Raw genomic sequence first — 60948 nt, forward strand, 5'->3', positions numbered from 1 at the left:
TGGTGGCACCCTCCCTGTGGGCGCCCGCTATTCCCCAGGCAGGGAAGAGGGAGCGCCTGGCTGGCAGGAAGAAGGCACAGGCTGTGCCCAAGGCCACAATGCCTGCCCGGGCCCAGCCCAGCCTCATTGCTGATGAGACACCACCATGCTACTCCCTAAGCTCCTCCACCAGCTCCCTCAGTGAACCTGAGCCCGAAGCAGGCAGGCTCCAAGCCCGTGAGCCAGTGGTCACCAAGGATCCAGGCCCTGGAGGCAGGAAAGATGGCCACCCCAGTCCTCGGGCCAAAGTGGAGCTACTGCGGCGCTGCATTGGCTCAGCTGTGCCTAGGCGCTGGCCGCAGGCATCAGATCCAAAGTGTTGCAAGCCCCAAGATGCCCAGCTGGATGAACGGCCAGCAGAGGGGACCCAGGAGCACAGTGAGGAGGCAGCAGGGTCAGACCATGCCTCAGACCTGGACAGCGTCGAGTGGCGCGCCATCCAGGAGGGTGCCAACTCCATTGTCACCTGGCTGCACCAGGCAGCAGTGGCAGACACCCAAGAGGCATCATCTGAGTCTGACTCTCTCCTGTCCTTTATGTCAGGGTTGTCCGTGGGCTCCACCCTGCAGCCCTCCCCACACAGGAAAGGGCGGCGACCACGGGCAGAGGGACAGGTAAGCAGTGCCACTCGGCCAGAGAAACGAGATATGACCCTGGCCCAGCGCAGCAGCAGCCCCTGCTTGCCCTGCGGCCCGCAGAAGCTGCGTGGTGCTCAGAAGACCATGCCTGGGGTGCCAGCCATGCTCCGAGGAAGGACAGTGATCTACGTGCCCAGCCCGGCCAGCCGGGCCCAGCCCAAAGGCACCCCTGGTCCCTGCACCACACCGAGGAAGATAGGACCCCCGAGCCCTGCACAGCCAGCAGCTCCCACCAAAGCCCTGGGCCCCGGGCAGCAGCGGTCTAGGAGCCTGCACAGGCCCGGCAAGATCTCAGAGCTTGCTGCCCTAAGCCCCCCACAGAGGAGTGCCACTCCACCAGCCCGCCTCACTAAGACTCCTTCATCCAGTTCCTCCCAGACCTCCCGTGCCTCCCAGCCCTTGCCTAGGAAGTCACTCCCGGCTTCCCATGCTTCAAGACCCCTGCCCAGCCCTGGGGCCTCCCGGGTGCCCAAGACACCCATGAGGACCCTGCTGGCCAAGCAGCACAAAACGCAGAAGTCGCCTGTGCGGATCCCCTTCATGCAGAAGCCCACCAGACGGGGACCACCACCCCTGGCCAGGGCAATCCCAGAGCCAGGCCCCAGGGGTCAGGTGGGGCCCAAGGGGTGCCCAAGTGCCCGAGGGGGCCGCCTGGGGCTGGTGCGAGTGGCCTCAGCCCGATCCAGTGGCAGCGAGTCCTCCAACTGCTCGGGTTTCCGAAGGCAGCTGACCTTCATCAAGGAATCTCCGGGCCTGCTGCACCGACGCCATTTAGAACTGTCCACTGCTGAAGCCACCACCTCTGCCTCCCAGGGCAGCTCACCCCGCCGCAGCCGGCCCACACTGCCTACCGTCTTCCTCTGCTCCTCCCGCTGCAAGGAACTGCGGGAACCCCCACCACAGGCCCTGGTCCAACGGCCCCTCGCAGCTCAGCCAGGCCATGGTGAGCGGCCACCAAGGCGCACTAGCTCTGAGAGCCCATCCCGTCTGCCCATCCGCAAGCAAGCCAACCAGCCAGAGGTGGTCAAGCGCTATGCCTCTCTGCCCCATATCAGCATGACCAGAAGGCCTGAGGGTGCTGCCCCTGGTCCCAAAGCCGATGATGCCCACCAAAGCAGCAATGGGGAGGCCCGACCTCTGCCCAGGGTGGCCTCACCGGGCACCACATGGCGTCGCATCCGGGACGAGGATGTGCCACATATCCTGCGGAGCACACTGCCTGCTACTGCCCTTCCGCTCATAGGCACCTCACCTGAGGAGTGCCCTGGCGGTCCCCCTCAGCGTAAGACCAGTGATGCCGTGGTCCAGACCGAGGACTTTTCTACCACCAAGACCAACTCCAGCACGTCCCCAAGCCTGGAGAGCAGGGGGCCCCCCCAGGCCCCGGCTGGCAGACCTGCATCCTTCCTCAGCAGTGATGTGGATAGGCCTGGCCCTGCCAAGGGGCCCACCTTGGCCCCCTTCATCCATGAGGGCCTGGGAGTGGCTGTGGGGGGCTTTGCTGCCAGCCGGCATGGCTCCCCCAGCCGCTCAGCTCGAGTACCCCCTTTCAACTATGTACCCAGCCCCATGGTGGTGGCGACCACTGACTCGGCAGTGGAAAAAGCCCCTGCGCCCACTGACCTCCTAGAATAGTTGCCTGGACCAGTCTTCTGGAACATCCTCTCTGACTGGCCATCTGGTTGTCCTGAGGGTAGTCCCAGGAACCGCCTGCTCACCGGAGCCCTGCCATCGGAGCCCCACTCTAGCCCATGGGGGCCTCATATCTCACGCTTGCTTCTGCGCTATGAGGACTTGAGAAGGAATGGGCTGCTGGCTGGACTTCAAGTCCTGGCCTGACCCATGTGCAGAAACCACCCACCCCCAGCCCTATTGGGCCTAAGCCTCAGCAGGACCCTCATCTCTGGGGAGCCAAGGGAGGTTACAGTATTCCCTCGAGGTGGGAGACGGGGGTGCAGAGAGAGGGTAGTACCATCCAGCATCTGCCAGCTGGGCCCAAGGCATCCAGTGGAGAACAAAGCCCATAATTAAGGGGGCAGCCGAGTAATTTGTTAATGATAACTGCTGGTTTGTTTGCCTTCTCGCTCTCAGCTGAGGGAGAGGTATAGCTGAGCCCAACAGTGAGGCAGGCCTCCCCCTCTACCCATCCTCCCCTGTTAGGTGCTAAGCCAGGGGCTGCGGGACAGAGAAGGTGCTGTCAGAACAGCTTGGAGAGGAGCAAAAAAAGGGCAAAAGAAGACTGGGCTGGGTGATGCAGGGCCACCCCACATCCCTACTCCTGGCTGGGGGAGGTGCTGGTTTCAAGTAGAGGAGGAAGAGGAGTCCAGGGAGGTGGGTGGAGGCAGGACCAGCTGTGGCGGGTGAAGTACAATGGGCAGGAGGATGAGAGTCACAGTCAAATCCAGCTCACCTTGGTGACACACAAACCCTGGGTCCATAGGAGGGCACGACTGTGGAGCCTGTGGTGGAGTTGGCATGGTGGCCTTGGAGGAGGGGTGAGGCCTGAAGCCCCAGGACTGTGTCCAGGCCAGCTGGATGTGTGGTGGCCAGGGCTTCTGGAGTGCTAGAATGTTGATGTCAGAGGAGACTCAGATGGAGGGACACGTGGAGCCTGGTAGGCTTACCCAGGCCCCTGCCAGTGTGTGTGCATGCAGGGAAGACTGCTGAGGTTCCTGCTCGGCTTCCTGCAGACAGAGCAAATGACCTCTTTTCTGGGGAAGTCTGGCTCTGGGAAGGAGCTGCTCTAGGCTCGCGGATCTGCTGTCACAGCCGCAGTGCAGAGAGCTGCCTGGGAGGGGCCAGAGAGCAGATGCCATTTGGGGAGACCGGCAACACGGTAACAACTAGACTTTACGTACCTTCTCTGGGGGGCGGGAAAGCATGGTTGACAGTTGGATGGAAGTGCAGAAGGAGCCTCTGTCCCTGCCCACGAGCACCATTGTCCCTTCCTGTCCCCTGTCTATGGAAGGAGCTGACCAGGAGCAGAAGTGCTTCCTCTGCTGGACTGTCCTCAGCTCCAGGGGCCACATTGATGCCAGCCCCCACAGACCATGCTGCTGCTGCTAACACATCTCTGTCATGCTGTATTACAAGGCCTGGAACATCCTGTCCTGCGGAACAGGTGCCTGGACTCTACCCCAGAGGGCCACAGGCGGGATGCAGGAATGGCTGGACGTACCAAGTGCTCCTCCTGTGACCAAACTTCCCAGGATGAGCTGGCACACAGTGGATGGTGGCAATGAGGGTGTGGCCGCGCGCGTGGGACACACCCACAGCTGACCCCTCAGGATACACTGGGGCAGGGGTTGTCTCAGATGCATCTCGGAAACCACCAGTCCTCGTCCCTGTCCTTAGCCCGAAGGGGCAGGAGTAGGTGATCTCTTCTTTGCGTGCGGCGGCCGTCAGATGCACGCTCTTACACTCACCGTGGGCCGGCTGCCTCCCAAAGTGGCCTGGTGGAAGAAGACATGCAAACACACACCAAGCTTGCCCAGCCATAGCGGGTCTGAAATGGTGGGGCCTGGGGGTGGGAGCACCCGTGCACTGTGAGACCCTGGGTGGTGCTCTCAACATTCTATGTCTCAGTTTCCCCATGTGGGCCATGAGGAGAACTCCCAGAGCTACCTCTAGAGCCAGAGTGGCTGCTGTGACTGGGTGAGATGCCCAGACCCTCCCAGGCTGCCCCCTCCACCTGCCCCTTGTCCTTAGAAGGGGCGGCTCCCACCTCGGCCAGCACGCAGGGAGCTCGTGCCCCATCCATGTCCCGCAGCCACATTTGCCTTCTCTGTTCCCATGACAGGGGCACAGCCACACCTCACAACCATATGGGGCGGGACGGTGGGGGTCCTGGGCCCTGAGAAGAGTGGTGGTCACTGGACAACTGATTCTAGGACTGAGCTGGAGGACTAAAGTATTAGGACCCAAAGGACATCTGTGAAGCCTGGATCCCCTCAGGGCTGCTTGGCCACCTGGCCATGCTGAGGGGACCCTGTTTGCCTCCAGAGCACCCTCAGCCCATGACCTCGGGAAACCACCACCAGCCGAGTGCTGAATTGAAGCAACGCACCTGCAAGTACAGCATTACCTCACCCCCTCTGCCCCAGTCTGTCACCTGGCCAGCGGCCCTAACAACCCACCCTGAGCCTGGTTGTTTTGGTCCATCCATCTCTGTGCCCCTTGAGTCTATTCCCTGGAGTGTTACAGACATGTGTAAATAAATATAGCCCTGTTCCCCCATTCAACCTAAAGCCATTGTCTGGTGGAAAGAAGGCACAGAACCAGGCATCTTATGTGCACCTTTAATAAATGGAGCTGTTGAATCTTGCTCTACATGGCCCCGCTTCCAAATGGGGGAGGACAGGGTAGAACCGGAGTGCTTTGTGGGTTTTCCATCAGATGGCCCGCCCTGGGTCGATGTGCTAGAGACAGACTGGGCTGCGGGATTTGTGCATGGAGAACACTCAGAACAGGTGGATGTGCAGGGGAAGGTAGCTGAAGTGTCTCCTCCTGATACTGGGGAGGAGGACGCATGCTCAGGAGCCCCCAGAATCAGATTCAAGTAGCTCCACCTGAAGGCCAGGGATATGCAGGGAGGGGTGACCTGCCAGTTCAGGGCAGCGGGGCACCTTCAAGATATTAGCAGATGGGCTAGGGGGCCCTGGACAATGTAGCCTCCGTGTCCACTGCCCTAACTGGAGCCAAACCAGCATTTTCAGTTTTCAGGGTTCTCTCAGCCTTAAGCAGGCACCCTTTTTTCAAAGGAACGAAAAATATTGGGGATGCTGGGTCACCCATGTCAAGGACTTGCCCTGTTGGGTCCAGGTGCTTCCCTAAGTTCCAGGGGAACCCTGGAAAGGAGGAGCTCACAGAGACACTGCCAGATGGCTGATGGCAGGGGGATTTCATCTGAGGGACTTGGTGGGGACACCCATGACAGGCCTGGATTGCCAGGATGGAGGTGGCCAGATGAGGGCTTCAGGCAAGTAACTGAACAGCTTCTATCTTGGGAGCCCAGGACAGCACCCCTGTCTGATGGATCCCACTGTAGGTTGGTCCTGCATCCCAACCATGAACCAGACAGACAAGTGCTGCCCTGGGGGAGAGCCCACACCTTAGATCTGAGTGCTTGGGCCTCCTGGAGGCCCCTCTCAGATCTGGGCCCTGCTGGGCAATTGCTCCTACATAGCCAAGGCCACCACGGGCAAAGGAAGGGACAGAACCCCCATCCTCTTCTGGAACCTCTGAGGGCCCCACAGAAGTTCACACAGAAACAAGCTCAGTCTAATGGGTGATCAGTGAAGCAGGGTCACCAAAGGAAGAGAGGGGAGGGTGGGTTCTGATGCCCCACACCAAGTCCAGGCTGCTAGCAATGAGGCCCAGAAGAAAAGCCTGAGGGTGAACGGCATTCACAAAGCCTGTCCTGACCCTTGGCAAGGGGCCCGTTCCCGGGTAAGGCAGGTGCACCCCCTCATTCCACACTGCCCTGCTGCAACCACACAAAGGGCAGGCTCTGATCCCTGGGGTCTCTGGGTCCTGGGGTGGGGCTTGTCCACAAAACAGAGAGCCCAGAATCTGCTTCTGGGACCCAGGGGCCCATGTCCGAGGTGTGCCAGGCCAGGACCAAAAGTTCCAGGAGGCTGTGGGGTGCACTGTCTGGGAGCTGTGTGGTCAGGTGAGTCCGAGGGCCAGGTCAGCCCAAGGAGGTGGCCGAGGCCCCTGACAGTGCCACTTTCTTCACCTGGATGACATCCTGTTCCAGTTCCTGGCTGGCCTGCCGAAGGTCATCACACCTCTGTCTTAGCTCCTCACTTGCCTGCCTCAGCCGCTGATTGGTGGCCACAAAGGCCTGGCTCTGCTGGTAGAGCTGCTCCCGCTGGGCCTCAGGGTTCTCAGCACTCCAGAAGGGGTCTGAGGAGTCTGGGGACAGAACATAGCCCACTGGTCAGGAAAGGGGCAGAGAGAAGGCTCAATTTACCTCCCCAGCAAAGCATGTGACCAGAGAGGATGGGTCACAAAAGAGGCCCTGCCCAGGGTTGGACACCACTCCTGTAAAAGGCACTGACCCCACAATAGAACCACTGAGCAGACTGGCACTCATGCCTATTCTCAAAGCCTAGAATACAACCTCCTGCTCCCTGAAAAACTATCCTATGGCCCTGAAACCTCACAAAACCCCAATACTGGTAGTCAGGAGGCCACAAATGCAGGAGGGTGGGGAAACATGTCTCTAGGTGACCCCACTTCCTAACAGCAGCGTGCCCAGCCAAAGGAAGTGGTGGGGTGGGGGGCAGGACAGAAAAAGCACAGCTTCAGAGTCACCTAAAGACATGTCCAGGTGCTCTCTGCTCTACCTGGTCCTGTGTGAATGGGAACAATATGGCCTGCCCTGCTTGGCAACTGCCTGCTGCCACACCCCTGCAGGACAAACACCCGGCACAGGCCCTGGAAACTCTGGTGCTTATCAATCACTTTCCCCCCCCATCTGTTTCCGTAATAAAGTGGCAGATAAACCAGACAGCACACATGGAGACTAAGTGTGGTCCCAGATCAGAACACGGGCCAGCAGGGACAGCACCTCTCCTTTGAGCGGCCCTACCTCTGCCTGTGCCTCAGTTTCCCCATCCTCCATATGGTGGCAGACCTGCCCATGATTCTTCAGCTAGGGCTCCAGAAGCGTCAGATGACCCAGGCTGGGGCTAAGTAAAATTTAGGTTCCTAAGGCTGCCCATCCGACAGAGCATTTCCGGTGATGGAAGAGAACTCCGCCTCAACTGTCCAATACAGCAGCAGCCACAAGTGCCGCCTGAGCACTTGAAATGTGGTTTCATGGAGCAAAGAACTGAATCTGCTTACTATTACTTAATTTTAAAGAATATTTCCCATATTATCCACAAGACTCCAGTTTACTATCTCTGGCCCCTAAGGCCCGAGGGCAGAGCTGTTATCTCCTCTGTTCACCTTTTCACCCCAGGGCTTCCAATGGAGCCTGGCACATAACAGGTTCTCCACGAAGGTTTGTTTCATGAGTAAGCAAAAGCAAACCTCACCACCCGGAGCACAAAATTCACCCAACGGCTGTAGGCCAAAGTCCTCAGTCACTGACCAGCTACCATCTCCACGAGGGACTGACTAACTTTTCCCACAAAAGGCCAGACAATACACAGTTTTGGCTTTGCAGAGCCCGCGAGTCAGTCTGTCCCGACTACTCGGCTCTGCCATTATGTCCTGAAAGCAGCTAGGCCCACACATCCTCGACCAGGCATGGCTGTGCATCAACAATTTACCAACACAAACCTTAATTTCATAACATCTCCACTTGTCGAGAAATGGTCTTCCCTCACCCTAAGAATTAAAAAACGTATACTGCATTCTTCGCCTCCTGGCCTTATAAAAACAGGAGGCGGGGAGAATTTGGCTGCAGACCCCAGTCCTAGACGCCCCTCTGAACACGCGCCCCACTTTATTGTAAGAAGAGGAGGCTCAGGGAGGTAAATATCGTGCCACAACCTCTGCTCCAAATCCACGGTTTCTACGGTCCTGCTACTACGGGCTGCAGCTGGGGCGTGCTTCGCCCCCATGCCCGAACCTCGCACACCTCGCTGCTGGAGTCTTGGAGCGGCCTCTCCCTTGCCGGTGCTGGGCTCCCCCTACCTTCCGGGGCCAGGGCGGTGAAGACTGGGTCCTCGGCGGGCGCTCCACATACATCCTCGAGGATCTGCTCCATCGTGGGGGGCGCCGGTCGAGTGGGCAGCACCACGCGCTTCTTGGCCTTCGAGCCCATCATCCCTGGAAGCTAGAGAACGGAGGAGCGTTACAAAGGAGTCCACCTCTCGGCATTCGCAAACTCCTACACACCCGCCCTGCCCCGTCCCTTCTAACTCGCCTCACCCTTTCAGCGACCCAGGTGGCGACGGGGACCACCTCGCCATAGCTGGGCCCGCCCCCTTGAGCAGCAGGCGCCTGAGAAGCTACTTCTGCTTCCGGTCGGAGCGCGGCGTCTCCTTCCAGGTTCTGACGCGAACTTCCGGCCTCCTCCTGCGATATCACGCCCTCTCTTAAAGAGGCCGCGCCCGGGAGCGACCTGGGGCTATACCACAGGAGCTGAGACCCAAACAGGACCAGGGAGGACGCGACCATGATCTCTTCGGGGCGCCAAGCCTGGGAACTCAAGGGGTGGGCGTGGGGTCCAGCCCCAGCTTCCCTTCTTGCGTAACAAAGCACCAGAGGCCCGGTTTTCTGCAAAAGAGGAACACAATACCCACCCCACGTGGCTGTCGTGGGAGCAAAGTTCCTGTTCAGGCACGGTGGCCTGGCACAATGAGCGTTCAGTGAATGCTAGCTGCGTGAATTACCAGCGAGGTGACCAGGGACGCATCTCCCCTGCTGGATCTGGGTCAAAATCGCTCCTGTGACCTCTAAAAACCCCTCCCCTGTGGGTGGTGCTGGATGGTCATCTCAGCTAGAATGGGAAGACACGCTCAGAGAAGAGGGCGATTTTTAAGATTTTTTTATTGATGTTTTTTAGAAACATTGATTTCTTGTTCTCTTATGTGTTTACTGGTTGATTCTTAAATGTGCCCTGACCAGGGATTGAACCCCCAACCTTTGCTTATGAGGACGATGCTCTAACCAACTGAACTATTTGGCCAGGACTATTTGTGTGTGTGTGTGTGTGTATGTTTTAACAGCTTTATTGAATGTACATTACATACCATAAAGTCCACATGTTGAAAGTGTACAATTCTGTGGTTTGCCACTATATATGTGCATATATTTACAGAGTTGTGCAACCATCACCACAGTCTAATTCTAGAATGTTTGCCTCACCCCAAAAAGAAGCCTATTAGCAGTCACTCCCCTACCACCAATCCACTTCTTGTCTCTGTGGATTTGCCTGTTCTGGACATTTAACATAAAAGGAATCACACGGAGAGAACCAAGATGGCGGCGTAGGTAGACACACTGCGCCTCCTCGCACAACCAGAACTGACAGAAAATCGAACGGCAAGGGGGTCCGATACCAAGGAAATACAAAATAAACATTCATCCAGACCGGTAGGAGGGGCGGAGACGGGCACCGGGGTGGAGAGGACTCGAGTGACTGAGACTGGCGGAGTGTGGGACGAACAGCGCAGGCAGTCCGACCACTAGCAGACCCTGCGGCTCCACATTCGCACAGATAAACCGAGAGGGCCGGACTCAGAGTGGCAGAGAGCGGGGCAGGCTGAGCAGTGGGTAGCACCCCATGGCCCCACATTCGTGAATAGATAAACCAGGCGAACAGGCAGCGAAGCAGACCGCGCAACCCAGGGCTCCAGCTCGGGGGAAATAAAGCCTCAAACCTCTGATTGAAAACGCCCGAGGGGGTTGGGGCAGCAGCAGGAGAGACTCCCAGCCTCACGGGAGAGGTTGTTGGAGGGACCCACAGGGGCCTAGAGTGTGCACAAGCCCACCCACTCGGGAACCAGCACCAGAGGGGTTCCTGTGGGCGCAGTTTGATTGTGGCCCAGTTTGATTGTGGGTGTCGGAGTGAAAGATTGAAATCCGGAGGAGAGTGAGGCGGGCGCCATTGCTCCCTCTCGGACCCTCCCCCACGTACAGTGTCACAGCACAGCGATGAATATTACCCCGCCCAGGTGAACACCTAAGGCTCCGCCCCTTAAAGTAACAGACCCGCAAGACAAAAAAAAAAAAAAAAGGCCCAAATGACAGAACACTTCAAAGCTCCAGAAAAAATACAACTAAGCGAGGAAGAGATAGCCAACCTATCGGATGAACAGTTCAAAACACTGGTTATCAAGATGCTCACAGAATCTATTCTAAAACCAGATGAAAAAATGAAGCCTATGCTAAGACAAACAAAGGAAAATGTACAGGGAACCAATAGTGATGCAAAGGAAACTGGGACTCAAATCAACGGTGTGGACCAGCAGGAAGAAAGAAACATCCAACCAGCAAAGAATGAAGAAACAAGAACTTGGAAAAATGAGGAGAGGCTTAGGAACCTCCAGGACATCTCAAAACGTTCCAACATCTGAATTATAGGGGTGCCAGAAGGAGAAGAGGAAGAACAAAAAACTGAAAACTTATTTGAACAAATAATGAAGGAGAACTTCCCTAATCTGGCAAAGGAAATAGACTTCCAGGAAGTCCAGGAAGCTCAGAGAGTCCAAAAGAAGCTGGACCCAAGAAGGAACACACCAAGGCACATTATCATTACATTACCCAAGATTAAACACAAGGACCTACATCCAAGATTACTGTATCCAGCAAAGCTATCATTTAGAATGGAAGGGCAGATAAAGTGCTTCTCAGATAAGGTCAAGTTAAAGAAATTCATCATCACCAAGTCCTTATTATATGAAATGTTAAAGGGAGTTACCTAAGAAAAAGAAGATCAAAAATAGGAACAGTAAAAATGACAGCAAACTCACAGTTATTAACAACCACACCTAAAACAAAAAAAGAGCAAACTAGTCAAACAACTAGAACAGGAACAGAACCATAGAGATGGAGATCACATGGAGGGTTGCCAATAGGGGAGTGGGAGGGGGAGGGGGGGAAGGTACAGAGAATAAGTAGCATAGATGGTAGGTGGAAAATAGACAGGGGGAGGGTAAAAATAGTGTAGGAAATGTAGAAGCCAAAGAACTTATAAGTATGACCCATGGACATGAACTATAGGGGGGAATGTGGGAGGGAGGAGGTGGGCAGGATGGAGTGGAGTGGGGGGGGAATGGGACAACTAATAGCATAATCAATAAATATATTTTAAAAAATTAAAAAAAAAAGGAATCACACACTATGAGGCCTTGGGTATCTCATTTCTCTCACTGAGAGTCTTGATTTCAAAGTCCATCCATGTTGTATCGAGTGTTATAGGGAACCGTTCCAAATGGGGGAAGTGTAGCCAAGATACCACAGGAAAAGCCATGGGAGCCAGGTCCAGTAGGCAGGACCCTCGCCCACAGGACAGGTCTCCCGTGGGGAATCAGGCCTGCATTGTAACTATGTGGCTGTGAGCCTTGCTTTCGCTAAAATTCCCTTAACTTGGATAGAGGAAGCAAATGTTTACTGAGTATCGTGAACTTCCTAAAGTCTGTGCAAAACCACCCAAGTATGGAGTGTAACCAGCTCGACCACTTTTACCCTGGAGTTGTAACATCCTTGTCTTTGAAGTAAGTACAAGATTTCGGTCCTTGGTTGTCTGTAAAAGGTAATCACCTACAGTGAATAAGTGCGTGATAAATGAGGACCAAACCCAATGTAATGTGTCCAAAAAGGATATAAAAGCCTGTCTGGAGAGGGGTCAGCTTTTCTCAGGGGGCTCTCTGTGGCTCTCGCGCCCTCTTTCACTTAGAGAGAGGCCATGCCATCCCTTTTGCTACACAAGATTTCTGTAGTCCGTGTGAGTTTGTCTATTGCCGCCACAGCACACAAATGCTGCGGGCCCGGATCCAGATCACCCACCTAGTTTCTGGGAAACGTTACGGATCTTCGACTACAGTCCTCACCACTGTGAGGATCTCTCTGTCTTTCCATCCATAAGGGGACTCTGATACCCATGGGAAAAGAGAACAGAATCGGAGGAGATGGCTTTCTTCAAAGACATGGCTAGATAATTTCAGGGCATGCCCAAGGACAGGTATGGGGCCTCTCAGGTCAGAAGCCTCCTAGGAGACAAGGCCTCCCTACCCAGAGACAATGTCCCCCACTCCTGAGTCATCATTCCAGGTTCACAGGGTCACTGAGACAGTGTTCGTGGAACTGGATGCTTTCCCTACTGTCCACAGGACTAAACAATTTCCTGGAGACCACACTTCCAAGCATGTCTCCCACCTGCATTAAGGAAGAGTGCAAAAGGGAAGAATCAGGGACTTCCGGCCAAGATGTGGTATAAGGAAATGTGCAACATGGTGGAAATGTAGCCCGGCTCCCACTCGGAAAAGGGAGAAGTGGGATATGGCTAGCAGGACCGACCCCCACTGACAGGTTCTCTAAACTAAAACAGGCCTGCTCTGTACATAGATTACTATGAGACTTCCAAGGGCTCGAACTCTCGCACCCAGCAGTGAGGCGGCAAACCTTGAACGAGCGTCTTGAACACCTGGATGTCTGTGCTAAACAGCCCAAGAAAGGAGTGTGACCGCTTTGACTTCGGTCCGCACAGAGCTCAAAGCCACTTCTCCCTAAAGAAATCGGCTGCCTCCTGCCCTTGGTGTCCGCAAAAGGCATTCACCTGGGGCGAACCTGGGCCCGGGTGAGCAGGACCAGGCCCCATGGCAGGAGCCTGGGGAGGCCACTGGAGCCACGGGGGGCCAGGGCTGGGGATTATCCCGGGGGCTCTCTCGGGACCCAGGCGCCCTCTCTCGCTCGAGGAGTGCCCACGCCGTCCCTTGACCCCCGCAGGACACGTGCATCCCGCGATAAGCGGCCCTCTGCCTCCATGGGGCTCGGACACAAGGGGCCGGGGTGCAAGCAAGTGACCTATGTGGCAGCAAACCCGCAGACCCCTCCGTCATGTCCCCACCACTGCGAAGATCCCCCAGGAGATGGCTTTTGTCGCAGCTGCGGCTGGTTAGTTTCGGGCCCAGACGCGCGGCCGCGCATGCACAGGCAGGCCCCCCCACCACAAGCCTCCCTGGGAGTTCGTACCCCACCCTTGAAATATCAGGCCAGGTTCACAGGGTCCCTGAGGTCGTTTCCATGGAACTGGACCCTCTCCCTGCCACCCGGAGGACTGCGCATTTTCTCCTGAACCACAGTTGCAGGCAGGTCTCCCACCCTGCAAAGGCAGAGTGCCCTGGGAAGAACTAGGGACCCGGGGCCTGCACGGGGGTCCGGCCACGGTACCCCGCCAGGTGGAGCTTTCCTGGGCGGGCGGGACCCACGTCCACGGACGGGTTCTCCCGTGGGGTGTCAGGCACGTGCTCCCCCTGGCGGCTAAGAGTCTGGCTTTGGCTGGAACTCCCACACCCTGCCCCGAGGCGGCAGACTGGGTCCCAGCGGCTTCAACTCTGTAAAGTCTGTGCTAAACCACCCAATAAGGGAGTGTGACCGCTTTGACCTCAGTCCCCCAGAGCTGGATCCCCCTTCTCTGTGAAGGAATTGGGGCCTCCTGTTCTTGGTGTCCGCAAAGCGCATTCACCTGCAGTGAACCCGGGCCCAGGAGAGCAGGACCAGGCCCCACGGTAGGAGTCCGGGAAGGCAATGGGAGCCTCCGCTGCCAGGCCTCGGGCTCTCCCGGGGGTTCTCTCAGGGCGTGGGCACCCTCTCTCGCCTAGAGAGTGTCCACGCCGTCCCTTGATCCCCGCAGGACACCAGCATCCTGCGATAAGTGGCCCTCTGCCTCCATGGAGCTCGGTCCCCTAGGGCCGGGGTGCCAGTCACTGGGCTAAGTTGCTGGAAACCCGCAGACCCCTCTGTCCCATCCTCCCCACTGGGAAGATCCCCCTGTTCTGCCACCGTAAGGGTGTCCCCCCTTACAGATGGAAGAACCAGGGGGAGGCCCCCAGGAGATGGCTTTTGTCAGAGCCACGGCTAGCCGGCTTCGGGCCAAGACGAGGGGCCCAGCAGGCTCAGGGCAGGCACCCCCACCAGAGCCTCCCTCGGGGCAACGTGTCCCACCCTGGACATATCAGGCCAGGTTCACAAGGTCCCTTGGGTCGTGTCCGTGGAACTGGAAGTTCTCCCTGCCACACAGAGGACCTTGCGATTTCCCATGGAACACACCTCCCAGCACGTCTCCCACCGCACACAAGCAAAGTGCCCAGGGTAGAACTAGGGACCTGGGGCCGGGACAGTGTGCTGGCCTCGGTTCCACGCCAGGTGGTGCGGGTCCGGTCTGGCGGGACCCACACCCAAGGACGGGTTCTTTCATGGGGTCTGAGGCCTGCGCTCGGCCAGGGCAGATAAGAGTCTTGCTTTGGCTCAAACTCCCCCTCTCTGCTCTGAGGTGGCAAACGTTGACCGAGCAGCTTCAACTCCACTGCGAAGATCCCCGTTCTTACATCTGTATGGGCCCCCCCCCCCCCCGCCAACGGATGGAAGAACGGGGGCAGTCCCCAGGAGACGGCTTTTGTCAGAGCCACGGCTAGGTCGTTTCGGGCCAAGATGCGGGACAGGGCAGGTGCAAGGCAGGCACTTCCCACCAGAAGCCTCCCTTGGGGGAACGTGCCCCACTCTTTAGGTATCAGGATAGGTTCACAGGGTCCCTGAGACCGTCTGTGGAACTGGACGCTTTCCCTCCCCCACAGAGCACCGCGGTTTTTCCCGGAGACCACGCTTCCGAGAAGGTCTCCCACCCCCGCAGAGGCAGAGTGCCCAGTGGAGAACTAGGGATCTGGGGTGGGGTTGGGGTGCCAGCCATGGTTGCACGCCAGGTGGAGTGGAGTCGGGCGTGCAGGAGCCACCCCCACGAACAGGTTCTCCCTTGGGGTACCAGGCCTGCACTGTACCTAGGCTGCAATGAGACTTGCTTTGGCTGAAACTCCCTCACCCTGCATTGAGCCATTAAAGGTTTACAGAGTGTCTTTGAGTAGCTAAAGTCTGTTGTAAACCACCCAAGTATGGAGTGTAATCAGTTCAACCACGTTCCCCCTTGATCTGTAACATCCTTCTCTCGGAAGTAATTAGCGGTGTTCTGTCCTTTGTTGTCTGTAAAAGGTAATCACCTACAGTGAACCTTTGCATAATAAATGAGGACCATCCCAGATGTAATGTCCCCAGAAAATCAATAAAAGCCTGTCCAGGCAGGATCAGCTCTCTCTTGGGCTCTCTCTGTACCTCTCTGTCCCTCTCACGCTGTTAGAGTGTGGCCATGCTGTCCCTTTTTCTTCATAGGATTTCTGTAGTCCATGTGTATTTGTCTATTTCTGCCACAGCACAGGATCCTGTGGCCTGGGATCCACATCAGAGTGTCAGTGCCTCACTCTTTTTCAGGGATGAGTAATATTCCAGTGTGCGGAGGACTGGAGGACTATGTGTTTATCTGTTCATCTGCCTATGGACACCTGGGTTTTTTCTATATTTTGGCAGTTGTGAATCCTGCTCTGTGAACACACTTGTACAGGTTTTTGTGTGGACTTTTGCTTTCAGTTTTACTGGCTACATACCTGCAAGCAGAATTTCTGGGTCACTAAGTAAGAGTGTTTAATAGCCTGCCCAACTGTTTCCCAAGGGGCTACCCCAAGCAGGTGCATTTTGAGTGCTTACTGTGTGCCAGCTGGAAAAACTGCCTCTTGTGACTCTCAAAACATTTGGGGAGACATGTGCTAATGGTGCATGGCACAGGGGAGGCCACCGAGGCTCTGAGAGGGAGGCCAGGTGCCCCTGAACACACAGTCTTGCCCTGCTAGGGTTTGGCTCATCCTCAGACCTAAATCCAGAGCTGGGAGCTAAGTGGGGTGAGACTCTCGGTGCCTGGGCAGGACTGGGAGGGCAGCTAGGGAGGACAAAGGAGGGAGATGAGACTCCACCCTTGCTGACCACCTGCTTCTTGTGGGTCCAACTGGGCACCCATGTCTCCTCCTCCAAACAGATCTAGGCCAGGGGTCCTCGACAGCATCTGGTTCCAAGTGCTGAGGCATAAGCCTCTCCCTGCCCAGCTGCAAAGCCTTCAACAGATCCTTCCCCCCTTCAAGGCTTAAAGTTGGCCAACCATAACCCAGTGGCAGAGCAAATTCCCAGGTTCCCAGGGCCACAAAAGGGAGTGATTTCTGGGGCCTATAGGTTCCTACAAAAGGCAAAGCCTTCCCCTCCAAGACTGAGTGAAGCCCCATAGTCAAGGGCACAGACCAACCTTCACTTCCTTGTGGAGGTCCCCTTCCCACTCTGGAAATTGGGACAAACATGTCCCTACCCCACTGGTGTGTGTGAGGACAGAGGAGAGGCATTTAATAGCTTACTCTCGCCCTGGCTGGTGTAGCTCAGTGGATTGAGCTCTGGCCTGTGAACCAAAGGGTTGCGGACCCGGCTCCCCATGGGGGGTGCGCAAGAAACAATCACACATTGATGTTTCTCCCCCTCTCTCTCCCTTCCCCTCTGTCTAAAAATAAATAAATCTTTAAAAAATAATAATAATAGCTTACTCTGTACCTCCTTTCCCACCCCCGCACCTCAGAACCCTCTTTCTGTTCCAGATGGGTTGGGAAATCCACTTTACAAACGGGGAGGTCGAGGCCATGAGGGGATGAGAGCAATGTACCTCAGACCTGTAATTCCCTCAGCCTCCTCACGACTTTCAGAGAATGGAGAACAATTATTGGAAGCTCACAGACACTCTTCTACTATTTGTCAGTGTCAATGGGATGGAAGGGGAAAGGGGGGCCAGGTCCTAGAAGCTCAGCTCTCCAAGCATGTGGGTATCACTAGGAATCCCCACCCATCTCCAACCCCCCATAGCTGGGATCTCTGGGCCCCAGGCTGACCCCCTTTCCTTTGTGGTCGCCTGGGATGAGGCACCTACAGACTTGACACCTCCTATTCAACATTTATTTGCAAACTCTGAAGTCAGACATGGTGCCCAAGACTTGGTAGTGTCACTGGCTCTCCCTCCACCTTCCCCCAGATTCTGGGGCTCAGAAGGGACAGTGGTCAAGGCTGTGAGCTGACCTCCGCCCTATCCCACCCCACCCCATCCCAACATCCTAACTGTGCAACTAGACATCTCTCTCTCTCTCTCTCTCTCTTTCACCTAGACCTGCCAAGTCCAGGTTGCAGGATTCCACACAGGCCACCCCAGGCCTGCAGGTCTGGTGGCCAGTCAGGGCCATCCAGAAGCAGGTTCTCACCCCCCGCCGCTGATCTGGAATGAGAGAGCGGGGCAGCAGTGCCCGCCAAAGACCTAAGCCAAGGCGTACATCGGCTTTCCTTGCTGGATGTCTCTGGTGTCCAGCCAGCAGTTGGGACTGGGTGGTAACAGGGGTGGCCTCCAGCATCGGGGAGGGGCCCACACAGGGGAGTGGGCGGCCTGTGGAGAGGACACTACAGAGTAGGGGGCTCCCAAAGGCTATGGCCAACAGGGTCAGCACCATGGCCTGGGCCAGGCGGTGGTCTCCACAGTAGGGGTAGGTAGTCCCAGTGGGCTGGGGATGGCCATTGTGGGGGGTGGGCCCTGAGCAGGAGCACCCATGATCATCCAGTATGTATGTCAGGCAGCAGGTGGTTCAGCTGAGCGGAAGCCGCCACGGCAGGTGTAGCAGAAGTGGCAGCTGGTGCACACATGCAGGGTGCGTGTGGCCAGGCACCCAGACCCAGCAGTCACTGCCTGGTGGTTGTGACTGAAGCACTGTGATGGGCAGTGGGAGAGGTAGAGGTGGCCCAGGATGGAGGTGGGGCTGTGGCATTCTGCAAGGGGGACATGGACACAGAGGTGAGGCTGAACCCTGCAGCCCCGGCCCACCTACCCGCCCTGGACTATACATGCACACTGCCAGCAAGTGGGCCATGCCATACCAGGCACTCACCCTGGCATAGCCCCTCTGTGTCCCACTTCACACACGCGCTGCTGGTCACCTGGGAGCCTGTGGGCCTTGCTGTCATGTCCTCAGTCGTCCCATACAGTAGCAGCATGTAGCGGTACAGTGTCCCTGGGCAAAAGTCATAGTAATGACGGGGATGAGCAGCAGAGGTTACTGGCGGCCTGATCCTGCCAATCTGGGCCACACTTCCCAGCCACCCCTAGCCCATCATGGAGCCTCAGACTCAGACGGTGCCCAACCTCCCGGCATCCATTGCAGGCTGATAACTGGATGGCTATTTCTTCTGGTTACTGGACACCTACTGTGCAAGCAGGCCACTGAGAGCCCTTCCTCAGTGGGGTAACCAAGGCCGGCCTCAGAGACCCCAGCCTCTCACCCGTGTTGAAATAGTAGCCCTTGTTTTCCAGGCTCAGGGTCCACAAGCCCTGCGGGTCCTCATCCCAGAAGTGGGTGGACATAAAGATCCAGTTGTTGTAGCCTTGGCCACTGACGTCAAAGGGTCTGAGACAGACAGATGTGGGTAGGGCAAAAGAGGGGCTCTGGAACCACAGTCATGAAGGGGCCACAGAGCCACAGCAAGTGTCTGACTACAATGCCAAATGCTGGCTGTAGGACCGGCCCCCATAGAGGTGGCCCCTCCCTGTGCAGACCACGCCGGACCGCACGCTGTACTAGCCCCTCCCTGTGTGGAACCACAGGGCCAAGTCCCTGCCCTTGTACCTGATGGCAACAAGTGTGGAGCGGGTGCCCATGGGGCTGGTGAGTGAGATCTCCAGGTCCCCCCGGCGGCTGTAGGACAGTGACAGCTGCACCTGCACATGCTCCAGTGAGCGGATGTAATTGGCACGACCAGCACAAGCCAACACTTTCTTCCTCACGTGTGTCAGTGGCAGGATGGGGCTGGGGGAGTCATGGGGGTGAGGGGGGGGTCAGGGTCCCTCCTGCTGGCGTGCTGGGGGCGTGACAGCCAGCTGGCAGGGTCTGAACTCAGGTCATGGGGCCCACTCTCTGGGATTACTGAGGCCTCAGGGCCTGCCTCCCACGTGTCCGCCCCTGGGTGTTACTGATAGGTGAAGGAGAGGGCTGGAGCAGTGACCAGTGTGGAGGGAGGAATGAGGAGGTGGTAGGTATGCGCAGTGGTGGGGACCGAAGAGGGCGCTCACGTGGGGGTGTGCAAGACCCGAATGATGCATTTCTTCTGGGGCTGTGTGGGCAGCCATGCTCGAGCCAAGTCCACCAGCAGCCCAGCATCCAGCAGCCCATAGCCATAGTGGTGGCTCACTACATGGAGGGGGGCTGTCATACGTCCTGTGGGCATGGTGTCCCCACCTCCACCCGGCCCTGCCGCACCTTGGCGCCCCACACCATTGGTCCTCCAATCCTCAGCCTGGAGATGTGCCTGCCTGGATGCACGAACCACCAAGTGCTGCATGTCCCTCCATGTCAAGAATGGGCTAGAGGCAGGTGAGAGGGTAAGCTTGGTCTACAACTGGAAGGCCACGGTGGTAGGTAGGGTCCCCCACTGTCACCTACTTGGCCTCCAGAGCCAGAGCGATTATGCCTGCAGCTAGTGGGGCAGAGGCCGAAGTGCCCGTGTGCTTGTCAGTGCACTGGTGGTGCAGGTCCGTGGTGACCTGGGGGCAGAGATGCGGACTCAGGGGGCCTGGTGCACATGAAAACTCTTGTTCACATGGAACCAGGTACTCAAGACGGCATCGTAGAACATTACACCAGAGGAGGGGCCTGAGCGCTACCCAGGTCTGCACCCTGGAAACACAGGCCAGGGGTGTAAGGGGGCAACAGCGGGACAGGGTCTGGGACCCATGTCATGTCCCAGCACTTCAGGAGCAATCCCTGGAAGGAGGGAAGATGGGGGAACAGGAGGGAAAATGAGGGGACAGGAAAGTAGGTGAGGGGTCAGGAGGGAAGGTGGGGGACCAGAGGGAAAGTAGGGACACAGGAGGGAAGTGGGGACACAAGAGGCAAGGTTGGGGCACAGGAGGGAAGGTAGGGGGCATGAAGGAAGGCAGGGGGACTAGAGCAAAGGCGGGGGGAACAGGAAGGAAGGTGGGGGACTGGAAAGAAGGCAGGGGGATAGGAGGGAAGGTGGCAGGGACTGGAGGGAAGATGGGCGAGATAAGAGGGAAGGTGGGAACGCAGGCTTGGCCAGGCAGGGCGAGCATGGTGGCGGGGCCCACTCACAATTTGGGGGTCAGTAACAATGCCGCTGCTGTAGGTGGTGGTGAGGGTGGAAGCACAGGCCTCACTGTACCAGGGCACGTGACCACGCTGGGTGGTGCTGCCGACAGAGAGGGTGTGAATGCTGTTGGTGTAGCCGTCACAGTTGCAGTTGTCATAGTGCAGGCCACCGTTGCCAGATGCCCAGATGAAGAGCGTGCCTAGCCCACCTCGGCCCTGCAGATGGAGACGGGACAAAGGACAGGGTATGGGGCCATCAGCCTTTCATGCAGGCACAAACCCTCCAAAGCCCTAGGTCCCCCCACTTACCTTGGTCACGCCGCGCCTGAAAGCCTCTTGGGTGAGGATGCCGGGACCATCCACCGTTCGGCCATCATCCTCGGGGCCCCAGCTGGCACTGTAGATGTGGATGTGCTGCGGCTGCAGGCTCAGTGACTGGGCCTCGATGACATCAGTGATGGTGCCATCCAGCATGCGCACACCTGCACAGGCAGTTGTCAGTCCTCTGCAGGCAGCCCTGCTGGTGCCCCTGCCTGTCCAGGCCAGCTCCAGATGCCCTGGCCAGCTCCTCTCTCTGTCCCCAGGGAGTGGGACATCTGGCAGTCCCTACCCTGAGTCTAGGGCTCCTGAACTGCCGAACAACAAGGGCATGGACACCAAAAAGCTTCCTCCCCTGCTTGATTTGCTAATTGTCCCTGGCATTACCAGCCACCCAGTGCCACCTGGTCCAGCCTCTGTCCCTAGTAGGCCGGAGTACCTCCTATTCGGGCGTTGTAGGCGACGCCTGTACCGCAGAACCTGTTGTTAGCTATGGCTGCCACTTCCCCAGCACAGCGGGTCCCGTGCCTGGTGCCAGGGCAGAGAGGGGTGCCTGTCACAGCTCACCCGGCCCCCCACAGGGCACAAGGGCCATCCCCAGGCCCTGTGGGACACATGGCTCACCGGTTCTCATCGCTGGGTGTGTATCGTGGCTGGGGGTCTGGGTCATAGTCGTTGAAGTCATAGCTGGCCAGAGGGTCCTGGGGGTGGGGTGGGGATGTGAGGAGGTAGGAGTGGGCCATGGGACCAAGGGAGGGTGGAGCAGTCCCTGCCCCAGTCCACCGCGGGCTCACATAGTTGGCCCAGAGATCCGGGTGGTCCTTCTCAATGCCATCATCCAGGATAGAGACCACGATACCCTGGCCCGACAGCCCCTGGCTCCAGACTTGCAGGATGTTTAGGTCTGGCTGTACTTCACTGTTCTGTGCCAGGTGGGCTATAGTCAGTGGGGCTCCCAAATGGCCCCGCCCAGCCACATGGCCCTGCCCACTCACCATGTACCACTGCTTGGAGAACCAGGGGTCCGTGGGCACCACCGAGCGCTTCACCCGCCACTGTAGAGTCTGCTGCTCAAACCACTGCACCTGGAGGGGGACATGTGCCAAGAGGGGAGGCTGAACCAACAGGGCTAGCCCACCCTCCCCTCCGCTATCCTGCTCTCACACCCATATGCACTTTTAGAGGGCTCTGTCCCATGGATGAAGAAGACCTGCTCATCTGAGCCCTTCCTACCAATTCCTGGTTAAAGGACCCAAGCCTGTGTCTAGGGTCTTCCCAGACCTCTTCCCAGGGTCCACCAAAGGGCAACTGTCTGTGAGGCTGTGGTTGGAGTGAAATGTGGGTCTGGGTTGCCCTGAGACCCTTGTAGTGTGGAGCAGGGCCTGGGACCCTGTGTTTTCTGGGGCTTCCCTTCAGGGTCACAACATGCCTGGGGCTCTGCCTTCAGAGGGGGCTGAGGCACTTGGAGCACCTGTTCCCAGGGCCCACAGACAATTGGCCACTACCTGGAAAGTCTGAGGGGTCCTGGGATCCCAACTCTATCCCTCCCCCTGTCCCTGTTCTAGATTTCTCTGCTGAAGACCTGCCCATCTTCCCTCTGCAGTGGCCACTTCTCTCTACCACTCTCTGGTCCTCTAGCTGCACCCCCCCCCACCCCCCATCCCACTCTCAGCACACAGCAGCAGCACTCTCTGTCGAAACCTTCCCATGGCTCCCCCCACCCCGCCCTCTCCAGGACCCACAAGGCCCTGCCTGTCTGGCCCTTACTAGCCTCCCTCTGCTGCCACCACAGTGGCTGCCTCATTCAGAACCTTTGCACATGTTCTGCCTGCCCAGGCTGCCGTTCCTCAGATCTTCAATCTTCCTTCTTCCTCGTTGATCTCCTACCACTCACCCCCCCCCCACCCCGCTGAGCCAGCTCATGTCCACCGCCCCATCTCAGTAATCAGGGCCATCGCTTTTCCATTTGCTCTGCTCCAGTCTTGGGAGCTGGCCCTGATTTCTCTGCCTCTGTCCTGTGCATCTCACGCCTTGGCAAGCCCTAGGTTCTATCTTGCAAACCGCATCTCCAACTGGCCAGTGTTCCCTGTTGCCAATGCTCCAGGAGGATTTCAAACAGTCAGACTTCTTGACTCCTTGCCAGTCAGCCACCTAGCCCAGTTCATACCCCTTTATGGCTCCCAAGGGCTTGCCAGACTCGGTCTCAAAACCTCAGCTTGGCATCTAAGGCCTTTTCCCTGTCATCTCTTTGAGTGCCTGGAGATAGGGTGCGTGGTCCCAATTCAGCCACGGTCTCATTGTGCGACTGCAGGCAGGATTCCTCCTCTTTGGAATGGTTTCCTTTGTCACAAAATGGGACAATTCCCCTCCTTCCATCCCATGAGCTAGAATGTTAACTGCCCCTCTTTATGGGTTACCTGGGAACCTTAATCTTTCAGGATGAGATAGAGGAGGGAAGGTGGGGTTTTGACAAGGAATGGTGATAGTGTGCCAGGCCCTGAAATGTGCACTGTGCACATGTGTGATCTCTTGCTCTCCATAGATCTTCCCCATCGGGGTCCCCACTGTATAGACTGGAGAGCCAAGTGGAAACTAAGACTGAGAGAGAGCAGGTGAGATGTCAAAGGTCACATAACATAACAATCACAAGAATAATGTTGTGTGGGGGGGAGAATAACAGGGCAGTGGCTAAGACCCAGAGGAGGCAGCCTCAAGGCCAGGCTCACCTTAGGGTCTTTCTTCAGGCGCAGGCGGTGGCCCCAGTGCGGGGTCAGGGACTGCTGGACCACGCCCCGGTGCCGCAGGTGGAAGTACTGCCCGTCAGGGAAGATCTGGGAATGTGTGTGTGGGGGGCAGTCGCATCGCTGGGACCCGACTCCCCTGATGGAGCCCAGGTCGGACTGGGGTCAGCCCCCTTGCTTGTATCCTCCCCCAACCAGGTGCCCAGGTATGGGCTTCTGGTGTCCTCTGAGGGTGCCAGAATCTGAAGTTGGTCGAGGGAGGGGTTGGTTGGGGTTTCTTGATATCTAGGGTACCTGAGGAACCACCTCCGTCTGTCGGGATCTAGGGTCTTGGGTCGTCCAGTCCCCGCCCCCTCCCGTCCATCTGGGTCCCACCCACCTGCCCCAAATTGACGAAGCCGAATTTGCGCGCCAGACGGTCGGCCTCCCGGTAACCCTGGGACACCCGCACGGCCCAGCTGCTGACATAGATGGGGGCCCGGGCCGAGGCCAACGCCACAGAGTGGGGGCAAACTAGGGCCAGGCACAGGAGCAAGACCAGGGGCAGCCAAAGGGCAGTCTGGGAGGGCCGCATGGCGGCGGGGGCGGGGCCTCCAAAAGCCCCACCCCCTGGCCAAACCGCCGCGTCAGCCCCCCGCTCGCCCTGCTCCCGGTGCCATAGCAACCCCTGAAAAGCCTCAACTCCCAGGGGCCCTTGCGACTCCCCTTGAGGGGGAACAAAGATCCGACAGAAATGGGAGGATGGACACACGCAGACCCAAACTCTTGGGAACTTCAGTCTCCATATTTGTACAATGACCCAGTTCTTCTGACCCAGAGGAGCGAGTTCACTGTTGCTAAGATTGACCCCGCCCCTTTATTTAGCACCGCCCCTTCCTACACACCGCTCCGCCTAGAGTAAGCCCTGCCTCCTCTCCCGTCCAACCAGAATTGTTCTTTAGAGTGATTCCACCTCCTCAGTTTGGTTTCGCCTCTTACCCTCCGTTCAGATTCCGTCCCGCCTCTGTATAATATGCCCCGCCCCTCCTCTGTTCTTGGCAATTAATTCTTTCCCTTTTCTCCAATCACCTCTGGCCTTTCTCCGGCCCCTCCCACCAGCTGAGCCTACCTCAGCAAGCTTCTTTCCCCTCCCAGCTCCACTTACACAACCGCTCAGCCAATAATCCTTGTCCGTGACCCCGCCCCTCCAATCAGCTACGTCCCACTACTGTGCGGCTAATCGGCGCACTGGACCACTGCGCCCCGCCCCGCCCCCTCCTTTAAAGTCTCCCCTGCGGCGGCCGCTGCTGGCCAGAGGGCAATGCGGCGGGGGAGACGGGGCAGGCCCCACTCCTTTGTCCGCCCTGCCCTCCCATTGGCCGGTGCCGGGGGAAGGGGGCGGAGACCAGCCAGGGTACAGAGACCAGCCACGGGGCAGAAACCAGCCCCAGAGCCCGGCGGAGCCGCTCTCTCCAGGCGGAGGCTGCACGCGCGCGGCGGGGCCGGTGCGCCGCACTGAAGTCGAGCTCGGGCTGCCAGCCCCGGGCCCGCCGGTGCCATGGACGTCCTGCGCCAGCGCTTGGAGAGCCTTCTGGAACAGAGGAACTTAGCCACAGAAGCACTAGTGGCGCTCGAAGCAAAGACCGGTGTCGACAAGCGGTACTTGGCCGCGGGTGAGCCGTCCGGGGGCGCTCGGGGACGTCGCCCCATTTCACCGACCGGCACAATGAAACCTTGGGGCATCTGAGCCTCAGCCCTGCTTCCCTCCGGCCTGCCCCGGCTGCAGGGTCCGGGCCGTATGGAGGGGCTCGCACCTATGTCCAGCAGGGAGACCAAGATCCTGCCTGGGGAGGGGTGGTGGACTGCGACCTCGGGTGAGCCCGCAGCCCCTCCTGCTGTCCCCGCCGTGCCACCTCGGTGGAGGCCAATACCTCTCTCAGCTCCTGCAGCACCCCCACTCTAGCCCTCCGGTCTGGAGGCCTTCCTCTGCCCCCTCCCTTGGGGCACTGGGTGCCCGCCAGGCGGAAGTCTGGTTCTTCCAGTTGCCCTGCTGGCCCCAGGGCTGGGGAAGAGGAGGAGGGCAGAGAGGTAGCCAATTCTCTGAGTGTCTCTTCACCCCTTCCCAGATGTCCCCAAGCCTGAAAGCAAGTGTAGAGATCTTGATTTTTTCAGAAGGCATGCTTCCTGCCAGGAAGGAGGGTCTCCCACCTCCTCTCCCATGGTTTCCCTCCTAGTACCATCCCCTTGGCCTGCCTTCTCCTCTCACGGATCAATGGCTTTGGTCCTCTGTCCACCCCTGACTGTAACTTCCCATCTTAGTCTCTTCTCTTTCCGTCTCAGTGACCTGGGGTAGCTCCTGCCACTTTCAGAAACTGTTTAGTAAGGTGTTAAATACCTTCCTTCCCTCTTTTGCAGTGTTCCAGGCCCACCCACTCTGCCACCTCTTCTAGGAAGACCCCCTGGAGTGAATCACAAGGACGTTGGTGGGGGGGTGGGCTCTGGGTGAGGACAGTGCCAGGTGTATTGAGCACCTTCAATGTGCAGATGCTGCTAGTCCACTTTTCTCCCATTTTCCCACCCACTGAGAGATCCCCATGCCAGGCAGCCCAAGGAGGGTCCAAAATCTCCCCCCAGGTTCCCGGTGCCCAACTCATTTCTGCTCAGCCAGGGACCTGCCCTTAAGAACAAGCCATTGACCTCCTGCCTGGCTTTCATCCTTGGTACCAGTGGTTGGGCAATTTAGGTCATGGAGCAATGGGGAGGGGCCCAGAAGGGGCCTGAGAGGGAGGCTGGCAGTTACAGGGAGGAAACTGGGGCCCAGAGAGGCAAGGGCTATGTGGGAGGATGCCCCTGCTACCTGCCTTGTCTGGCGTATCCACTCCTCCCCACCTCCCTGGGCCCATCTGTTGTTGATCTCAGGCCGTGCCCTCCCCAACCCATGTCCAAGGTCATCCTCATATTGCTGAGGCTGCAGGAATAGGGATTGAGGGGAGGCTTGCCCTGGGAGAGAGCCAGTGCTCCCCGAATTGCAATTTCTGGGGAAGAGGTGACATTCCCCTATCCCCTCACCCAGATGTGGGAACTCTTGGGCTCTACCTGCCCCAGATGGCCAAATCTCCAACCCCAGGTAACAGGGAAACCCAGAGGAGTCAGCTGGGGAGGCTCTTCTCCACTCTTGGCCCTAGACTCTGGGATAACAACTAATGCAGTAGAGGGAGGGGTGTGGATGACTCTGCCCTTTGGTCCAGGGTGATTGCTATCTCTCTCTGCAGATTACCACCTCAGAGAGCGAGGTAGGAGACTATAAATGCTCCCGAGTGACCCTGGGCAAGCCCTTCTCCCCAACAGCTTAGTTCTGGCCATTGCATGAGACAGAACAGGAAAGCATACAAGTAGTACTTAATAAATGTGACAGTTACCATAATTGTTTTCAGAGTGGCTAATGCTCCTGGTTCCCCACACCCCCACACTATTCTCTGAGCTTCATTGCCGGGAGTGTTTTCCTGACCGGAAGTCCCTCAGCAATGTGTGGAGAGGGCGAGTGCGCTCTGTCAAGTGTGTTTCGCTAACCCCACAGCAACCCTAAGAGGCAGGGCCACTACCACCCCACTGACAAATGAGCGAACTGAATCTCCAAGCAGATAGAGACTTGTTCAGTGTCACATGGTGAGTGAATGGAAGACCAGAGGGCTCCCCAAGGTCTGAGAGACTCTGTACTGCCCTTTGCTGCCTCCCACTAAGGCAAGGGGTCTCAAATAGGGCAATGCTGCCTCCATTAGCGCACTGGGTAATGTCTGGGGACATCTGTGGTGTCACGACTGGGGTGCTTCTGGCATTGAGCGGGTGGGGACCAGGGAGGCTGTTCAACACCCCACAGTGCCCAGGACAGGCCCCCGAAGAGAATGACCTGGCCTGCATGTCAGCCAAGACCGAGAAACCCCACACTAAGATTAAATTTTAAACCACATTGCCTTTGTCTGCTCACCAGCAGTCATGTCTTAACAACAGAATGGCTTCGATTTTAGGGTTTTTTCCTGTTACTTATATTCAAATGCTAGCATCATGTGCCCAGCTCCTCCTATAGGTCCCAGAGTGAGGTGGTTAAAATTGCAGATGATTACGTATTCATTCAACAAATGTTTATTGGGCAGCTACTCTGTACCCACCAGGGCCAAGGACCCTGCCTGCCTTTGAGCTCACAGTACTGTAGGGGGCATGGCCATGTTAAATAATTACAGACACAAGACTCAGGGTTCAGGGCCACAGTGGGGGTCACCCAGATGCTGTGGGGCAACAAACATCCTAGAGGGGTCCCCGAGGCTCGTGACAATTTTGTGTGGTGCATCTGCCAGGCCAAGAGGAATCTGGGTGCCCTGCGGGCTGGGCATGAAGTGAGCCAGACCCCTACCCACACCCCTCTTTTCTGCAGGAGCCACCACTCTGCTAAGCCTGTATCTTCTGTTCGGTTACGGGGCATCTCTACTGTGCAATCTCATCGGCTTTGTGTACCCCGCATATGCTTCGTGAGTGCCTGCGGGCTGTCCGGGTGGGGGGTGTCCAGGGTCTCTGGGCAGCCCCTGATCCTGCCACACCTCCCCCCAGGATCAAAGCTATCGAGAGTCCAAGCAAGGAGGACGACACCGTATGGCTCACCTACTGGGTAGTGTACAGCCTATTCGGGCTTGCCGAGTTCTTCAGCGATCTACTCCTGTCCTGGTTCCCTTTCTACTACGTGGGCAAGGTGGGCACCACTGCAACACACACACAACAGGGTCTCTTGGGAGCAGGCAGACGACCAGAGACTGGGGGGTCTGAGGGGCCTGCCCTGCTGCTTCCTGGGGTGTCTGATGGGGGTGGCCAGGCCCATCTTAAGGGGCATCTGATGAGGCTGGCTTAGGTCCACATAGCCCAGTGAGAGGTCTAACCCCTTCTCATGGAGCCCAGATCAGGGGAGCCAAGTATAACGGCCGCCCATGCCTGCAGTGCGCCTTCCTGTTATTCTGCATGATTCCCGGGCCGTGGAACGGGGCTCGCATGTTGTACCGCCGCATCATACGTCCGCTGTTTCTAAAACATCACGAGGCCGTGGACAGCGTTATGAGAGACCTCAGCGGGCGAGTCCTGGACGTGGCAGCAGGAATAACCCGGGACGGTGTGTGCTTGTAGGACATGGGGGTGTCCATCTGTCCCAGTCTCAGTCTGTCTGTCCATCTTTCAGCTTAGTCACTCCCACTCACCTTCACTCCTGCCTCCCCTCCTCCTGACTCTGGCCTCCATCTGGCATCTTGGCAGTTGGCATCAGGCATTCTGCCTGCCCCTCTCACTGTCCATCTCTCTCTCTCATGCTCTCGGGAACCAGTCCTTCAGGCCCTGGCCCACAGCCAGGCTCTCATCACTCCAGTAGCTGTGGTGGAGGCCCCACCACTGCCCTCAGAGCCAACTATAGGTAACCTCCATCCCTAGGAACTAGGGCCTGTGTGTGCGCATGCATGCATGCATATGTGTATGTGAGTGAGTGCCTGTGTGTGTGCCTGTATATGCGTGGGTTTGTGTGTGTGCGTGGTATGGGTTCATTTGTGTGTGAGTGCCTGTAGATGACCGTCCCTGCCAAGGTTGGCTGCTGACCCCACCCTGTCTCCCAGCAACCTTCATCCCACTCTCCAGCAGGTGAGCACCGCCCCAGGGCCTGAGAGCCCAGCCAGATGTACCTTACCCCATGGCCCTTTCTCTGCAGCCAAAGTAAGTGTAACCCAGCTCCAGCAGGACAAGTGAAGTCCCTGCCCAGCCCCCTCGCAGGCCTGCGGAAGAACAGCCAGCTAAAAGGCACATTGCATCCCAAGTCCTCCATGGATCCCTCAACTAACTCCCCAGCACAGACCACCACTATTCCGTCAGCCCTTGGGGGCTCCTCACGTACTACCTTGGGCCAATCCCAGCCTCAGTCCCGGGCCACAGGCCCTGCCAGTGGCTCCAAGCTGCCTGGCAAGTCCCAGGCCCAGCCTGGGTTAAGAGCCAATTCCTCCAGCCAGCCCCAGGCCCCTGGCCAGCAGCACTCCCAGCCGTCCATCACTTCCTTGGGGCCCTCCCAGCCAACCCACCGATCACCAGGCTCCTCCCAGCCGTCACCAGGCTCCTCCCAGCCATCACCAGGCTCCTCCCAACCGTCACCAGGCTCCTCCCAGCCGTCACCAGGCTCCTCCCAGCCATCACCAGGCTCCTCGAAGCGATCACCAGGCTCCTTGCAGCCATCACCAGGCTCCTTGAAGTGGACCAACACCTCCAATCAGGGCCCCCCCACTGTGCTGTCCCCCAGTGGTACCAACATCCCCATGCAGCCTCCGCCAAAGACTTCCAGTGGACCAGAGGAGCTGGCCCCCAAGGCCTCCAAGTCCAGCAAACATCAGAAAGGGTCCCGAACGCAAGCCCCAACCAGTACCTCGGTTCCTGAGCTTCCTGTCTCCTGCCAATCTGAGTCCCCTCTGGATTCCACCTCAGAGTCCACCACTGAAGTCACCTGCAGCTGGCCCCACCACCACCCCTGGCTCCGATACCTGTACTGTTGGCGCCTAAAACACCTGGCCTGCTAGGGGAGGGCTCAATAAAGCACATCTGGCCAAGCTCCTCTTACCATCTGCCCATCGGGGAGGGGACAAGGGGGCCTTTGGGGGGACCATCCCATCTAATCAGAGATGAGAAGGTAAAAGCCCCACTTTACAGATGAGGAAAACAAGGACCAGAATAGAGGTCAAGTGGCCGAGATGAATCGGAAATGAGAATTCAAGTCCAAATTTTTCTTCTGGAAGGGGACCCCAGGAAGCTCCAGTAGGGAGCGGTAGGAGGAGGAGCCAAAGAAGTGGGTATGGCCAAGCCTGGAACAACTGTGGGCACCTGGAGCTCCAGGAGCCTGTGTCCAATGCACACCTGAGACTCTGTCCAGGTGCTCACTATCCACCATCTGCTGATCACTGGGAGGAGTGGCTGTTCGTTCCACCCGCCATCCCTCTGTAAGCAGCAAAGAGGCCTGGGGGCTGGCAGTCAATGCCAGACTGGCATTCATGGAAACTGGGAGAGGGAAGATGGGTGGACGCTGATGGGCCTCCTACAGCTCGCACTTGGGCTCCTTCGTGAGGCCCGTGTGACCCTGATCATGACACCAGACAAAGATGGAACATGTGAGGAAGGTGACGAGCCTGGTGCATATAGATGCAAAGAAAAAAAAACCCAAAGAATAGCACATGTAATCCAACAATATTTAAAGTATAGAACATCCCCTGTGCAAGTCTAAGTTCCTGGAGGCGGATCCTGAGCTGGAAGCTGGGGGGTGTGGTGTGGTGGGTGCTCTCAGCAGGGACAGGGGTGCCTAGAGCCTGAACTGCACGCGCAATGAGCTCCATCTTTAGCCTGAGGGGTCAGGTTTTGTACCCTGGGAAGGGGCTGTAACCCCAAGGCATCTGCAGTCACAGCTGGGGAGGACCTGTGGCCCACACTTGTCCTTCAGTCCACCCCTCTCACCACTCACCTGCCACCCCCAGCTATGCTGCTCCTTGACTCTAGTGGGCCACAACTCCTGGTAGAAACACAAGAGAACATCCGGCAGAATGAGCCACAAGCCCTCACCCTGTAGGTGCTCCCAAGGCTGTAGCTTGGTGATTCTCAGCTGGGGGCAATTTTGTCTCAGAGGTGCCGGGCGATGATGTCTGGAGACACTACAGTTTCTGCTTAAACTCATCAGCCGAGTCTTGAAATCCTTTGACATGTCATGCCCCTCACCCCTTAGCAGGCCCTGCTTGCCCCCAGCTGCTGGTGGCTTCTTCTAAAACAGTTTCCCCCTAAAAAAAGGAGACAGCCCTGTGCAGCCACCACCACCGCTACCCCATGTCCTCATCCATGAGAACTCTAGCAAGGGAGGTGGAAGTGCTGAGTGTTACTGCTGAGCAGTGGGTTCAAATCATTCATTCCACCCCTCAACAGATACTGAGCGCTTACTGTGTGCCGGGCCCTGATCCAGTAGCCAAGGTTACAGTATTGTCCCAGAGAGAGAAAACAATTATCAATTGGCATGATAAATGTATAACGTATTAGAGGGAGGTGAATGACAGGCGAAAAATGCAGCTGGGAGGTGAGGAGGCCAGGGCTGTAATGTCAGGGTCAGGGAAAGGCCTGTCTAAGGAAGTGACATTTGAGTTGAGACATGAAGGGAAGATGAAGGCATGAATCTTGTGAGAATCAGGGCAGGGGGGGGGGTCCAGGCGGGGAGAAGAGCCTGTACAAAGGCCCAGAGGCAGGCCTGTGTCTGGCAGGACAGAGGAAGAACAGGGAGGACTGTGTGGCTGGAGCTGAGTGAGCGAGGGGAAGAGAGGAGGTGAGTCTGGGGGTGGACCGTGCCGGTACCCAGAAGGCTTTTCCTTGGGGACAAAAGATTTGTCAAGAGGGAGGAGGGGACAGATTGAAGGCAATCATTAATGAACCCCCATCTTGCCAGGCAGTCTACGTGGGTGTTGGAATCTCATAATCTGCTTATATCACTGACCCAGCTGTTTGAAGAATGTGGTGTTTGGCTTTGGTCTGGGGTGAGGGGATGGCAGTGCTGAGCTCACTCTGCACCTGGCATCCCCCATACCCCGCCACCCCAGGGAGCAGAGAAACAGGTGCTCAAAGGTGTCCCTGGCCCAGCCCTGGTCAGCTCATCAGGGAGCACAAGAGGGGAGGACACATACCTGTCTTCCCATGTGGAAATATTGACCTTTAACCCCTCAGACTTGTATTAATTTGAACATACAGAAAAGTGTAACCAGTGACTCAGAGATAGTAGGGCAATAGGGCAGCCCCTCCCAGTCGCTCCGCAGCCCCAACATGCCTTCCCTCCTTTCCTGCCCGATTCAGAGCTGTGTCGGTCAGACTCAGGCCACTGTGAGAATTGCCGGTACTTTGCTCTTTTTCGGTGGTGGATGGCGCGTCACCCTGTGGGTAGGCCAGAGTGTACCTGCCCCATCCCGTGGTTGATGGGCATTTGAGTAGTTTCCTGTTTGAAGTTATTGTGACTAAAGCTGCTAGGAATGTTCTAGAACTGGCCTTCAGCAAGCACGGCTTTCATTTCTCCGGGGCATATACCTGTCAGAGATGGGAGAGTGTAGGGTGACCATAACACATCACCACATATCACCACACATTTTGTTAAAACAACAAAAATTTAGTCTCTCACATTCTGAAGTCCAGAGTTACTGTTACAGGGCTGCACTCCCTCCTGAGATTCCAGCAGAGGGTCCTTTCTACTTGTTCCAGCTTCTGGGGGCTCCAGCCTCCCTGGGCTTGTGGCCTCATCACACCAGTTTCTGCCTCCATTGTCACCTCCATGGCGCCTTGTTTCTCCTCTGCTTTCTCTTACAAAGACGCTTGTTATTGTGTTTCGCACCCCAGATAATCCAGGATGACCTCATCTCAAGACCCTTAATTACATCTACAAAGACCCTTTCTCCAAGTAAGGTCCCATTCACAGGTTCTGTGGCTTGGGACATGGACATAGCTATTTAACTCACTATCGTGATTTGCATTTATCTATAGCGGACGTGGCCAAGCTGTCTTCCAAAGTGTCTGCCAATCTCACCTGCACACCCACATCGAACCCTGTAGGCTGTCACAGTCCAGGCCTTTGAGTGGACAGGTGTCCCCCTGAGGGTCAGCTGGCTGGTACAGTCAGTGAGAGAAGGGCAGACGACAGGGTGGTGCCCTCTGCAGAGCATTAGAAACGAAAAGCATGACTGACCGCCAAGGCTGGCGTTTGGAAATATTGTTGAAAACAATTTTTTTTGTGGGGCTAATGAAATACTTTTTTTTTTACTCATATGGACACAAGTTTCAAATGTGCTGGTTTTAATTCTTTATCTTTTAGTAAAGATCACCATTTGTGGGAAGTCAGTTTGGAGAATTCCCAGTTTCTGGACAAGCAAGGACACACGCCCCATGTGTTTCCTCCAGGAGGAAGTCTCTGCCTGTAGCCATTGGTGGTCACTTTCCCAATGTGTGGATCCCTGACCCAGATGGGCGTGGTGCATCCCTGAGGGGACACAGTAACTAATAAAAAAAGAGCCAGGAGACTGTAAAGAGGGGAAAACAGAAAGTCACTTTCTGTCACTCTGTGTAACCCCCTGGAGTTATTAGTGTTTCCATGTAAAACAGTGAAACAGTATGATTTTTTGCTTGGCAAGTGCAAATGGTAGTTCCGCCCTGACCCACAAAGTTGCTCAGTTTGAGCATCTTTAGAATGGTTAGATTGCTTTAAAGCTAAAAAGCGAACCAAGACAATGTGATGTTTGCTGGGAGTGTGTTACAAGATCATTGCCAGAAACAATGTTGGTGAGGACTGCCAAGGGCCGGGGAAGCCACTGCTCAGGTGGCCATCCTGCCCGCAGGAGACAGCTCTGCGCTGGCCCCTCTGCGGAGCACGTGCCTCACGCCAGTGGGTGCAGATGATTTGGGCGTAGGAGCTCTGCGGAGGAGAGGGCCCCAGACTCTCATTCCCAGACATACCCGCACACTGCAGGGAGGCAGAGGGGACAACCTCAGTTTAATAGCGGGAGGAATGGAGCCGTAGGTGGGTGCTGGTGTAAGGAGGCTGGTGGGTGGAGAGAGACACTCCTGAGTGTGGAGAGCAGGACCAATAAAATGGCTTTCGTCCAGTTAAAGTAGCATAAAACATATCAAACAAAGTGGAGTCACTCACGTCAACCAAGATGGCTGACTGGTAGCCACGACACTTTGGTTCAAGAGGGAAACTACCTAAGTCATGCTAGACACATCTGGCAAGAAGACACACCCAAGATATCTTAGAAGAGCCATGTCTGCAGAGTGTAACCACCCATAGACAGGCTCCTGGGGAAATCCCACACTTGCCGTCAGGGGTGCCAAGACATGTATCAAAAAGACCCAGAAGGGTGGAGTACACTGTTTTCAAGGTATAAATGAGGCAGGTTCCAGACCACGGCTGAGACAGCCGAGCTTCACACACCAGAGTGCTGCTCCACGCCACACTGATCTCCCTTGGCATCAGCTGCCAGAGGCTCTGCCCTGCCTCTCACCTGGCTCCAGAAATCCTTCCTTGCAAGAGGACTGACAACTCCCTTGCCCCCATGCTGTCTCCCAGACCTGCAGACTGACTCTGGGACTCAGGTTCATTATCCCCCACTGATTGCAGTGTGTGTGTTATAATTCTCTTAGATTGTTAGTGTGAGGAGGATATTGTACGTCGATGTTCTACATTGAGTGAACCTGCATTCAATAAAAGCTGTGAAGAGCGTAGTTACCGTGTGTGACTTTTGTCTATTTCTTGGCGCCCGGTGGCTCAGCAGGCAGCTAGCCGAGCAGTCACCTGGCTAACTTATAGGAAAGGCTATATCACGAATATACACTCGTAGCAATGAGGAAAGCAAGCGCCGATAAGCAAAGCGGCTGTAGAGGAGGAGGTACAAACGCATAGGGCCGTCCCGGCTGCAGGTAACCCAGCGCCTTGACCACCTTTTCCCTGTCCTGCCACCAGGGGGCACCCAGGCACCACACATCCCTCTAGAACTACACCCCACTTTGCCCGCAAAGGTTGGGGTTCCGAGGATTCTCCAGCTTCGACACTTGTTGCAGATGACAGAGACAGGCCTGGGAGGCCCAGGCACTGCTGAGCCCCTGGCATACTGTAGGCACTCAATAAAGACCCATTGAAGCAATGCATGAATGAAGGAGAGGCTAGAAGAATCCCAGAGTAGTGTGATTCCCATGGTCAAAGGGCTAAAAAGATACTCGCAGATGGAAAATTGAGGCTCAGAGAGGGGAAGGCCCTGGCCTACGGTCACGTGCGAGATCTGGGGCTGAGCCCACCCAGTTCTGAGACTTGCACACTGTGGGCCCCTTGCCCACTGCCAGCACCTGCACTCCAGGGAAAACCACGACCACATGGTACAGAAGAGCAGGATTGTCCCAAATGACAGTGTGAGCCTCCCTACCCAGAGTGGAGAGGCGGAAGGCAGTCCCCGCCCCCCGCCAGGGTATCCTCATGGGGAGTTTGCTGGGCCACCACACAGACACCCTTAATTCTCACACCACTCAGGTCTGCTCTCTTGCTCCAGAAGAATGAGGAGAATCTATCCAGGACACCACATGAGGATGGGCATAGGCTGAGGGCAGGGCTCTGTCTGCCTCCTCTGCTAGGGAGGGGTCCCCTGCGTAGCCCCTAAGCAGGCACGGAGAAGGGGCTTGGGACCTATAAAAGCCACATTTACCCTCCACTAGTCCGCCACCTTCATATATTCCCTGTTGTCATCTCCCACACAGGGTCAGACATGCTGAAGGGAGGTGGGGGATAGACCGGGAGGAGGGGATGGGTTTGTGAGATCACGCATGTGCGTGCCGTGAGGGCACATTTGTGGATCTGACTACCAGGGCCTCTCCTCACCTCTGTGGCCATGTGTGTGGAAGTGGGGTGCCCTTGTTAAAAAAACAAGTGCTTGTAAAAATTAAATAAAAATTAAAAAGGGTTGAACAGCAGCGTGGCCTAGAGGAAACCCAGCCAGAACTGCTAAGGCTGTCAAGATTATCTCTTAATAAACAGTCACGGGCATACAGAGCACAGGGAATATAGTCAATAATGTTGTGATAACTATGAATGGTGCCAATTGAGTACTGGAAAAATTGATGGGAACATTTTGTAAAGTATATGATTGTCTAACCACTAAGCTGTGCACCTGAAATCAATACAAAATAAAATGGAAAGAAAAAATAGATTATCTTTGAAATTCCTGGTAGTCGGCACATAAGGGGAAATGAGTACAGTACAGAGCCTGGTTAGGCATGTCTTCCAGGGGGCATGTCTGTGACAATGTTTCTGAGTATATTAGCATGTGTGGGTAAGTGGCAGTGAGAGGAGAGAGTACAGAGTGTTAGGGAGTTAAGCAGTGATGACTTTCCTGGTAGACAGGGCAAGGAGGGACGCTGACACATCACAGTGATTCCTTAGGCATGTCTTCTTCTGGGCCCTGCTGCTTGTGAGAGCATATCTAAGCAAGTAAGAGTGAGGCAAGGGGAATGAAAGGAGACATAAAGTTTTTGAGTATAAGATAGCTACGAGTTTCCTGGCAGCCGGGTTGAAAGAGGAAATGAGTTAAAGAAGCAATTCAGTGTGTTTTCATCATTGCCTGCCTACTCACAACAGTGGATCTGACTGCATGTGAAGGTATATAAGTATGTGTGAGGGAGAGTCACAGAGCTGTGGTGGGAGATATTTCTGAGCTCCCTGGAAGCCAGGGCAAGAGGGGAAATAGGTTGAGTTTGAGCCTGGTCAGGCACAACTTCCTTGCTGTGTGTGGTGACGCCTTGTCTAGTGGCTCAGACAGGGCAGTGTCTAGCAGCCAGGCGTACACGGCTGTCCTCAGCGGGGCTCCAGGGCCGGGCATAGCCTGCATGGGGCAGCAGCAGCCGGTCCTTAGTGCCGTCAGGACTGACGAGGCGCTGGGCAGCCAGCAGGTACTCTCGATGGAGGAACATTGGTGGGCAGGGGCAGCGACCCGGCGCCCACACATACTCAAGGGCCTGCAGTGGTGAGCGGTTCTTGTAGACAAGCTGCACACGCACCTCATAGCGGGTCTCCTGGGCCTGGAGGAGGTGGCCCAGCACTCGAGCCCGGAACACTGTGGGCAGAGTGGTGCTGAAGCCAACTGGATGGTCCGGCCTGGACACCCATCCACGCACCCCATTGCCATATGAGGGAACTGGGGGTCAGGTGGGATGTGGGGGCCCTGTAGGGACTGTGGAGAGGGTACTGGAGTCAGGATCAATGAGGACTTAGAGGTCAAATTAAAGCAACGAGTCAGATAAAGGAGTCCAATTAGGGCCAGAAGAAGAGGTCAAGTTGGAGTCAGGTCAAGGAGTCAAGGGTAAAGTCAAATCAGGGTCAGATGTAGGCAGGAAAGGAGCCAAGTGCAGTCAGTTAGGGGCCAGGTGAGGGTTGGGGAAAAGGGTCTCTCACCAAAGTCACTGCCGCAATAGTGGAGCAACCGGTGGGCACGACCGCGGGTGTCAGGACAGGGTGGGCAGGGATCTGTGAGATGGAGCATTAGGGCACAGGCCTCACCTCCCTGCTTGCCCCCACCCTGGTTGTGGTTGTTACCCCCTCACCTGGGGTGGGGTTTGGGCTCCGTGTGGGGAAAGCCGGGGCTTCGTGGGGCTCAGGAGACTGAGGTTCCACATGCAGAGGCTGTGGCTGCCTCAGGGACCAGCTCAGGGCCTGTGCCTGCTCCTGGAAGGGGCCGTAGAGCTCCCGAGGGAGCCAGAACTCGAACTCAATGCCGGGATTGGGTTCCTGCAGGAGGACCTGGGGGGAGGGTCAGGTACTAGGGAGTGGAAATTGGAACTGAGAGCCCATCCTCCCTGCTCTGACTCGCCACTCCTGCCTTGCCCCTCTGTTTCTCTACTCTAGTCTCCCTCCTCTGACTGTCTACCCCAGCCTGGCCCCTCTGACCCTCTCTAATTCAGTCTCACCCCTCTGACCCTCCCCACTCTCTCTCTTGCCTCCCCTTAATCCTTTAATCCCCCCACCACGTACCCAGACGCCCCCTGGAGGCCAGGCACGCACCTGCAGAAGCAGGTCTTGGGTCGTGGGACCCGCCGCGCGCAGCGTCTCCTCTGGCCCTGTGGCGCGGGTGTAAACCACGCGAGTGCCTGCCGCCTCGTAGGTCCCGGGAGGGCTGACCTCCCACTTGCCGTTGAGCACGTAGCGCCCGTCGCCCCCAATCAGCGCTGCAAGGGAAGGGTCAACCCGGGCTCTCCGGAACCCGCCCCTCCCACCTCCCGACACTTGGGGTCGCGCTCCTCCCGCCTCAGTCTCCCCGCACCCGGGAGACCCGCAGGGCGCCTCCCCCCGCCTGGAATTCTGTGATACCCAAGTGGTTGCGGCTCCGATGGGCGGCGTAGATGTGTCTGGCGCCCTCCGGGATCAGGGTCACATTCCAGTACCCAGCATAGGTTCCTGGGCAGGAGGGAAAGAGGGTGTTGTGGTGCGGATGGGGTGTAGGAAGGATGCTTTGAGAATTAAATGAGATGGTCCAACTAAGGAGGTTAGTCTTGGTCCTGGTATCCCCCCAAACACTCTGTAAACATTTGGAGTTAACGATTATAAGTGAAGCATCGAAAGAGTTAGAATCCCATCTGTTCTGGTCAGGGCGGGACAATCTCGCATTAACTAATCAGAATGAATAAAAAAGATAGGGCAGGGCCGCAGACTGCCCAATCAGCACCGGACTTCACTTCCGCGCCCACAGCTTCTTAAAGGGCCCGCTGTACTAGAGTAGAGAGGACGGGGCGAGTGGTCACCGGCGAGAGGACGGGGCGAGTGGTCACCGGCGTCACGAAACACGCGCTGCACGAAGAGGCAGGAGTCGTTGGCACCGCCACAGAGGCCGCAGTGGTCCTCGCGGGTGTCTGAACCCATCAAACCGTCACAGCCGGCGCTCTAAAGGAGTGGGAAGGACACATGTCACCAAGAGCCCCCTGCCCAACTCGGTGCCTCAGCCTAGGGGTAGGAGGCAGGGCTCTGAGAACTAGGAGGAGGGGTCTAGAGACCAGGGTGGAGACTGAATAAAAGAAAGGGATCTGAGAGTAAATGGCAGGGCTCAGAGGTAGAAGCCTGGGGTGGGGCCTAAGGACGAGCGAGCGTGGCCTGTGGAAGGTGGAAGAACTAAGGAACAAAAGGAGTAGGGCCTGGGCGGGACCTGAGAGTAAAAGGACGGGCTCTAGCGGGAAGCTTGGGGTGAAGCCTATGGGGGGCAGGGCCCGTCGGGGCAGAGCCAGGAGGGAGGACAGGATCTAGAACTAAATAAATGAGGTTTGAGGGAGCGTCATTGGGAGGTGGGCGGGGCCTGGCGAGTCCTTACTAGGCAGCGTCCCCCAACGCAGAGTCCCTGGCTACCCGGGCTGCAGGGAGTGCCATCCAGAACGCGGCCAAAGCTATGGTAGAAGGCATGCCCCAGGGCCAGGCAGTTGAGGTCGCACTGGTTGGGCGCTGGGGGCAGAAGGAGAGGGTAAACCAGGGGTCTTCAATCCCAGTTACAGCCCTCTTCCTTCCAAGCTCCCCCAGAAATCCATCCTCTTGGGCCATTAAGGCCCAGAGTCTCAGCCAATACTACACATGAAGGTTGAAGCAGAGCCAGGACTGAACTTAGGCATTCTGCCTCCAGCTCCCTGGGACTCTCCCGTGCAAGTATCTTGGGCCTTCATGCATGTGTGCATGCATTCATTCACTCATTCCACAAATACTCATTGAACACCTACTAGTTTCCAGACGTGTTTCTAGGCTCAGCGCTGAGCAGAACTGCACCCAGTAGGTGCCCAATAAAAAATGTTTGTTCAGTGCTGACTGGGTCGCACATAGCCTGGGTGTATCTTTGGCCCTCCCTAGTATTCAGTTTCCCCCTCTACCTGGTAGGGGGGACAAAGGGCATTCCACTCACAAATGTGGGCTCATAACCCTGACTCCTGCTCCTCCCACTCAAGCTCCCACCTCCCTGACCTTGGCTGACCCTGCCTGGAACGGAGCCTGATCTGACCCTAGTGGGCCAATTCTTAAGGCAAAGGAAAAAAAAAAAAAAACAAACAAAACCATGAGGTTATAGATGGACCTTTCTTTATTCTAAGCTTTTCTTATTTGTGTCTGTACCATCGTGGCATCGAAAGCTGCTTGTCTTAAACCTGGAGGCACACTGCCTCAGGCACACAGTTATATAACATGCTATTTTCAGCTCAATACAGGCTGTATTTCCTGCTACCGGCATAAGTTTGAGAACTGTTGGCCTCTGGATACAGCTCTAAGTAAATCTTCAGCCTGGTGTTCAACCCTGTGCAGAATAGACCCTGTCTCCCTCTGCCTCTGCTTTGCACCTCACCTGTGCTTTTGTCCCTTCACTTCACCAACTCCTATTTATCCTTCAAAGCCTAAGTGAGCCTATGTCTACTCTCCTTACTACTCTCCAAGTCCCCTTTCCTTCCTAGCAGCCATTCTCCCTGCCAGCTCTGAGTTGTTCCCCCTGGACCAATAGGAGAGCAGGCTACTCACCACCATAGAAGGGCACCCACTGATAAGTCTTCTGGAGGCTGAGGACAGGTTGGCCATTGTAGAGGGCACACTGGATGTCTCGGAAGGCCATGGACCCTGCAGGACAGTCCTGGGGACAGAGATGGGTGGGTCAGAGGCTGGGACAGCCTCAGGGAAGCCCAGAGAAGCTGGCAGGGCGGCAAACATATTTGAGGCCATGAGTGGGGAAGCAGGAGGCTTTAAGACAGACTCGAGGGTATGGGAGGTGAACAGAGCTTACTGGCAACTGGCAGAGGCGGTACTCATGGGTGTCTCCCCAGCACAGCTCTTCCCTGGGAAACCTATGAGGAGTAGGGTGGCCAGAGTATGGTCAGGCCCCTCAGTAACCCCCTCCCCAGAGCCCGCCTGCACACCCTCCACACACATACTCCCCACCCCCCAACCCTACCCACATTCCAGGTGGATCAGTGGAATTAAAACACACAGCATGTGTGGGCAGGTGAAGGGTGTGGTCAGGGGCTAAGCCTGGCTGGCAGGAGAGGAGGGGCAGGAACCCCTTCGACACGCTCAGACAATGTATCCTGCCCACTGCTTACCGGATGCAGCGCCGGCTGCGCACCGAGAGTCCCCGCCCACAGGAGCTGGAGCAACGGCTCCAGGAACCCCATAGTGTCCACTCTCCTGGCCCCTACTTGGAGAGAGAGAAGCATGGTCAGCCTGAAAGGGAGGCTGGCAACCCTACATGGTTTCTGGGTCCCCATGCTCCCCAGGCTCATGTCTTCCCTTACCTGAGCACTGCCCCCCAAACCACAGTTCAGGAGGATCCACAGCAGGAGCAGGAGGTTCCATAGGTGGTGGGGGCTGGGGGAGCAGAGGAGAGTGCTGCAGTAAAGGTGTCAGGCCAGGGGCTGAACCCCAGCTTTGCCCTGACTGTGAGATTTGGGGCAGTAACTTAACCTCTCTGAGCCTTCCTTCTCATCTCTGAAAAATACAGACCCCCTCAGAGGAAAGTTTTGAGGGGTCCTCCGGATCAGATAAGAAAAATAAAAGGCACAGAGCCTGGAATGGAAATGAAGAGCTCAAATAATAATTATTATTATTAGTTATTGTCTTGTGATGCACACAGTAGGTGCTTAATCAGTGTCTAATGATAGAACAAATCATTCCAGGACAGTGCACAAGTGTCTCCAGGGTCAGAGCCCCTCACCGCTCTCTCCACCATCATTGCTTCTACCTTCCTGAGTGGCCAGGGGCCAGCCACTCCGCTTCCCCAGGCCTCAGTTGCCCCATCTGTGCAGTGGGAACCATCTGGGGTCAGTCCAGGACTCTGAGACTGCAGAGGGTGCAGCCAATGGGGGCTGGGTCAGGGACCAGGTCCCTCCAGGGCCCTCTCTGCTCCCAGACTCTTGGCAGCAGGGATTCCCTGGATTGGGGAGGGGCAAAGAGGGGTGACCTGACCCTAGGCCAGCCAGCACCTCATGACCTGATGAGCAGAGGGTGTGGAATGGATCACCAGGGTGGTCTGTGAAGAGAAAGGGGCCCCTGATGAGGATGATGCAGAAAAGAGGGAGACAGCTGGGGTGGGGAGGCTGGGCTGGCAACTTTGCCTTACACAAGCCTCAGTTTTCCCATCTGTAAGGAGAAAAATAGAGCCACTTGTCATCCACACCCTCTGTGTGACCATGACATTGGCAGAGAAAGGAGGAGGGAAGTGTCAACCTTATGAGTCCTTACCTGGGCCAGAGCCAGGGAGCCCAGCAGTCAGCAGTACCCAAAGGACATGCAGGACAAGCTCCTGGGCACTGGGGCAGGGGGGGATGCAGAGCTGGGCCCTGCTGGACCCATGGCCCTTCCTGAGCCTCATTTTCCCTGTATCTCAGGCCCTCCTAGCTCTGACACTTGGACCTGGGGCTTCAGGGGTCTGGTGCTGAGGTGGCTGCGGGTGGTGAAAACCTGGAAGGCTACCAGCTGGGGGCTCCTCTGTCTGACCAGAGCTGTGCTGCCAGGTGCATCTCAGCTCCTCTCTGAGGCCAGGGTCCTGGCTGGCCCATAAAGCAGGAATTTGGAGGGAAGAGCAAAGATACGGGAAGAAGGGTTGGCCTTCTGACACCCTCTCCTGACTCAGCACTGGCTATGAGGTGGGAATCTGGGAGATGGAAAATAAGGGGCTAGAACACAGGTGGCAAATACAAGGCCCGCGGGCCGAATCCGGCCCTCCACCTTGTTTTATCCAGCCTTATCCAGCCGGCACCTTGTATCTACCCAGCGGCAGCGCCGAGCTCCTTGCTCCTAGTTAAGGAGTAGTTACATTTACACAGTCCTAAAATTACATCCGGCGCTTTGAAGGCAACCGCGAGGCTGACGTGGCTCCCGGTGAAAATGAGTTTGACACCCCTGGGCTAGAAGGACCACCCTCCCACTACCCAGAGCCCCTTTCTGAAAGAGCAGGACACTTACACCCGGTTTTGGTTGAACTCCTGCTGGTGAGTGTGATCACAGGGTAAGCCACGCCTCTGGGCCTCAGTTCCCCCGGGAGGAAGTGGGGATGAGCTTTCTCTCTCCCTGGGGGATTGCTGCCTCACCGTCCCCATGCCCCCACCCCTCCACAGCCCTACTGACCCAGGGAGGAGGAGTAGAGGTGGCCCCGGATAGTGAGTGGATAGGAAAAGGGGCTTACCGGCGACTTAGAGCTCTGGCGGTGCGTCCCGGCTCCCTGGACGGCCCCAGGGCGAGACGAAGCAGCGGCGCCCGTGGGGAGGGGCGGAGGGAGCACGGGAAGGCTCCTTCCACCCGGCCTCCCAGGGCGCGCCCAGGTCGGGGTCCAGAGAGGCGGCGGCCCCTTGCGCCCTCGCGCGGCCGAGGAGCGCTTCCGAGCGGATCTGCGGCAGGGGACTGCTTCGCGCGGATCCCGGCACTCCAGAACTGCGGTCTGGTGTCTGAGAGTCCATGTCCCGGTGACCTTGGGAAGCCCAGGGCGGGAGAACCGCGACGGGACTGGCCGTCCTTAACCCCACCCCGGGGCTGCTATTCCGGGCGCCGCGCTCAGGGCCTGGGAATTTTCGAGAACCGAGGTCGCCCGGTTCCGGGAGTCCGGGGCGCAGCTCCCTCTCCACTAACGTCCAGATCGCGTCCCCGCGAGGGTCTCCTTTCCCAGCCGCTATCCCCTTCTCTGGTCCTTCCCTCAGGGTCAGCCTGCTCAGAAACCCGCGGGCCTGAGTTCCGATCCTGGGGTTTCCGCTTCAGGTCCCAGCCGCCCCAAGCACAGGGCCCCCAGCGCACTGGAGAGACGCTCAGCCCCAGGAGTTGGGCGTAAGGGGCGGAGAGCCCACTCCCAGCCAGCGCATTTCCGGGCGCTGCTGTCACCGAGGACGCGCCCCACCCCGCCTCCTGCCCTCCTTGCCAGGCCCCCGGTCTGTGAGCGGCTTTGGAGGCAGACCAGAGTCCAGAGGTCTCAATTCTGTGTGGCCGTGGCCCTACCCTTTCCTACCTCAATTTCCCCAATTGGGCAAGGGGGCCACCGGGACTCTTTCAGCTACACTTCAGTTCTTTGCGCGGACTGGCGAGATCAGGGTTACCCTGGCGTTTTCACCACCGAACCCTTTCCAGCCGGTGCCGCCCAGTCCCCCCCGCCCCCCACCTACACAGGGATGCAGCAGGCGTCCTCTGCTCACCCCTCCCTCACTGTCACCCAAGGTGCTCCCTGGTAGGCAGGTTGAGGAAATGGAGCACCTAGAAGGCCATGGGTGGACTGCTCCTCTGCCCCCAGGCTCAGCCAGGCTCAGCTTGAGTGCCTCCTCCTCCTGGAAGCCTACCATGGGTCTCCCAGCCCTGACCACAGAGACAGAGAGGTTGCTGGTCCAGATCTGTCTGCACTCCAGCCTAGAGCAACTCAGAACAGAGCCACACAAAGCCACATATTTCTTCAACGTTTATTGAGAACCTACTATAAATATGTGCCAATACAGTGGTGAGACACTCAGCCAATCAGGCTAGTGAGGGAGGGAGGCAGCCCGTGGGCAGGTATAATTTCACCTTGTGATCAGGAGCTTGGAGGAAACAGCCCAGGTCCACTGCCGATGGAAGAAACATCAGGGAGGCCCTCAGTGAGGAGGTGATTACCACAGGAGGTGGTGGGAAGGGCAGCCCAGGCAGAGGACACAGCAAGTGCAAAGGCCCTGAGGCTGGATAAGAGTATGAAGAGTCAGGAGATGGAGTAGGTGGAGCAAGTGGCCTGAGTCTGGGAGGGGATGAGGTCAGAGGCGGGGAAGGAGCCATGGAAGGTGGAAGAGGGTGCTCTAGCTTCGGAAAAGCCATCCCTGGCTGCTTTGGGGGCAGGAGTGGGGGCTGAGAATGCAGTAAGAGGCAGCATTGGGTGTTCTGGGCAGGGGCTAAACTGGAGTGTGGGTGGAGGTGAGAGCAGTGGGTGGCTCCCAGCTGTTTGGGAGTGGAGTCTGTGGGAGTTGTTGATGGATCCCACGGGGGAAGTGTTGGGAAGACCATGAGGCAGGAACTTGGCCTGAGTGTCTGGTGAAGGGAGGTGCCCCATTTACTGAGGGGGGGCAGGCTGGTGGGGGAGGGCGGGTTCAGCAGTCATTTCTGAACCGCTCTAGGGTGAGACATTTGTGGGTCACCAGCAGAGGCTGGGAGTCCAAGGGGTCATGTCTAGGTAAAGGTGGATATGTGGGCGTCCTTGGCACATGGGGGTAATATCATGGGTGGGGTCACAGGGCGTGAGTGTGGACAGAAAAGGGCAGGGGGAGAACAGGTGTGTATAGAGTCCCAGAGATCACACAGGGCTTCTGGGAGGAGGGAGGTGTGGCCTGTGTGGGCAAGATGAGGACGTGGACCAGTGGCCCAATGGATTATTATTGATGGAGGCAGTCATGCCCTTGATGAGGTGAAGCCTACTTGGACAGGGCTGGAGAGAGAATGGCAGGAGAGGGAGGGGGGACAGAGAAAGCAGGCATCTCTTATGAGCACTGATTATGTACAAAGCTATGGACTGGGGCCTGGTGGGTCATCAGAAATAAATCAGGCTTGGTCCAGGGGTGTCACAAAGTGGACAATTGCATCCCCCCCTAGAGGTGTGTCATTCCCCAAGCCCCACCCACAGTGTCACGCAGGGTGCACATACAGCAGTCATTGTGCCCTGCAAAAAGTGCATATAGTAGGTATCCTGCATGGAGCACATACAGCAGGCGTTATTCAGCAGGCACTGCATCTTATAGACGTGTACACAGCACCCTGGCTGGTGTGGCTCAGTGGATTGAGCACTGGCCTGTGAACCACAGGGTTTCCAGTTTGATTCCCAGTCAGGGCACATGCCTGGGTTGCGAGTCGGGTCCCCACTTGGGGGTGCATGAGAGGCGAACACACATTGATGTTTCTCTCCCTCTCTTTCTCTCTTCCCCTCTTTCTAAAAATAAAATCTAAAAAAAAAAAAAAAAAGAATGTACACAGCATATATCTTGCCCTGCAGGGAGTGTGTACAGTAGGTACTGTGCCCTACGGGGAGTAGACACTGAGCCCTCCAAGGGTTGCCCACAACAGCCACTGTAGAAGAGTGCATGCATAAGTCACCGCACCTTGCAAGGAGGGTTTACAGAAGGGGCTTTCTGCAGGGAGCGTCTGGAGCAGGCATTGCACCCTTATCTGTGTAACAAGTGTATGCAACAGGCACTGAGTCCCGTAGAAAGTGAATACAGCAGGCACTGCACCCTTCATGGGGGCCCCAGGACTGGTAGAATCACCAGGTGGGGATGGGGTGAAGGTGTGGGGTCCTGGGCCCCCCCCAGTCTTTGCCTTCCCTCAGTTCTTGCCTTCCCTGTGTCTCCAGCCTCCACCTCTCTCCTCTAAACAACTCAGTTGGTTTCAGTAGATTCCCAGAGGATAAGGCCCAAGACTTGGCTCAAAATACCTGGTGCAGGTAGAGAGGATGGTTGTGAGGTTCAGAGGCTCTAGGTCCGGTAGCATCTCAGTCCCCAACCCTGTGCCCAAACCTGGATCCTGGCTCAGGGTCAGCTGGATTCCCCCTATTCTGAGCTCCAGCCCAGAACCCCTCCCGGAGGCCAGGCCAGGATGGGATTGGGAGAGTGCATGAGGGCCATGGCAGAGGTGGATCAGCTGCACTTCTGCCCCCTCTGAGGTCTGGGATCTTATGGCCTCCCTGGGGATTAGGAAATGTCTATGAGGAGATCCAGTGATCTCCTCATACCCCCTCCTCCCATTCCTTGTGCCACTTGTGATCCCTGGGTCGTGGCCATGTGGTGCCAGGATCCTTCAGCCCTCTGAGTTGACTAAATGGAAGGGGTCCTGCCACTCCTGCCCCACAATCCAAGGTCTCTGGAGCTGCCCAGATGTCCTTGAGCCTGAGTATGGATGGAACAGGGGCTGGGACCTACCATGGCCAAGGTCACACATGTGAGCTGTGATTACCACCTGAAAAGAGCCACCCTAAGCACATAAGAGGCAGGAAACAGAAAAATCCCAATTTCTGAGATGAGTCTCTGGATCGAGCTGTACCTGAAGCCACAAACCCAGTATTTTTCACTTTAGCAACTTTGGGTTTCTGTGACTTCTAATCAAGAAGTCTCCACACATGGGGAGTGTCCTTTCCATCACCCTCATTCCAGACAGGTCCTACTTGTCATGCTACTGACCCAGTGACTGAGCACTTCACCTACTGTGAGTTGCCACAGCCTAGGAGGCTGCCATATCTGATGTGACACTCCTCACCCCTACTTTATGGGTCAGGACGCTGAGGTACAGAGGGGTGAAGCCACACTCAGTGAAACTCAGAGGTTCTGGAGCAACTTCATACCCACATCCAAATGGGTGTCCTCAGCTCCTTTGGGGGGTTGGGTGTGGGGGACTTGCTAGAAGTGGGGATGCTCCAGGCAGAACCTGGAGGATGAGGGGGGACGGGGTGGAAGAGGGTATGAGGAAGAGGGTGTTCTCGGCGGAGGAACAGCGTGTACAAAGGCGAGGTGCAGGCCCAAGGGAGGCCTTTGTGGCCAGAGCGCGATGAGCAAGGAGGAAGGCTAGAGGCTGGAGGCGGGCAGAGGCCTCACACGGCTTGGAGGCTGGGGAGCACGGAACGATCAGAAATGGCAAGTCATCCAAGGGTCGCTGTTGGGTGGAAAATACTAGAGAAATCACACACGATGTGAAGACGTTTTTATAAAAGAAGTATGCACGTTGCCATAAACTCAGACAGCACATTGAAGGGTGCACCCCCAGTGTTGGCCACAATGACCTTGGGCTGGGGGTTATGACTGACTTTGAGCTACCACCTTACAGGTATTCCTTGAATTTCTTATAATGATCTCCTAAATCTTGTTCTTTTTTTAAAATAAAATTTAAATTTCGGAATCATTTGAGATTTACAGAAAGTTGCACAGACACTACAAAGTTCCTGTCTGCCCTCTGTTGTCAGAGTATGGTGTCCCTTCCCCAAAGGGACCTGTAGCTATGTCACCTCACATGGCAGAGAGGACCTTGCAGATGGATTAAGTTAAGGACCCTGAGATGGGAATAACCTTGGAGGACCAGAGAGGATGGTGCTTCTAGAAGGAGCTGACAACAGTGGATGCTTGGAGGCTGGGAGAGGCAAGGATGAGGTCTGATCCTATACCAGCGGAAGCAAAGTTCCCCGCCCCTAACACTGGGCCAGTCTCAAAGCAATGCCCTCCTGCAGTCATGGGGTTTCTGAAGCACAGAGGCAGGGTCCCTTCCTGCTGACTCCGCTCACGAGGCCCTGTCCCCAGAGGCCAACCTCATGAGTACAGACACGAGGGAGTCCACTGAGGGTTAAAGGCTAGGAGACCACAGAGGTACCTGGAGCCAGGGTGAGTCTCAGCTGCCTGGGGGCTCCCACCCTGGCACCTTCTAGGAGAAGAAGACTGTGCCCAGGCTGGCCCCATGCCAAGCCCCTCGAGCCTCCCTAGGGAGACCTCCAGGAGTCTGGCTGCCCAGTGCTGTCTCAGCAGCTGCCCCCTCACCTGCGGCAGGTATTTTGAGCAAAGCTTCCTGCACTTCTCCAGGGAAATCTGCTGAGTCTGGGGAGTTATTTCAGGTCAGTAAGGAAACAGAATGGAGGGGAAGTGAAGCTGTGGCCTGGGGTGTAGGGATTCAGGGGATCCAGCTGGTGACCACCCGGCTTGTGGAACCCCGGGCAGGGGTTAGCATTGGAGGCCAGGCAGCGCCCTTTGTGATCCTGTGATCAGCACCCAAACCGTGCCTCAGTTTGCTCATCTTTAAAATGGGGGTTTTAGTAAGTCCCCTAAGGTTGTGTTTTTTGGGGAGTAGAGTGGGGCCTTTAATATGTTTTTCCTTTTTTTTCTTTTCTCGTGGCAAAATACACACAGCATAAAGTTTACCATTTTAACCATTTTTAAGTGCACAGCTCAGGGGCATCAAGTACATTCACATCGTTGTGCAGCCGTGACCACGGTAACTTTCTTACCTTCCCAAGCGGACACTCTGTCTCCATCACATGCTAGCTTCCTTTCCTCCCCCTCCCCCAGCCCACCACCCACCCTCTACCTCCTGTCTCTGGGAATTTGACTCCTCCAGGGCCCTCCTGTGAGTGCAGTTACACAGCGATTGTCCTTCTGTGTCTGGCTTATTTCACTGAGCGCAATATCCTCAAAGTTCATCCACGAGGCAGCAGGTGTCAGTTTCCTTCCTTTTTAGGGCTGACTCACATTCCAGTGTGTGGCTGAGCCGCACTTTACCCGTTTATCCACACTGGGCATTCAGGGTGTTTCCTTCCTGGCTGCTGTGAATCGCACTGCTGTGAACAGCTATGTTTTTCGTTTTATTCCAGGTGTTCTCATTCTAGAGTTCTGGAGGAGGGAGGTCCCAGCTCAGGGAGGTGCAGGCTGGGAAGGGGCGATCTCCCCAGTGCTGTGGTGGAGGCCTAGCCAGCAAAACCTAGCGGGCAGCCAAGAGTTGGGATAGATTGGCATCTGTGCAGAGGGGTCAGCTGACAGGCATGCTGTGTGGCACGTAGCCAGGAACTTCAGATTCTTTTACTCCCAAGAACCTTCCGGGGATTCAGTGGTCTTCACCACCTGCCCCAGTGTGTGGGCTCTGCCTTCCCTCCTGGGGGGGGTCTTGGGGGATGGCCGGGCTGGATTCCGAAATCTGGCCTCTGGAAAATTCCTAGGCCTGATTCCAGCCTCACTGAGGCCTGCTAATCCTTCCCCATTCACTGTGTTATGTAACATTTGGGGATTAATACCGAGGTGGCCAGAGGCTGAAGCCCAAATTCAAACACAGCACTGTCCCTTCCTGGCTGGGTAAGCAACCTAACCTCCCTGGGCCTCAGTGTACTCACCTGCAAAATGGGGACAGGCCACTTTCCGTATTTCAAGGTTGGTGTAAGGGTGAGATGGGAGAAGGAATGGGAAGTGCCTAAAACCGAAGCTGGGCCAGAGCTCAGAGATGCCCCCACACAGCCTGAGCCTGCCCACTTGTCTTCCCAACTGACTGCTTCTCCTTGTCAGCCTTTGCTGAGAATCATAAATCGCAGTGTCCACCCATTGGTCCCTAAATCCTGTCCCTTCTCACTGTCAAGTGTCCTTCATATATGACACCTTCCGACAAGGAGCCATTCCCCCCTGGGTCCCTGCCCCAGGCCTCACTCCCCTCCCCACCAGCCTCAGCCCCAGAGATCCTGGACGTCTTTCTCAGCCCCTGAATCCTGCTGTGTCGCCCGGTGCCCAGGTAGTCAAGCCCCACGGTGTCATGGGGGCGCAGGAGACTCACCTGCAGAAAAGACCTAGTCACAGACATTCAGAACTAGACCCACTTCTCAAGAGCACTTGGGGGAGAGCCCACCAAACCCCAGTCCCACCCACCTTTCCCGGGGAGGCCTCCAAAAGAATGAGAATCCCTTTGGGACTAGGTTTCTGTCTCAGTGGTTCAGTGAAACTGCGCGTTGACAGTTTGCAGCTTGGCGGGAGGCACAGGATTGAAAGAGCCAGGTTGAGAACAGTGGGTTGGCGCGCGGGATGCAAACGCTGCCAGTGGGGCATCCACGTACTCCCACGCGTTCCCCACGCATCGCCCGCTCCCGTTGCGGGCCAGCTCCCAAGCTTCGGGACTCCGCCCTCTCCCCCTAACCCCCTCAGCCAATGAGACGCACCCCGGGCAGCGCTGCCCCCAGAGCAGCCGCGCTGAGCTGCGCTGCGCGGTGGTAGTGGGAGGCTGCGCCAGTGTCCGCGCCCTGCTCCCCGCAGGCCCCCGCCCGGAATGGAGCCCAGGTCCCGGCGGCGGGGCAGTTGCCGCCCGCTGGTCTCCCCTTTTCTGCGCGACCCGGGTTCGGGTCGTGTCTACAAGCGCGGGAAACTGATCGGCAAGGTGGGGATCCCAGCAGTCTGACTTCGGGACAAGGGGCAAGGCCGGGCCGGGCGGAGGTTCCGGTGGGGCAAGGGTCCCGGCGGGGCAGGGCGGGTTGTGCACACCGATCCTGAGAGCAGCGGAACCGATGTTCGACCAGCTTGTTTGCTGGCTGTCCCCCTGGGCTTTATCTCTGCTTGTGTTGTGTGTCCGCGCGAGTTTTGGGGTCTGGCGTTGGGCTGGGCGCCCGGTTTGTGGCGGGCCCGCTGGAGGCGTGCATTGTGTAGCGGGAATCGGTAATTGGTGGGCTATGTGTTGTCCATGAGTTCTGTGTCCAGGAGCGTGGGTGTGCTACCACCGAGTGTGGGATGCGTATCCGTGCCTTTCTCTAAACCCTGCCGTGTTGTCTCCAGGTCTGTGTGTGTGTGTGTGTCTGAATGCGTTACACGTCTCTGCTTTCTGTGCCTGGTATGGATGTGTCTGTCTGAGTGGTCGTGTTCCTGTGTTTGTTCCCAGGCGTCGCATTGTGTGTCCAGGTAAGAGGGTGCGGGCTGTGTATTTACATGTCTCAGGTGTGTGCCTGTGAAGCCGCCTGGCCACCTGTCCACACACTTGTGCACACCTGTCCACTGAGGTTGTGAATCCCGTCCCTTCAGGGCGCCTTCAGCCGCTGCTACAAGCTGACCGACTTGTCTACAAGCAGCGTGTTCGCTGTCAAAGTGGTGCCGCGTCGTGGGGCTGGAGCTGGGGGTCTGCGCCCCTGTGGGAAGGTAGGGCACCCCTGTCAGTGCCCAGGGTCTCCATGCCCACAGCGGCTTCCCAGAGAGGCCCCTGCCCTTGAGGGCGGGTGGATGCCCGTTGGCATGGCTACTGTGTGCAGGGCGTGTACGCGGAGGGCTGTGCCTGCAGGTGGAGCGAGAGATTGCCCTGCATAGCCGCCTGCGACACCGCAACATCGTGGCCTTCCTTGGACACTTCGCTGACCGCGACCATGTGTACATGGTGTTGGAGTACTGCAGCCGCCAGGTGCCCCAGGGGAGGGGCAGAGAGGGAGTCTGTACACCTCCATGTCTGCTGTGCTCATCTGCATCCGCCCCTGTGTTCCGTCTGCACTTACCTGTTTCCACCTGTGCCCAGGCCAGGCCCATCTGTGCTCATCCTAGGCTCTCTTGTCTCACCTAGGCTCACCAGCGTACATTTGTGCCCAGTTTATTCTGTGGTCAGCAGGCTTATTTCATACTCATCGGTGGTCACTGGGCCCACCCGAGCATCCCTGTGCTCCCCTGTGCCCCTCCTGCACTTTGCCATGCCCCATGCCCCCAGTTGAACTCAGTGGTTCCTTCATAGGCTGCTTGCACTCTCCTTGCCCACTTCACTACACTTGAGCTCATATGTGTCTCCTTGGTGCTGGCGCTGTGGCCCGTGGGTCACCTGCAGTCTTTGGCCCACGTGCTGGCGGCGCGGCAGACTCTGACGGAGCCTGAGGTACGCTACTACCTGCGGGGCCTGGTCAGCGGCCTGCGCTACCTGCACCAGCAGCATATCGTGCACCGAGACCTGAAGCTCAGTGAGTGCAGGGAGGGCGGCTGTGGGGGCCACGGGAGCTGGGACTTGGATCCCCCTCTTATGCCCGTGACTCCCCCCACACCCCACTGGCAGGTAACTTTTTCCTGAAAAAGAACATGGAGGTGAAGATCGGGGACCTGGGGCTGGCTGCCAAGGTGGGGCCAGGGGGCCGATGCCACAGGTAAGGGGGGCGGCTCAGAGCAGTCTCTTGGGGTGGGCACAGGTAAACCTAGTCTGGCACGCAGGCCCTAGGCTTCCTGAGCACCACCCCCCACCCCACATCCCCTTCCAGAGTGCTCTGTGGGACTCCGAACTTCCTGGCCCCAGAGGTTGTCTCCAGGAACGGGCACTCCTGTCAGTCAGACGTCTGGGCTCTGGGCTGCGTCATGTGAGTGGGGGCCCGGGGGCCTGGCCGGGGAAGTGGGGCAGGGTTGCACAGGGGGTGCCAAGTATGAGCAGGAGGGAGTGTGCAAGGAGGTAAGGACGTGTATAAGTAAGTACAGGGGAGGTGCAGTGGTGGTACAGGCACACGAGGACATGTATGTGACATGTGAACAGACGTGTGCAGATACGGGGCCGATGGGAGGAGCACCCACTAGCCATCATTTGAGCTTGCAGGTGTGAATAGGGATATAGGGGGGCTATGTGCAAAGGAGGTCAGGGGTGAGTGTGCACAGATGTGTGGACAGGTGTGCAGGTGTTCGGTGCACAGGCAGATCAGGGCATATACTCAGGTATGAAGTACATACAGGAGTGGAACTGGGGTGAGCATGCAAAAAAGAAAATTGGGCAGATACGTTCAGGTACAGGTATAAGCTGGTGTCTACCGATGCTGATGTCCACTGAGCAGACAGGGGTGGCCAGGTGGGAGGGGTGAAGGGCAGGTATGGGAACATGGATGGATGGGAAACATGGACAGAGTAGGGCAGTGTCGGTAGGTATGGCCAGGTGTGCACAGGCAGCTGTGAGCCAATTCTGGACCAGCCCAGGACAGGTGCAAGCAGGCACCCAGGCTCTTGCCCCCCGACCTCGCCCAGGTACCTGGTGCTGACCGGCTCCCCTCCCTTCGTGGCGGCGCCCCTGTCAGAGATGTACGAAAATATCCTAGCCGGCCATTATCCGGAGCCCACCCACCTGTCACCCAATGCCTGTCGCCTCATCGCGCGCCTGCTGGCACCTGACCCAGCTGAGCGGCCCAGCCTGGACCACCTACTGCAGGATGACTTCTTCACACAGGTGTGTGGTATCCAGCGATGGTGCCACCCTGGGGGCCGGAAGCCTGGGTCTTTCTCTGGGGCATCTCAGCTGAGGCCCAGGTAGGGTAAGAACCCCCAGGTGGCCAAGGCAATCTGAGTGGGGTGCTGACCCCCAATGCCCCGCTCTGAAGGGTTTCACTCCAGACCGGCTGCCACCCCACTCCTGCCACAGCCCACCCATCTTTGCCATTCCCCAGCCTCTGGGCAGGCTTTTCCAGAAGGTGGGCCAGCTGCTGCTGAGCCAGTGCCAGCTACCCTGTGAGTATCACCCCACCCACCCCTCACCTGCTCCTACCTGCCCAGTACCTGTTCTGCCTCACACACTTGTCACGCTTCCCACCTGCCCTGTAACTCACACCGCGGCAGAGGTGGGTATGGATGGCAAGTGCCTCCCCCAACATGGGGCCAGGTTCTGCAGCCCCCCAAAATCCTGTGCCTCCCTCAGGCCCCCATACTCCCAATGAGGCCTCATGTCCAGGAGAAGATGGTGCAGACCCTGCCTCCATGGAGTTGGGCATGGAGGTGAGGGCTCGTGTTGGTGGGGAACACAAGGAGGGCGCCCTCACAGCAAGGCCGAGCAGAGGGAGCACTTGGGTTCTCAGAGTGGGGAGGTTGGAGCCGTTCGCTTCCCTCAGGCCTCCCCCCAGGGGCCGGGGTGCCCCTCACTCCTGCTGCTCCCTCCCTAGGCTCCCCTGTTTGAGAGAGGGGCTCCCCGACCTGAGGTCCCAGTCTACCTGCTCAACCAAGGGACCCTCCAGAGTGACCCGGCTGGTGAGCGGACTCTCTACCCTAGGTGGGGGCTGTGGGTGGGGAGTGAGGGGCCAGAGGCAATGGCCAAAGACAGTGCCTTGCCAGGGTCGAGGCCCCTGTCCCGGCTTCAACTTTCCCACCTGTAAAATGGGAGTGATGTCTGGATTCCTGGGTTGAAAATAGGGTTTTTCCTGGATTCAGGGGTTTGGGGTGGGGCTGGTTGAACGGGCCCCTCATAGTGGGGCCCAGGCCTGTCCCGTCTCTTCTTCTCTCCCTGACTCCCCATGGATCTGTCTCTCCAGGGCCTGCAGGGAGCTCAGTGCAGGAGGTGGAAGAGGCCGTTAGAAACCTACAGCTCTGCCTGGACCCCGGGCCTCCAGGTAGGAGCACAGCCTAGGCCCCAGAGGCACCCTGCCTATTTTTTGTAAAGATTTTTGTTTGTTTGTTTGTTTTTGCATCAGTACACATCGTGTTATTTAGTTGGAGCCTTTACTGTTTCACAGATTATATGATTTAAAAACCAGTGGTTAGATGCCATGAAGTAGGTGGCAATGCCTTAGCCGTCCGCATGTGGTCAGGCCCGAGGGCCTCTTCCATCCTTGTTAAGGGGAGTGCTAACCTGCTCTCCTTTCATACAACACTATTTATTTATTTTTAAAGAGAGAGGAAGGGAGGGAGAAAGAGAGGGAGAGAAACATTGATCAGTTGCCTCACACACACCGTGGCTGGGGACCAAGCCCATAACCCAGGCATGTGCCCTGACTTTGCAGGATGACACCCAACTAACTGGGCCACACTGGCTGGGGGCTCACTGTCTCTTAATCTCTGAGGAAAAGTAACCTGTCTCCATCCAGGCCCCCCTGGGGGTATTTCTGGGGCTCTGCGGGGGGACAGGTTTAAGGGAGTCTTCAGGACACCCTTCAATGACTTCAGGCAAGTCACTTAAGCCTCTGTGCCTCAGTTTCCTTCCCTGTTTGAGGAGGCCAATGGTAGCACCAGCCATCCTTGAGCGAGATGTCTAGACTTCCTGAGACCTCTTTATATGCACTTAGGATGACTGTTTATTTGGAGTGACATGTTGAGGAGGGCTCTGGGGGGCATCCTCGTCCTTTCGGGGTCTGAGTCTCTATCATTTGTACCATCGTCCTATTTGAGAGCCAGAGAGGAGACTGAGAGAAACTGAGGAAGGAAGGAAATGAGATATCAGATCTTCACCAGCCCTGAACCTGTGTCACAGCCACACCCCAAAATGGGTCCCCTTCCCACGTCCCGGAGTCCCAGATGCCCAACCCCTCTTTCTCTCCCTTTTCTTGACCCCCACCAACCCACATGTCCTGTCCCATCTGGAGAGGGACACTGCCCTGCACGGAGAGGGAGGCCCAAGCCTTTTCTTTTTCATGAGATCCCTTTTGCTTTTTATTTGATTTTTAGACAGAGGGGAAGGGAGGGAGAATAAGAAGGAGAGAAACATCCATGTGTGGTTGCCTCTTGCACAGCCCCCACCCAGGCATGTGCCCTGACTGGGAATTGAACTGGTGACCCTGTGGTTTTCAGGCCAGCATTCAATCCAACTGAGCCACGCCAGCCAGGGCATTTTGCATTTTTGTTCAGCCTCCCCTTGCTGTTAGCAATCAGACTTTAAACTTGTCTTTAATCAACTGAAGCCAACTTTTATTTCAGTGTTTTAAATAAACAGTAAAAGAGAATTTAACTTTTCAGAGAAGCCACCTCAACAGCACGGAGTCCCATCTGCCCCTGGCCCACTGGATGTCCTGTTTTCCCACTAATGACTTTTTTCCTCTCCAGGATCTGATCCAGCATCCCACGTGGCACTGAGCAATTTTTTATTTTTAATACAAATATTTTTAATCAAATAAAGCAAAACCTTATGGTATTTTGGGCGTTACAGGCATTTCAGAATTACTCATTTCCAGAGGCAGTGGGTGATCCCCATGTCCCAGTGCTCCACCCACAAGGCAAGAGTTGGTTTTCTCTTTTCTGGACATTTCTCGATATCTCCTGTGCATCGCTGCCCCTCCACCCAGGCCCCACCAGGACCCCCATCAGTTCACCTTTTTTTTGTGCCCAGCCATGCAGGGACCCGCAAGAGAACAGCGGTCCATCCTCTGGGCTCGCAAGTGGGTGGATTATTCCAGCAAGTACGGCTTTGGCTACCGGCTGTCGGACGGGAGCAGCGGTGTCCTGCTTCGGGATGGCACCCATATGGCCCTGCACCCCCCATGGGGGTAAGTGATAGGGCTCCTGTCCCCTTGGGGGCCAGGCTTTCCCCCTGTCTTTCTTCATCCACTCCTCAAGTATTCAAGTACCTACTGTGCACACCTAAAGGCACTCGCTGCCTGGTATGGAAGAACAATGATAAATGAATAAGTTGATTTCAGGTAGGATTTTTCTGAAGGAAATGACTGGGCAAGGTGACATATGGGGGTGGGGGATGTGGCTCACAATAGCATGGTTGTGGAGGAGCTTTCTGAAGAAGTGACGTTCAGGCAAGACATGAATGGTAAAATGGAGCCTGTCAGGAATAGCATTTGATGCATGGGGAACAGCATGTGCAAAGCACCAAGGATGGAACTGAGCATGGTGGATCTGAGGAACAGTGGGGACTCCAAAGTGAGTAAGGGGGAGACAGGAAGGATGTGAAATCAGTGCCCTTTAAGGCCACTGTTGGGGTTGGAGCAGGAAGGAGGGATCCAGCTCACACTTTTAACAAGATCTCTCTGGCAGGAATGATGCAGGGGACTAGCAGGGGAGGTGACTGGACTAGTTAGCTGGGCAATGGCAGTGGCTTGGGCTGGGACGGTGGCAGAGTAGAGATGCAAGGAAGCTGGAATCTTGACTGAGTTTGCAGGCAGGGAGGATGGAGCGCCAGGGGGTGAAATGGAAAGGTGGCAGGAGGGCAGGTATGGGGTGCGATCAGGATTTCAGAGGACAGGCTGAGCCCATGGTTCCAGGGATCTGGAGTTCAGGAGAAGGGCTGGGCCCACAGAGCATGGTCAGTGTGGAGCTGGTCTTCAAAGCAACTGTCCAAGGGGGTGGTGTTATGTGGGAAGGTGTCCTGGCCTAAGGTACCCAGGACAGTGACTGTGACTGCTGGCACCCTGTTCCCCTGCCCTCAGCCAAGTCAGCTATATGCCTGACCGAGAGAGGCTGGAAACATTTGCCCTGAGGGACGTGCCCAGCCCGCTGGGTGCCAAGCTGGCTGTCTTGCGACTCTTTGCTGGCTACATGCAGCAGCGGCTGCAAGAGGTGAGGGGAGTAGGGCTGGTGGAGCTGGTGGGGCTGTTGGGACTGGCAGGTGGAGAGACCCTGGCCCTAAGACCCTTGTGGCTGGGTCTGTCCACAGGAGGGGGGCCTGCCTGTGCCCACCAAGTCTGCTAGCCCCAGCCTCTGCCTGCTGCGCTTCCTTGTGTCCCAGCAGGCCCTGCTGCTATTCTTCAGTGATGGGACAGTGCAGGTGAGCATGGGCCCTCGTCCTCAGGGGCCCCTGGGGGTCAGCGGGTTGGCGGCAGCATCCCTGTCCCCTGGACCATGCTGGCTGTTCCAGTGCACACTGTCGGGGGCGGGGCTCCAGGAAACAGCTGGCTCCTGGCACTGGGGCAAAGTACTGACTCCTAATTTTAAAAACTGCAAAATTTAAAGTAAAATGTGCCCTGACCAGTGTGGCTTGGTTGGTTGGGCGTCATCCCACAAAGCAAAGGGTTGCCAGTCAGATTCCTGGTCAGAGCATACGCCTGGGTTGTGGGTTTGGTCCCCGGTCGGGGGGTACGTGAGGGGTGACCAATCTCACATAGGTGTTTCTCTCCTTCTCCTTCCCTTCCCCTCTCTCTGTACATAAATAAATAATTAAATAAAATCTTTTTGAAAATAAAATGAGTGTAAGTAACGTCAAAATGTAATTTGGGGTCATCTTCGTGGGTGGTTTCATTTAGCGGCTGTCAAAATGTCATTTCCTTGGAAAATCATTTTTGAGTTTTTCCTGAGAAGTCCTGGCAATTTCTGACAAATCAGCCAGCCCTAAAACATTTCAAAATAAGTAGCATATGATACTTTAATTATTATTCTTAATTTTTTATTACTTAAAAATTTTTTACAGTAGGAAAAACAACTCTAGCCTTCGGACCTGGTGGGGCCACGCCCTGGGCTGGGCGGGGCCATGCCCTGGGCTGGGCGGGGCCTCAGGAAGAGAGCACTGACTCCAAAGCCCCGGGGGACACTCGGGGAAACCGGTACTTGGTGAGGGGCTAGAGCTCTCCAGGTGACAGGAGTAAGAGTGGAGGTCTCGCTGGGTGACCGTGGGCAGGGGAGTACTGTCTAAAACTCAGTTTCCGCCTCTGTACAGTAGAACTCTGGGCTCGCGACTCTGAGTTCTTAGGAGTGAGGCAGCCTCTGAGACCCAGATCAGACGGCTCTCAGTCTCCTGTCCACTTGTCCTTCTTCTGTCTGTAAGGCCAAAGCTGGGGGCAGCTCCCCTTGACCTCGGCTTCTTACCTTTGGCAGGTCAGCTGCAATGGAGACCAGGTTCAGCTGGTGCTGAGCGGTGGGGGCGAAGAGTTGCTGCTCACGGTCTGGGAACGGGGCCAGCCTCATACCTCCTACACCCTGGGGATGTTGCGGAGCCACGGCTGTCCCCCAGCTGCTCGCCAGCACCTGCATCATGCTCTCTGCATGCTGCAGAGCATCTAGCGCCCCCTAGGGTCAGACTGGACCTCTGCATGTTGATGCCAGGGACCTGGGCTCCATTTGTTCCTGTTCCTCCAGAGGTGATGCCCTTAGGGATAGTTGGCGGGGAGCATGCAGGTGCGTGGGAGGTGGAGGGATTTATGGTGTGACTGTTCAACCCAGACTTTTGTTCAGCTTTCGTTTTTCTTTCATTAAAGAAAACGTGACCCGTAGCCTGCCGTCTGACTCTCTTTGGGGGAGTTTGAGGACCTTCAGCAAGGCGGCACGCAAACCCAGCGTGATCTGAGCCCGGCGTTCTTTGTGACACACAGAGCCAGGCCAGGCTTTCACCAACACAGAAGTTAGGATCAGAGTGGTGTGGAATGACCAAAAATCTAAACGTTAGGACAATTATTCAGTGGACGGTCAGTGAGAAAATGAATGTTGGGAGCCAGAAAGATGGGGACTTGTGTTATGCAGGGGGCAAAAACGCTTGGCACAGCTGTCGCCTGCGATGTCTTAGGGTTGGGGGAATGTGCTTCCTGGGGAAGGTCCTGGTTTTTTTCTGTCCATTGACATACATTCATGGTCCTGTAAAAAAGAAATCAGCACACCCTGGCTTTTCCCCTCAACAATGCGCCTGGATGCATTCCTGGGTGTGTGTGTGTGAGGAGCTACCTTGTTTCTTTTCATAGAAGGAGGGGATGAAGAAAACCTGGCACTTAGGGCCTGGGGAGGAAATGCCGGTGACGGGAGGTCAACTGTCTTGTGTGGGAGGAGAAAGTGCTCTGTTTAAAAGAGGGGTAAACGCTGGAGGGTTCCCTGGAGAACCTGGGAGGGACTGGGTGTGGGTGGGAGAAGACCTGGCAGAACAGAGAGGCAATGCTGGGTGGGACATCGTGGTCTTTGTTTTCCTTTTTATGTTACCATTCATGTAGAATTCACATAACAGGCAGTTAATTGTTTTAAGGTGTGCAACTCGGTGACAATGAATGCATTCACGGTGTTGTGCAGCCACCACCTCTAATTCCAAAACGTTTTCATCACGCCAGAACACCCCTCCCCCACCCCTACAACCACTGACCCACTTCCTGTCTCTGTGGCTGTGCCTGCTCTGGACGTGTCACATAGGTGGAATCACGCACTCTGTGGCCTTTTGTGTCTGGCTTCTCTGAGGAGCACCACGTGTTCAAGGTCCATCTAACGTTCTGGGGCTGTCAGAGCTTCGCTCCTCTTCATGGCTGAGTGATGTTCCAGTGTGTGGATGGGCCACATTTCATTCACTTGTTCATTTGATGGCATCATGTTACAAATGACAGAAACCTCCCTCCTAATTTTTATGAGCAACCTAAAGGACTGGCTTCTGACATTGAAATGTTCAGAAGAAGGGACGGTTGCGGGCAAGGCCGGGTCAGGGGCTCAGTTAAAGAATGAGGTCTTCCTCCTGCCTCTCCCTTTCCCTCACACTTTCTCCATTTCTTGCTCTACCATCCTTTGTTTTGGTTCTTGCAGCATAGTGACAAAGATGACCCCTGGCAGGCACTGACATGCTCCCCAGCAAACCCAGGGGGAAAGCAGCAGCCACATATTCCCCATTAGTGCCAGCAGAAGTCCCAGGCTTAAGTTTATCGGCAAGACCTTAGTCACATGACCTCCCCCAAGTCTCCTGAACCGAGAGTAGAGTGTAGCAGGTCCAGAAGCAGGGAGAGTAGATGCTGATACCCCATCATCCTCTTGCTTTACTGTGGTGTGTTTCTGACAGTCTTTTGTGTGAAAATGCCATGGTGGGCGACCTCCAAGATGGCCCCATCTCCTGGCACTCACCCCCTTGTGTAGTCATCTCCACACTGAGTAGCGTTGGCCTGTGGAGCCAACAGGATATCAGCAGTG

The 60948-nt window shown here is 56.6% G+C and overlaps 6 protein-coding genes and 1 non-coding gene across 16 annotated transcripts in view; 3 read left to right on the forward strand and 4 right to left on the reverse strand.

The window, feature by feature from the left end:
• The window catches only part of APC2 (APC regulator of WNT signaling pathway 2), a 21892-nt gene extending 17051 nt beyond the window's left edge, over positions 1–4841 (forward strand). For all 4 annotated transcript variants that reach the window (XM_053911063.1, XM_053911064.1, XM_053911065.1 and 1 more), the window contains one exon: positions 1–4841. This exon is cut by the window's left edge and continues 2633 nt beyond it. In XM_053911063.1, the coding sequence (XP_053767038.1) occupies positions 1–2312 (2312 nt within the window). In that variant the 3' untranslated portion in view covers positions 2313–4841.
• Positions 4842–4961: 120 nt separating this feature from the next.
• C9H19orf25 (chromosome 9 C19orf25 homolog) lies at positions 4962–8802 on the reverse strand. The gene is made up of 3 exons (XM_024569186.4): positions 8565–8802; positions 8328–8469; positions 4962–6593 (listed from the first exon to the last, which is right to left on the reverse strand). Exons 2-3 carry the CDS (start codon positions 8458–8460, stop codon positions 6367–6369), a joined length of 360 nt encoding a protein of 119 aa, XP_024424954.3. The 5' UTR covers positions 8461–8469; positions 8565–8802; the 3' UTR covers positions 4962–6366.
• An 8358-nt stretch (positions 8803–17160) lies between these two features.
• Positions 17161–23992, reverse strand: PCSK4 (proprotein convertase subtilisin/kexin type 4). Of its 3 annotated transcripts, XM_045202775.3 has the most exons (15): positions 23795–23992; positions 23401–23505; positions 21670–21759; positions 21469–21597; positions 21299–21375; positions 21114–21202; positions 20666–20838; positions 20360–20572; positions 19691–19791; positions 19523–19611; positions 19321–19438; positions 18878–19057; positions 18534–18658; positions 18143–18265; positions 17161–18023 (listed from the first exon to the last, which is right to left on the reverse strand). In XM_045202775.3, exons 1-15 carry the CDS (start codon positions 23987–23989, stop codon positions 17827–17829), a joined length of 2004 nt encoding a protein of 667 aa, XP_045058710.2. In that variant the 5' UTR covers positions 23990–23992; the 3' UTR covers positions 17161–17826. The 3 variants fall into 3 exon arrangements, with proteins under 3 accessions (XP_045058710.2, XP_045058711.2, XP_045058709.2); XM_045202776.3 differs by having other exon boundaries at positions 18192–18265; positions 19321–19611; XM_045202774.3 differs by having other exon boundaries at positions 19321–19611.
• A 724-nt stretch (positions 23993–24716) lies between these two features.
• On the forward strand, positions 24717–31122 carry REEP6 (receptor accessory protein 6). Of its 4 annotated transcripts, none has more exons than XM_053910782.1 (6): positions 24717–25067; positions 27824–27917; positions 27997–28135; positions 28339–28546; positions 28754–28840; positions 29129–31122. In XM_053910782.1, exons 1-6 carry the CDS (start codon positions 24953–24955, stop codon positions 29164–29166), a joined length of 681 nt encoding a protein of 226 aa, XP_053766757.1. In that variant the 5' UTR covers positions 24717–24952; the 3' UTR covers positions 29167–31122. The 4 variants fall into 4 exon arrangements, with proteins under 4 accessions (XP_053766757.1, XP_045058395.1, XP_045058396.1 ...); XM_045202460.2 differs by having other exon boundaries at positions 28378–28546; XM_045202461.2 differs by lacking the exon at positions 28754–28840.
• A 5022-nt stretch (positions 31123–36144) lies between these two features.
• ADAMTSL5 (ADAMTS like 5) lies at positions 36145–45605 on the reverse strand. The gene is made up of 13 exons (XM_053911211.1): positions 45597–45605; positions 43140–43486; positions 41251–41323; positions 41059–41150; positions 40743–40803; positions 40484–40592; positions 39306–39433; positions 38773–38884; positions 38315–38401; positions 38009–38172; positions 37552–37747; positions 37403–37474; positions 36145–37064 (listed from the first exon to the last, which is right to left on the reverse strand). The coding sequence occupies exons 1-13, from the start codon at positions 45603–45605 to the stop codon at positions 36763–36765; spliced, it is 1752 nt and encodes a 583-aa protein (XP_053767186.1). The 3' UTR covers positions 36145–36762.
• Positions 45606–50662: 5057 nt separating this feature from the next.
• On the forward strand, positions 50663–59280 carry PLK5 (polo like kinase 5 (inactive)). Of its 2 annotated transcripts, none has more exons than XM_053910783.2 (15): positions 50663–50827; positions 51463–51576; positions 51716–51832; positions 52154–52373; positions 52466–52553; positions 52665–52760; positions 53410–53608; positions 53760–53886; positions 54074–54150; positions 54315–54399; positions 54681–54758; positions 56468–56624; positions 57516–57645; positions 57743–57853; positions 58897–59280. In XM_053910783.2, the coding sequence occupies exons 1-15, from the start codon at positions 50720–50722 to the stop codon at positions 59080–59082; spliced, it is 1893 nt and encodes a 630-aa protein (XP_053766758.1). In that variant the 5' UTR covers positions 50663–50719; the 3' UTR covers positions 59083–59280. The 2 variants fall into 2 exon arrangements, with proteins under 2 accessions (XP_053766758.1, XP_053766759.1); XM_053910784.2 differs by having other exon boundaries at positions 52244–52373.
• Positions 54894–55019, reverse strand: LOC112312698 (U6atac minor spliceosomal RNA). Its single transcript, XR_002975596.1, has one exon. It is a non-coding gene; the product is annotated as a U6atac minor spliceosomal RNA (small nuclear RNA).
• Positions 59281–60948: the final 1668 nt, after the last annotated feature.

Source organism: Desmodus rotundus, chromosome 9 (assembly GCF_022682495.2).
Source record: "Desmodus rotundus isolate HL8 chromosome 9, HLdesRot8A.1, whole genome shotgun sequence".
Lineage (NCBI taxonomy): Eukaryota > Metazoa > Chordata > Mammalia > Chiroptera > Phyllostomidae > Desmodus > Desmodus rotundus.

What these genes read in the sequence shown, in the direction of transcription:
- C9H19orf25 (XM_024569186.4), bottom strand. Translation starts at nt 8,460, where the DNA reads ATGATGGGCTCGAAGGCCAAGAAGCGCGTGGTGCTGCCCACTCGACCG. An exon ending in CACCGCCCTGGCCCCGGAAG is followed by an intron (nt 6,594 to 8,327) that starts GTAGGGGGAGCC and finishes TTCTGTCCCCAG; the next exon opens with ACTCCTCAGACCCCTTCTGG.
- PCSK4 (XM_045202774.3), bottom strand. Translation starts at nt 23,989, where the DNA reads ATGCGGCCCTCCCAGACTGCCCTTTGGCTGCCCCTGGTCTTGCTCCTG. An exon ending in CGGGTCTTGCACACCCCCAC is followed by an intron (nt 19,058 to 19,320) that starts GTGAGCGCCCTC and finishes TGACTCCCCCAG; the next exon opens with CCCCATCCTGCCACTGACAC. An exon ending in TCCACACTTGTTGCCATCAG is followed by an intron (nt 18,659 to 18,877) that starts GTACAAGGGCAG and finishes TGTCTGTCTCAG; the next exon opens with ACCCTTTGACGTCAGTGGCC.
- ADAMTSL5 (XM_053911211.1), bottom strand. An exon ending in GCGCGTGTTTCGTGACGCCG is followed by an intron (nt 38,402 to 38,772) that starts GTGACCACTCGC and finishes CCTCCTGCCCAG; the next exon opens with GAACCTATGCTGGGTACTGG. An exon ending in TCGGAGCCGCAACCACTTGG is followed by an intron (nt 38,173 to 38,314) that starts GTATCACAGAAT and finishes CTTCCCTTGCAG; the next exon opens with CGCTGATTGGGGGCGACGGG.
- PLK5 (XM_053910783.2), top strand. Translation starts at nt 50,720, where the DNA reads ATGGAGCCCAGGTCCCGGCGGCGGGGCAGTTGCCGCCCGCTGGTCTCC. An exon ending in CCATGGAGTTGGGCATGGAG is followed by an intron (nt 54,151 to 54,314) that starts GTGAGGGCTCGT and finishes CTCCCTCCCTAG; the next exon opens with GCTCCCCTGTTTGAGAGAGG. An exon ending in CCTGGACCCCGGGCCTCCAG is followed by an intron (nt 54,759 to 56,467) that starts GTAGGAGCACAG and finishes TTTTGTGCCCAG; the next exon opens with CCATGCAGGGACCCGCAAGA.
- REEP6 (XM_053910782.1), top strand. Translation starts at nt 24,953, where the DNA reads ATGGACGTCCTGCGCCAGCGCTTGGAGAGCCTTCTGGAACAGAGGAAC. An exon ending in AGCAGGAATAACCCGGGACG is followed by an intron (nt 28,547 to 28,753) that starts GTGTGTGCTTGT and finishes CTCGGGAACCAG; the next exon opens with TCCTTCAGGCCCTGGCCCAC. An exon ending in GCCCTCAGAGCCAACTATAG is followed by an intron (nt 28,841 to 29,128) that starts GTAACCTCCATC and finishes CTTTCTCTGCAG; the next exon opens with CCAAAGTAAGTGTAACCCAG.